The following is a 72,089-nucleotide window of genomic DNA, read 5'->3' on the forward strand; positions in this document are numbered from 1 at the left end:
ATTGCTAACGATGGGGTTGGGTTGGTTGGGTGGGTGTTGTTAAAAGCCACAGAGTTATGATATCAGAGAAAGGTGAAGTTGAAAGAGAATGAGAGAGAATGTGAATAAGCAAAATTTAATTGGCTATTGACCAGACGTCCGTTGAAATCACGACAACGGTCGAACGGGTAAAGCTAGCCGCTTGAAATTTTGAACAAATACTCCCAATTGACAAAGGTCATTGAGGTTTGATTGAAATTGACCATATCGGGTCAGATTTGGATGTAGCCCCCATATAAACCAATCCTCGGATTTGGCTTCTTGAGCCCCTAGAATCCTCAATTTTCATCCGATTTGGCTGAAACTTGGAACAAAGTCTTGAGTTATGACTTCCAATATCCATGCCAAATATGATCGGAATCGGACTATAAACAGATATAGCGCCTGTATAAACCGATCCCCCCATTTGACTTCTTCAGCCCTTAGAAGCCTAAATTGTCATCTGATTTGGCTCAAATTTGGCCAAAAACTTATTTTATGATTTACAACATCAATGCCAAGTTTTGTCCGAATCAGTAAATATGATTTTATTGGCCCTCCTAAGAACCAATATCCCGATATGACTCCTTGAGACCAAAATAATTCAAATACAAACTCAGTAAATTTTTAACGGAATCCAGTTTTCATCCGATCGTCTCAAAATTTGGTACTGGCATGTTGTTGGATCTAGAGATGAAACCTAGTGAAATTGGACAAAATCGGTTCAGATTTGGATATAGCTCCCATATATATGTTCTTTCGATTTGGGGTAATAATGCAATTAAATCGCCATTTGTTAACCGATTATCTCGAAATTGACCAGGAACGATTTTCTCTTGACTTTCGGCATTACTGGTGAATTTCATGGAAATCGGTTCAGATTTAGATATAGCTCCCATATATATATGTTGCCAGATTTTCACTTCTAGAGCCATTGCAAGCGCAGTTATTGACCAATTTTGTCAAAATTTTGCACAACGCTTTCCTCGACGACTATTACAATATCTGTGAAGTTCGGTGGAAATCGGTTCAGATTTAGATATAGCTCCCATATATATGTTCGTCCGATTTTGAGAAATATTGCAATAAAGTGCTCATTTGTTAACCGATTCTCTCGAAATTTGGCAGAAAGGATTTTCTCTTGACACTTGACATTTTTGGTAAATTTCATGGAAATCGGTTCAGATTTAGATATAGCTGCCATATATGTATATCGCCCGATTTTTACTTCTAGAGCCACTGCAAGCGCATTTATTGACCAATCTTGCCAAAATTTTGCACAACGATTTCCCCGACAACTACCAAAATATCTGAGATGTTCTCTCTAAATCGGTTCAGATTTAGATATAGCTCCCATATATATGTTTGTCCGATTTCGAGAAATATTGCAATAAATTGCTCATTTGTTAACCGATTCTCTCGAAATTTGGCAGGAAGGATTTTCTTTTGACTCTTGATAGCACTGGTAAATTTCATAGAAATCGGTTCAGATTTAGATATAGCTGCCATATATGTATATGGCCCGATTTTTACTCCTAGAGCCACTGCAAGCGCATTTATCTTGCCAAATTTTGCACAACGCTTTTCTTGACGACTACCACACTATCTGAGAAGTTTGTTGGAAATCGGTTCAGATTTATATACAACTCTCATATATATGTTCGTTAGATTTTGGGTATTTTGCAATAATGTTGTCGTTTGAGAACCGTAGTTAATTTGTTCGAAATTTGATACGGATTGTTTAGTAATCTATATAAAAACATCCGCCGAGGTCCATCAAAATTGGTTCATAATTGAATATACCTCCCACATTGTACTTATAGGGCAGGTGTAGGGTATTATACATTCGACACCGCTGATTTTTGCCTTTGTTACTGGTTTTTATTTACTTTTTTTTTATTTTTCTTATTTTATTGAATTTATTTTTTTGTAGTTGATTTAATCTTTTTTAGTTTATATAATTGTTAACTGTTTTTTATGTCTTGTTTTTAAAATCCTCATATTTTCCCTGCTTAACAAAATTCCTTTAACTTTCCCCCTGAAAGTATGCTTTACCTTTGCCATAGTTCCCTTGATGACCTTATGCTTCATTTAGCTCATGGCTGCCATAAAATTCCCCTTTTGGTTTTGCAGCCAGCATAAAATATGAACTCTATTCCTTTCATTGGCATTTCCCTTGCGAGTGTTCCCTCCCCCTCGTCTCACACTGCGTTGGTATTGGCATTTCAATAACAGCAACAATTTATGCAGCTACAATGTAATTTTTGCAAATATTTCATATGGCAAATACCAAATTAATAAAATTACAACGTACATATATGCTTGTTATGATAGTCCACATACATGCGTGGCTAGCAGCTTCTTCGTTAGCTTACATATAAATATTTTACTATAAATATAAATGTTATGTGGTTGAGTTCATTTCGGATCATTTCGCATACATTTCGCCCAAAAGCGGATTATCTATCAAATTTGTTGGCAAAATATATATCTTTGGCTTAGTTGTATGTCAACCACAGGGGTTTGACAAATGTTGGGTAAATAATTTGATTTAAATAAATGCCATTAAATTGAATTTTAACAATAATTCCATGATTAGTGGTTACCAAGCCCTTAATCAATATGTGCAATGTATGGCCAAATGTGGAAGTAATATGGAATTTTAGTTCACTTTTTTGGAATATGTACGAATAACAACGGCTTTGTTTGAGGGTGAATGGCCAAAATATTGGTTATTGCAAATGTAACACAATGCCAAAATTGCAGATTTTTCTAAATTTGGCAAATTGATTGTTGGTTATACTGTTTTTGACATGTAACTAAATTGAGTTGAAAAACAATCCTAGATAGGAGGGACTTTTTTTTGGGGGGGGGTTAACAAATATGTGATGAATGATATGCTGTCAATATACCAAACTTTTAGATACACAATAGGATATGAGATTTTTGAAGTTTGAATATACTATTACAAAAAAAAAAAAACATTTTTATACTATATATTTTTTTTTTTATTTCTTCAGAATGTCTTGAAAACCACCTTAAACGAATTTACCTTTAATGAAATTTTGTTTATTAAATTTATTTTTTCTCCCCTACAGTCTCTTTGCATAGCCAGTCGCTCGAAGTTCGTTGCTTGGTATCTTTGTTATTGATTTTTTTTTTTTTTTTTTGATATAATGCCAATCATGGCTCACAATATCTTGGCATTCTTTTTACATTTTTATTTTAAATCTCAATTTCATTTTCCATTGTGCAGACTTTGGGAAATTATTTCCTGGAAAATAATATAATCTCCCCAAGAAGATTGGCATATTTTGTATATCAATTTTTATTTATTTCTATTTTATTTTTTTAATATCAATGCCACTCCATGTGGCACATGTTTACATTTGCCTGGAGAACGAAGCTCTTAATTAAGTTTTTTGTCAAAAAAAAAAAAATGATATGAAATAAAATAAAAACGAAAAATATCCAGTTGCTTTCACATTTAAATCCTATTAGGCACACACAAATATTTATAATTCAATACTAGCATCAGACGTTTGTTAAATAATTCATATTTGTGTATTATTTAAAATTTCAAAGAGATGCTGATATATCATGCACTTTGTGTATTATGTGTTGAACAAACATTAAATGTTATAAAAATTGAATTTGCATTAGTCCAAAGTGATACAGGAAGCTTTTCATATTTAATGTTCTATAAAACAGTTATCTCTTGAAGTATCATCATTTAAATAATTTTTAAGGAAATATTACTTAAGCAAAATAATATTAAAATCTGTTTTCTAGGAGAAATAAATTAATTATAAGAGAATATTTAAAAGGAATATTTATGACGCAATGCAATAACAAAAAAATTAAAGCATACTTTTGGGATGACATGAAAAATCGACATATTGATAAAAACTCAATAAAAAACAAACAGTAAGGAAAGGCAAAAGTCGGATGGAGCCAGGTAATACATAAATATATATGTATATGAGAGCTATATCTAAATCTGAAGCGACTTTCAAACAGATCGTTTGAAAATTGTAATTGCTACGGCCATTGAAGTGCAAATCGGGCGATACATATATATGGGAGCTATATCTAAATCTGAACCGATTTTGATGAAATTTCGCGGATATGTTAACATCAGTAACATAACATTTTGTGCCAAATTCTGTGCAGTTCGGTCGAAAATTGTAGCTACTACAGCCGTTTAAGTGGAAATCGGGCGATACATATATATGGGAGCTATATCTAAATCTGAACCGATTTCCATGAAATCTTGTAGACACGTTAGGATCATTAAAAAAACATTTTGTGCCAAATTCTGTGCAAATCGGTTGAAAATTGTAGCTACTACAGCCAATTAAGTAAAAGTCGGGCGATACATATATATGGCAGCTATATCTAAATCTAAACCGATTTTGATGAAATTTCGCGGATAAGTCAAAATCTGTAAAAAAACATTTCGTGCCAAATTCTGTGCAGATCGGTTGAAAATTGTAGCAACTTCAGCCATTTAAGTAAAAATCGGGCGATACATATATATATGGGAGCTATATCTAAATCTAAACCGATTTTGATGAAACTTTCCAAATATATTAGGATCAGTAATATAACTGTCTGTGTCAAATTTTGTGCAGATCGGTTTAAAATTGTAGCTACTACAGCCAATTAAGTAAAAATTGGGCAATACATATATATGGGAGCTATATCTAAATCTGAACCGATTTTGATGAAATTTCGCGGATATGTTAACATCAGTAACATAACATTTTGTGCCAAATTTTGTGCAGATCGGTTGAAAAGTGTAGTTGCTATGGCCATTTAAGCGGAAATCGGGCGATACATATATATGGGAGCTATATCTAAATCTGAATCGATTTTGATGACATTTTGCAGATATGTTAGGATCAGTAACAAAACTGTCCATAACAAATATTGTGCAGATCGGTTGAAAAATTTCGCTACTGCAGACAATTAAGTAAAAATCGGGCAATACATATATATGGGAGCTATATCTAAATCTGAACCGATTTTGATGAAATTTCGGGGATATGTTAACATCAGTAGCATAACATTTTGTGCCAAATTTTGTGCAGATCGGTTGAAAATTGTAGTTGCTATGGCCATTTAAGCGGAAATCGGGCGATACATATATATGGGAGCTATATCTAAATCTGAACCGATTTTGATGAAATTTCGCGGATATGTTAACATCAGTAACATAACAGTCCGTGCCAAATTTTGTGCAGATCAGTTGAAAATTGTAGCTACTACATCCAATTAACTAAAAATCGGGCGATACATATATATGGGAGCTATATCTAAATCTGAACCGATTTTGATGAAATTTCGCGGATATATTAACATCAGTAACATAACATTTTGTGCCAAATTTTGTGCAGATCGGTTGAAAATTGTAGTTGCTACGGCCATTTAGCGGAAATCGGGCGATACATATACATGGGAGCTATATCGTAATCTGAACCGATTTTGATGGCATTTTGCAGATATGTTAGGATCAGTAATAAAACTGTCCATAACAAATATTGTGCAGATCGGTTGAAAATTTTAGCTACTACAGCCAATTAAGTAAAAATCGGGCGATACATATATATGAGAGCTATATCTAAATCTGAACCGATTGTGATGAAATTTGACCACAGCGGGCCACTATCTATCAAATTGGGGCACCATATGAAAAAATTACCAATTTCAGCCAAAAAAAGGCCCATATCTTGGTTTCTTTAATACTTAGGGCTCCAAATTGAATAGATTCGGAAAGAGCGTGGTCCATATTATATTTCCTGTAAACGGGTATAGCCCACTATTTCCCAGTTGGCCATAGTGGGCCATTTCTTTCGAAAAATGGGGCATCATATATAAAAATTACCAAATTTCGTCAAAAATGGCCAATATCTTGGTTTCTTTATCACTTAGGGCTCCAATTTGAATAGATTCGGAAAGAGCGTAGTCCATATTATATTTCCTATAAACGGTTTCAGCCCACTATTTCCCAGTTGGCCACAGTGGGACATTTATTTCGAAACATGGGGCATCATATGAAAAAATTACCTATTTCAGCCAAAAAAAGGCCCATACCTTGGTTTCTTTAATGCTTAGGGCTCGAAATTGAATAGATTCAGAAATGGCGTGGTCCATATTATATTTCCTGTAAACGGTTTCAGCCCACTATTTCCCAGTTTGCCACAGTGGGCCATTATCTCTGAAAAATGGGGCATTATATATAAAAATGACCAAAATTAGCAAAAATGGCCAATGTCTTGGTTTCTTTATCACTTAGGGCTCCAAATTGAATAGATCCGGAAAGAGTGTAGTCCATTTTATATTTCCTGTAAAAGGTTTTAGCCCACTATTTCCCAGTTGGCCACAGTGGGCCATTATCTCTGAAAAATGGGGCATTATATATAAAAATGACCAAAATTAGCAAAAATGGCCAATATCTTGGTTTCTTTATCACTTAGGGCTCCAAATTGAATAGATCCGGAAAGAGCGTGGTCCATATTATATTTCCTGTAAATGGTTTCAGCCCACTATTTCTCAGTTGGCCACAGTGGGCCATTATCTCTGCAAAATGGGGCATCATATATCAAAATTACCAAATTATGCCAAAAAATGGTCAATATCTTGGTTTCTTTATCACTTAGGGCTCCAAATTGAATAGATTCGGAAAGAGCGTGGTCCATGTTATATTTCCTGTAAACGGGTATAGCCCACACTATTTCCCAGTTGGCCACAGTGGGCCATTATCTCTGAAAAATGAGGCATCATATATAAAAATTACCAAATTTCTGCCAAAAAAAGGCCCATATCTTGGTTTCTTTAATACTTAGGGCTCCAAATTGAATAGATTTGGAAAGAGCGTAGTCCATATTATATTTCCTGTGAACGGTTTTAGCCCACTGTTTACCAGTAGGCCACAGTGGGACATTTATTTCGAAACATGGGGCATCATATGAAAAAATTACCAATTTCAGCCAAAAAAAAGGCCCATATCTTGGTTTATTTAATACTTAGGGATCCAAATTGAATAGATTCGGAAAGAGCGTAGTCCATATTATATTTCCTATTAACGGTTTCAGCCCACTGTTTCCCAGTTGGCCACAGTGGGACATTTATTTCGAAACATGGGGCATCATATGAAAAAATTACCAATTTCAGCCAAAAAAAAAAGGCCCATATCTTGGTTTCTTTAATACTTAGGGCTCCAATAGATTTGGAAAGAGCGTGGTCCATATTATATTTCCTGTGAACGGTTTTAGCCCACTGTTTACAAGTTGGCCACAGCGGGCCATTATCCTGGAAAAAATGGGGCATCATATATAAAAATTAACAAATTTAGCCAAAAATGGCCAATATCTTGGATTCTTTAATACTTAGGGCTCCAAATTGAATGGATTCGGAAAGAGCGTGGTCCATATTATATTTCCTATAAACGGTTTTAGCCCCATGGCCACCGTGGGCCATTCTCTCAGAAAAATATGACATCATATATAAAAATGACCAAATTTTGCCAAAAATGCCCAATATCTTAGTTTCTTTCATACTTAGGGCTCCAAATTGGACAGGTACGGAGAGTGTGGTGCATTGTATATTTCCTTCTTTCTTCGCAGAGGTTAGCGTATCCTCCGCCTTTGACGCCCAATGCCTGGGTTCAAATCTCCTCTAGAACACCAAAAAAAAATGTGTCAGCGGTGTTTATCCCCATACTAATATTGGCTACATTTGTGAGAAAGCCTGCCATATTAAAACTTCTCCATCAAGTGTGGTCGCTTTGCGGTAAGCCGTTCTGAATCGCCATTAAAATGGACGCCATTTATCAGTGAGCTAAAACTTTAATAGGACTGCACACATTGATATGAGAAAAGTATACGCAGTTCCTCAATGGAATGTTCATAAGAAATTTAGTTAGTATGAGCAACTCATCCTATAACCTATTGGATGTGGTATCTCCATTGCCAAAATCTGTTCAATTATCCTAATGCTGCACTCCCTCTTCATCCCTCACCAACATATTTTTTATTCTTAAAAACTATGGCATACATTTAGGCTCCCTTAAGTATAAATATATCATATTTAAAAACTATAGCATACATTTAGGCTTTCTTCGCAAATAAATACGCTGAACGTGTGCTTAACTTGTGATACAAATTTGGGAATATTTACCATTTCTTTTTCTCATTATCAAAAATATGTTAAGACTCGCTTAGAAATAACTATCCCCTCTGTGTTTTACAAAATCATTATAATTTTTTTTTTTAATTCCAAATAACTATTCCATTGCATACCTTAGGGATGCAATGTCTAAGCCTATTATTATGGATTTACTCACCCCATTAAAAATTAACCGCCAACAACATTATTTGCTTGTTCTTTTATAACAAAGACATTGTTGTCAGACATTGTAGTTGACTTGCAGTTTATCTTTACTCTTTACAAATCGTTAGCTTTTGTTGCAGCTGACAGTGGCAGCAGCAACAATTGATACTCGCACTTGAGTACTGGCAATTTTATTTTACGAACCGCATCAAAGTGATGAATATTTCATAAAGCAAAGACTTCAGCATTGGGGCGAAACAAAGAATAGCTCAAACTCAAAGCATCAACATCAACATCATGATCGTTATTATCTAGGAATGAATAAAAAGCGTTACACCATAAACGTCAGGGTATAAAAACCAAGTACAACAATGAAAATTGAAAATATAAAGCTAATAAACAATAAAATCGTAAAGCGTAGAGCGTAAAGCGCTGCATTTGAACAAGGTGCTCCACCATTGGTATTCTTCGCGACAAAGGACATTAGCTGGGCAAATAAATGGCTGGGAAGTAGAACAAACATTCATTGACTTACAATTGAAGGCAATGAAAATGTTGTTGGATAATGGAGGAAAAGCATGAGAGTGAAAGCTATTCCATTGAAGATGTATCATAATGCCAAAGACAGTTGGTAAAATGATTGGTGGCCTGTAATGAGCGATGCGGTTAAATTGGCAGTTGTTTTTTGTCAAAGTGTTTCTGATGGAATTGGTCAAGATTTTAGACAAATTGTGTAATACTCGCGGACTCTAGAGGCTCAAGAAGTCAAATCGAGAGATTGGTTTATAGGAGAGCCATATCAGCAGTTGTTGGAGGTCATAGCAAAACATCTCGCACAAAATTTCAGTCAAATCGTATAAGAATTGCGATTGAGGTAGTAGTGGTTAGGTTGAAAAGAGGGTGCAGATATTAATCCGCCCCATGCCACTATGCTGAGGCCACCGTAGCGCAGAGGTTAGCATGTCCGCCTATGACGCTAAACCCCTGGGTTCAGCGATGGTTTTCCCCTCCTAATGCTGGCAACATTTGTGAAGTACTATGCCATGTAAAACTTCCTCCAAAGATGTGTCGCACCCCGTTCGGACTCGGCTTTAAAAAGGAGGCCCCTTATCATTGAGCTTTAAAACCTGTTCCCTAGTGGAATGTTCGCCTTAAGTTTCATAGCCGCAGTGGCTGCCTCACACTTAATCTGTATGTCAATGGGTGGGATATCTAAAATAGTCTCCAGTGCCCTAGTGGGCGTGGTCATCATCGCTCAGCCTATGCCAAGACAACATGTTCTCTGAACCTGTTGTATGGTCCTTATGTTGCACTTTTTCTCCATAGCAGTCCACCAAACTACTGAGGCGTATTGGTCTAATCATGCTCCTGTAGAGCCAATGGACTATCCTAGGATTCAGGCCCCATTTCGAGCCTACAGCTCCTCTACATAGTGCCCAACATCTGTGAGTCTTCTCAGTACGCTCCTGAATGTGACACTTGTTAACTTAAAAATATTTTATTTTTTTTTTCAACACAGGGATTCCTCTTTTTTTTTTTTTTTTGCTTTTCGAACAATTAGTTTAGCTCCTATCATGTTATATTTTTCAGCTTGATTGAGTTGGATACTCAACTATGGCATTCAACTTCTGGCATTTCTGCATCCTAATGCCTTTTTGATTTCCTTTATATTTCTTTTGTGATTTTGCATAACCAATCTACACCATCACAAAACTTGTTTGTTATTTCCAGCTAACTTGGCCAATTATAAAAACTAACTACAAAGCCGACAGCTGCCAATTATGAGTTTATCATCAATTGGAAAACCAATTGAAAAAAAAAATCAAACATTTTTGTGTGTTGGAGGATATCATTGGCAAAGATCAGTGAATCAGTTGAGAGCGAAAACTCTTTGTGGGCTTCTGTATCGAGATGAAAAAAATAAACAAAAACTTTCCGATAACACCAATATCAACGAAATCGCCAAAAACTTAAAAAGTTTCATTGTAATTCATCGAAATTCAAAGGATACTAAAAATTCGAGAACGTTAGTTCAGGAGGGAGAGATTGTGTTTAGGAAGTGAAGAAAAGAAATTGCCAACTGTCAGACAATCGGGCATAGATGACACACACTATTGGCAGACGCGTATCTTTGCTGGCAAAACCGTCAATAACAAGATTTTTGTAAAAAAATTCAAAGGATACTAAAAATTCGTTCTTCCTTTAGTCGAGCTTAAATGACCTCGAGAATGTGAGTAACACACACTATTGGCAGACGCGTTTTTGGTCTGGCAATACCGTCAATAACAAGATTTTTGTAAAAAAATTCAAAGGATACTAAAAATTCTTTCTTTCTTTAGTCGAACTTAAATGACCACGAAAATGTGAGTTCAGGAGGGAGAGATTGTGTTTAGGAATTAAAGAAAAGAAATTGCCAACTATTAGACAATCGGACATAGATGACACACACTATTGGCAGACGCGTTTCTGGGCTGGCAAAACCGTCAATAACAAGATTTTTGTAAAAAAATTCAAAGGATACTAAAAATTCGTTCTTCCTTTAGTCGAGCTTAAATGACCTCGAGAATGTGAGTAACACACACTATTGGCAGACGCGTTTCTGGGCTGGCAAAACCGTCAATAACAAGATTTTTGTAAAAAAAATTCAAAGGATACTAAAAATTCTTTCTTCCTTTAGTCGAGCTTAAATGACCTCGAGAATGTGAGTTCAGGAGGGAGAGATTGTGTTTAGGAATTGAAGAAAAGAAATTGCCAACATAGATAACACACACTATTGGCAAACGCGTTTCTGGGCCGGCAAGACCTTTATTACCAAGATTTTTGTAAAAAAATTCAAAGGATACTAAAAATTCTTTCTTCCTTTGGTCGAGCTTAAATGACCACGAGAACGTGAGTTCAGGAGGGAGAGATTGTGTTTAGGAATTGAAGAAAAGAAGTTGCCAAATATCAGAAAATCGGGCATAGACAACACACACTATTGGCAGACGCGTTTCTGGGCTGGCAAGACCGTCAACAACAAGATTTTTGTTAAAAAATTCAAAAGATACTAAAAATTCTTTCTTTCTTTAGTCGAGCCTAAATGACCAGGAGCATGAGAGTTCAGGAGAGATTGTGTTTAGGAATTGAAGAAAAGAAATTGCCAACCATGTTTATGAATTGAACAACAGAAATTGCCAACCATCAGACAATCGGGCATAGATAACACACACTATTGGCAGACGCGTTTCTTTGCTGGCAAAACCGTCAATAACAAGATTTTTGGAAAAAATTCAAAGGATGCTGAAAATTCGTTCATCCTTTAGTCGAGAATGACCACGAGAATAAGAGTTCAGAAGGGAGAAATTGTGTTTAGGAATTGAAGAACAGAAATTGTCAATTATCAGACAATCGGACATACTTAACACATCATTGGCAGACGCGTTTCTTTACTGGCAAGACCGTCAATAACAAGATTTTTGTAAAAAAATTCAAAGGATACTAAAAATTCTTTCTTCCTTTGGTCGAGCTTAAATGACCAGGAGAATGTGAGTTCAGAAGGGAGGCATTGTGTTTAGGAATTAACGAACAGAAATTGCCAACCATCAGACTATCGGGCATAGATAACACACTATTGGCAGACGCGTTTCTGGGCTGGCAAAACCGTCAATAACAAGATTTTTGAAAAAATTCAAAGGATACTAAAAATTCTTTATTCTCTTTAGGATTTGAAGAAAATAAATTACCAACTATCAGACAATCGGGCATAGATAACACACACACACTATTGGCAGACGCGTTTCTGGGCTGGCTCATTAACAAGATTTTTGTAAAAAAAATTTAATTTTTTTTTTTTATTTATTGCAGAATATTGTCCGGCTTTAGACCATTGTTTAATGCTTGCTGTTCAAACAACAGTATTTTTTTTTATAAAAAAAAAAAACAGAAAAAAAATTGTAAAAAACAATTTTGATAATACATTTTATAAAATATTTTTTTTTAAAAATTTTTCAATAAATATTTAATAAATTTTTTTGTAAAAAAAATTACTGAAAAAACGATGAAAATGAAAAAATTACAACAATGTATAACCAACCCGTTTTTTTTATAAAAGATTTTCTTTTCACTTGCCATCATTTGTCTCTATAAAAAGTGTTAACATGATAACATAAAACCAACATAAAAAATTTCTAAGTTTAGTCCGCCTTGCCTTTTTCCCCCAATTTCGTTATATCCTTTATGCCGAAATCCCAACATCGAAATTAAAAATCTCTATCCTTCAAACAAATACTTGTGTTTGCCCTTAAGGCTATTTATATTCATTTTTTGTTGTTGTGTTGCTAAGTCTGGCCTTCTGTTTGCATTGTCCGTTTTTTTTTTTGTAGCCTTTGGGTAAATGTGTTTTCTCTCTGGTCAACTGATATATATATGTGTACCTACCTAGTCTCCCCAGACGGACATCCTCTTTCCTGTTATTTTTTCTGTCCTTCTGAAAACTCCCCCCTGCCCCTTCTTAGTGCTCTGTGAGTTTATGAGTTTGTTTTACCTTTTCTTTTGATAGCCTAAACACATGGCCAAGCCTACTCCCACATTTCTCCCCCCCCACCAAACGACCACACACTGTTTTCCATTTAGAAGAATGTAAAAATTAATTGCTAAAATTTTTCCAGGAATATTTTTGCTACCTTTCTGGCTTCGTTGGCAACTTTGATGAATAAAAGTAACAAAAAGAGGAGACAAGAGAAAAACAGCTTAGCATATCCTTTCAGTGTAACAGCAAAAGGGACGTGACTGCAATATCAATTTACTTGTTGAATGAGTTGAGCCTAAATGATTACCTGCATGGCGGTTATGGATATGGGGTACTATACAAAAAAACCAAACAAAATCTTATATTGGGTTGCCCAAAAAGTAATTGCGGATTTTTCATATAGTCGGCGTTGACAAATTTTTTCACAGCTTGTGACTCTGTAATTGCATTCTTTCTTCTGTCAGTTATCAGCTGTTACTTTTAGCTTGCTTTAGAAAAAAAGTGTAAAAAAATCCGCAATTACTTTTTGGGCAACCCAATATAACAAGCAAAAGCATGCTAAGTTGGGCTGGGCCGAACCTTATACACCCGCCACTACAGATCTGGCCGAATCTGATATACCATGCACCATGTCCAGTTCTTTTCCCGAAATCTCTTTTTAGGCAAACAAAGTTATGGTCCGATTCGGACCATAATTGAATTGAATGTTGGAGACCATAGTAGAAGTCATTGTGAAAAATTTCGGCCAAATCGAATAAGAATTGCGCCATTTAGGGGCTCAAAAAGTAAAAAAGGGAGTTTGGTTTATAAGGAAGCTGTATAAGTCTATAGACCTATTCAGACCATAATTGAGACGTATGTTGAAAGTTATGAGAGAAGCCATTGTACAAAATTTCAGCCAAATCGGATAATATTTGCGACCTCTAGGGGCTCAAGAAGTCAATATTCCAGATCGGTTTATATGGCAGCTATATCAGGTTATAATCCGATTTGAACCATATTTGGCACAGTTGTTCAAAGTCATAAGAAAACACGTCATGCAAAATTTTAGAAAATTCGGGTAAAAATTGCGCCCTCTAGTGGCCCAAAAAGTCAAGACCACAAATCGGTTTATATGACAGCTATATCAGGATATGGACCGATTCCAACCACACCTAACACAGTTGTTAAGGGTCATAGAGAAATGCGTCGTGCAAAATTTCACCCAAATCGGATAGGAATTGCGCCCTCTAGAGGCTCAAGAAGTCAAGACCCCAGATCGGTGTAAATGACAGCCATATCAGGTTATGGACTGATTCGACTGGTTATGGACTGACTTCAACCACACTCAGCACAGTCGTTGGAAGTCATAGAAAAACATGTCATGTAAAATTTCAGCCAAATCGTATAATAATTGCGCCCTCTACAGGTTTAAGAAATCAAAACCCCAGATGGGTTTATATGACAGCTATATCAAGTTATAGACTGATTTGGACCATACCTAGCACAGTTTTTGGAAATCATAGCAAAACACGTCGTGCTAAATTTCAGCTAAATCGTATAGGAATTGCGCCCTCTAGAGGCTCAAGAAGTCAAGACCCCAAATCGGTTTATATGACAATTATATCAGGTTATAGATCGATTTGAACCATACTTAGCACAGTTCTTGGAAGTCATAAGAAAACACTTCATGCTGAATTTCAGGCAAATCGGATAAGAATTGCGCCCTCTAGAGGCTCAAGAAGTCAAGACCCCAAATCGGTTTATATGATAGCTATATCAGGTTATGAACTGATTTGAGGCCTACTCGACACAGTTGTTGAAAGTCGAACCAAAACATTTCATGCACAATTTTAGCAAAATCGGTAAAGAATTGCGCCCCCTAGAGGTTCAAGAAGTCAAGACCCCAGATCGGTTTATATGGCAGCCATATCAGATTATGAACCGATTTCAACCATACTTAGCACATTTGTTGGAAGTGATAGCGAAACACGTCGTACAAAATTTCAGTCAAATCCAATAAGAATTGCGCCCTCTAGTGGCTCAAGAAGTCAAGACCCCAGATCGGTTGATATGGCAGCTATATCAGGTTATGAACCAATTTAAACCAAACTTAGTACAGTTGTTGGAAGCCATAACAAAACACCTCCCTTAAAGTTTCAGCCGATTTGCATAAGAATTGCGCCCTCTAGAGGCTCAAGAAGTCAAGACCCATGATCGTTTTATATGGCAGTTACCTTGAAACATGGACCGATTAGGCCCATTTACAATCCCAACTGATCTGCACTAATAGGAAGTATTTGAAGTATAAGACCAAAACTCACGGTACTGAATTTCTGCGAAATCGGTTAATAAATGCGGCTTCTATGGGCTGTACACCTTAAATGGGGGGATCGCTCTATATGGGAATTACATCTGGATATGGGCCGACCTAGACCAAAGATGTCGAAGGTCATAAGACAACACACTGTGCCACATTTCAGCGCATTTCAGTAAAAAATGCGGCTTCTTTAGGCCGTAGACCTTAAATGGGGAGATCGGCTTATATGGACCTATATCCAAATACAGACCGATCTGGATCATATCAGACACAAACGCCAAGGGACTTAATATAACTCGTTGTGCCAAATTTGATTAAAATCGGATAATAAATGCACCTTTTATGAGCATAAGGCCTAAAATCGGCAGATCGGCCTACATGGCAGCTATATCCAAATATAGACCTATCTGGACCATATTTGCCCTGCATGTTGAGGGACAAAAACTAACTATGCTACGAGTGTCCCATATGCAATATCTGCATTTGTATATGTAAGTGTCTGTTTACGTGCCATAGAAGGATTTCTGTGGCGCATTCGTTATCTTGCACACCTTTTGCTTAAGCAAATATGCCATGATCATGTTAATGGCCCTTTGGGAGCTGCTGAGCTGTTGCCTGCTGGCCTGTGTTGTTAGCCTTAATAGCTTAGAGTCTTAGCGTATGGCAGAGAAGGATAACATGTTAAGGTAAATAATAAGAATGGCAATTAAATTATGTGCCTTTGAGACTTTTCATGTCATATGTGTGTGGGGGAAGGGGGATAGCATGGGGATCAAGTCGCTAACTTTTGCTCTTTTACATATGCAAATATTACACAGACACACACGAACATACCCCCAACAGTCACTCCTTCACCCCTGCACTTCTTCTCATTCTCTGTTCAAGCTTTCGTTTCTATGTCTCCCTATATTTGCCTTAGTTTTGTGTTCATATTTGCATTGCATCCCTAAGGTATGAATGCCCTAAAGTATGCCACGGTTATGTTGGCTAGGCAAGTTCTTTGAAACCCCTAAATGTATGTGACAATTAAACAGATTTATAGCCTGCCAAAGTAAATATTATGCAATGAAATACATTTTTTTTCTAATGAAATAAAAATTCCAGACATGCGGAATTTTAAAGTGTTTTAAGGGAAAAAATAAGATTTTTAAAGGCCAAGAGGGGATTTATGAAGACAAAGGAAATTCTAGAGAAAACAAAAACCCCCATAGGAAATAAGAAGAGAGGAAAATGTCTCAAACTTGCAAATTAAGGGAAAAAAGTTTCAAATATTTGAAAAAAAAAATATAAACCTAAAAAGTTATTAAAGCAATCATAAAACTAGCAAAAGCGTGCTAAGTTCAGCCGGGACGAATTTTATATATACCGTCCACCATGGATCGTATATGTCGAGTTCTTTCCCCGGCATCTCTTTATATAAAGGATAAAAGAAAAGAATTGCTTTGTTATAAGAGCTCTATCAAGTTATGGTACGATTCGGATTTCGAATTCGGAATACGAATTTCAGCCCATTCGAATAAGAATTTTGCCCTATAGGGCCTCAAGAAGTAAAACTGGTAGATCGGTTACTATGGGAGCTGTATCAGGCTATAGATCGATTCAGATTATATTGAACATGTATGTTGAAGGTCATGGGAGAAGCCATTGTACAAAATATCAGCCAAATCGGATAAGAATTGCGCCCTCTAGAGGCTGAAGAAGTCAAGATCCCAGATCGGTTTATGTGGTAGTTATATCAGGTTATATACCAGTTTAAACCATATTCGACATTGCTGTTGGAAGTCAAAGCGAAACTCATCGTGCAAACTTTCGGTCAAATCAGAAAAAATTACGCCCTCTAGTGGCTCAAGAAATCAAGATCCTATATTGGTTTATATGCCAGCTATATCCGGTTCTGAACCAACTTACACCATATTCGACAGATCTATTGGAAGTCATTGCGAAATACGTCAAGCGAAATTTCAACCAAATCAGATAAGAATTGCGCCCTCTAGTGGCTCAAGAAGTCAAGACCCCCGATCGGTTTATATGAAAAATATATCAGGTTATGGACCGATTTGAACCATACTTAGCACAAATGTTGAAAGTCATAACAAAAAACCTCATGCTAACTTTCAGCCAAATCGGATAAGAATTGCGCCCTCTAGAGGCTCAAGAAATCAAGACCCCAAACCGGTTTATATGACAGCTATATCAGGTTATGGACCAATTTGAACCATATTCGACACAGTTGTTGGAAGTCATTGTAAAACACGTCATGCTAAATTTCAGCGAAATCAGATAAGAATTGCGCCCCCTAGAGGCTCAAGAAGTCAAGACCCTAGATCGGTTTACCTGACAAATATATCAGGTTATAGACCGATTCAAACCATATTTAGCACAAATGTTGGAAGTCTTAACAAAAACCTAATGCTAACTTTCAGCCAAATCGGATAAGAATTGCGCCCTCTAGAGACTAAAGAAATCAAGACCCCAAACCGGTTTATATGGCAGCTATATCAGGCTATGGACCAATTTGAACCATATTCGACACAGTTGTTGGAAGTTCCTGCAAAACACCTCATGCAAAACTTCAGCCAAATCAAATAAGAATTGCGCCCTCTAGAGGCTCAAGAAGTCAAGACCCCAGATCGGTTTACATGACAAATATATCAGGTTATAGACCGATTCAAACCATACTTAGCACAAATGTTGGAAGTCATAACAAAAACCTCATGCTAACTTTCAGCCAAATCGGATAAGAATTGCGCCCTCTAGAGGCTAAAGAAATCAAGACCTCAAACCGGTAGATATGACACCTATATCAGGTTATGGACCAATTTGAATCATATTCGACACAGTTGTTGGAAGTCATTGCAAAACACGTCATGCAAAATTTCAGCGAAATCAGATAAGAATTGCGCCCTCTAGTGGCTTAGAAAGTCAAGATACAAGATCAGTTTATGTGGCAGCAATATCAGGTTATGAACCGATTTGAACCATGCTTGGCACAGTTGTTGGACTTTATAACTAAACACGTCATGAGCGCCCTCTAGAGGCTCAAGAAGTGAAAACCCCAGATCGGTTTATATGAAAGCAATATCAGGTAACGAAGCGATTTGAACCATTCTAAGCTCAGTTGTTGGAGGTCATAGCGAAACACACCGTGCAAAATTTCAGCCAAATCGGATAAAAATTGCGCCCTCTAGAGGCTGAAGATGTCAAGATCCAAGACCGGTTTATACGGCAGCTATATCAAGTTATAGACCAATTTGAACCATATTGGACACAGTTATTGGAAATCATAACCGAACACGTCATGAAAAATTTCAGCCAAAGCGGATAAAAATTGCGCCCTCTAGTGGCTCAAGAAGTCAATATCCAAGATCGGTTTATATGGCAGCTATATCAGGTAATGAAGCGATTTGAAGCATATTCAGCTGATGGAAGTCATAACAAACCACATCATGCAAAATTTCAGCTCATTCGGAGAACAATTGCGCCCTCTATAGGCTCAAGAAGTCAAGACCCTACATTGGTTTATATGAAAGCTAAATAAGGTTATGGACCAATTTGAACCATATTCGTCGTAGTTGTGGGAAGTCATTGCGAAATACGTCGGATAATAAATGCGACCTCTAGAGGCCCAAGAACTCAAGACCCCGGATCGGTTTTTATGGCAGCTATATCAAGTTATAGACCAATTTGAACCATATTAGACATAGTTATTGGAAGTGATATCAAAACACCACATGCAATATTTCAGTTAAATCGGACGAAAATTACGCCCTCTAGAGTCTCAAGAAGTCAAGACCCAAGATCGGTTTATATGGCGGCTATATCAGGTTATGGACTGATTTCAAGCATAGTTAGCTCATTTTTTGGAAGTCATAAACACCTTATGCCAAATTTCAGACAAATCGTATAAGTATTGCGCCCTTTAGAGGCTTAAGAAGTCAAGACCCAAGATCGGTTTATATGGCAGCTATATCAAAACATGGACCGAGTAGGCCCATTTAAATCCCAACCGACCTACACTAATAAAAAGTATTTGTGCAAAATTTCATGCGGCTAGTTTTACTGCTTCGAAAGTTAGCATGCTTTTGACAGACAGACGGACGGACAGATGGACGGACTTGGCTAGATCGATTTAAAATGTTATGACGATCAAGAATATATATACTCTATGGGGTCTTAGACGCATATTTCGAGGTGTTACAAAAAGAATGACGAAATTAGTACACCCCCATCCTATGGTGGTTTCTTGAAAGTAAAAAAAAACTTTTTTTAATTTCGTTTTTGAACATTCATAAAACCCAACACCATTTAATATTCTACAGAAAATTTTTTTTTATTTATAGCTAATCCAGGGCTCAAAGGATTAAGTTTTGAATTGTTAGTTTTCCGTTCTGAATCCCAAAAAAAAAACACTTTTTTTGCCAACACAAAAAATAGTTACAATGATGTCTACGACAGACAGACAGGTTTTTTCCCTCAAAGGCTCAACAAATGTGGTTTTGATTTGTTTTGTTGGTTTACCTTCCCTACCTCCAAAAAAAACAAACTGTTAATGTTTTGCCAAAAAATAGTTTCAATAATGCCAACGACAGACTGACAGGTCTTCCCCACAAAGTTTACAAAATATTTCACATTTGGTTGTGTTTTTTTTTTCTTTTCCTTTCAAATTTCATTTTGCAATTTCTTTGCTGTGTTTTTCCTTCTTCTTCTCGGTTTATTTGAAAAGTTGTAATTATTTCAAGTGTCAGCAACAGACACAACATCAAAAAATATCCACAGCATAAACTACAAAACCCACATACGATTTAAAGACAGACCAACAGTTTCCAAGCAGGGACCACAAGTAAGAAGAATTGTTTATACGCAATATGAGCACCTGTGTTGGCTGTAGTGTAAATATGGTAAACCATAATACCTTTCAACAGTAGTTCTCATACATAAATATGAATACTTATTCTCACCACCGCCTGTGTGTGTGTGTGTGTGTGTAAGTGTGCTCGGGTGTGTGTTTGCCATATTCATAAAAATGTTGATGAGGGATTTTATGCATCAGTTTCAATGCGGTTAGCAAATGAAAACAAAGTGGAAAGAAAAACCAACTTCTGTCTGCCCACACATCATAATTTATATTAGGGTGGAGATAAGAGTATTTTGCCCACATATCATAATTTATATTAGGGTGGGGGTAAAGTATTTTGCCCGCACATCATAATTTATATTAGGGTGGGGATAAGAGTGTTTTGCCCAAACATCATAATTTATATTAGGGTGGGGATAAGAGTATTTTGCCCACACATCATAATTTATATTAGGGTGGCCATAAGAATATTTTTCACAGGTAGGAAAATTGCGGAAAAATTAAATGCCTGTCCCCCTAACTTTGTGTCTCAGAAAATGAGCGAGAATAAGGTGGACAGGCAGTTAGTCTCTAGGAAAATCAGTGAGACGCCCTACCAGAAATGCCAAATAAACGGATATACCTTAAGGCGGGTCCGCTTGCATAAAATCTAAAAAATCTTTATCAGCTTATACACCGATTCGGAACTTACTGGGCACAACCATTGTAAATCATAACAAACCTCCATATGCCTTATATCAGCCAAATCGGTTAACAATCGCGGCTTCCCGGGGGTCAAGATCTTAAATCGGAAGATTGTTTTATAAGGGAGCTTTATCCAAATCTGAACCGAGATGGCCCATTTGCAATCCCCAAAGAGGTACACATCAGTAGGAAGTATCTGTGCCAAATTTGAAGCGAATATCTACATTCGTTCGACCGCTAATGTGAACTGACGGAGAAACAGACAGATGGACGGACCGAGGGATGGCTTGGGGTCTTAAGCCCATAAAATATGCATTTATTGCCCGATTTCGCCGAAATTTGTAACAATGAGTGCCATTTTTATACCCTGCTCCATAATGTGGAGGTAAACTAATATCGTCATCCGGCTTGTAAGACATCGAAATAGCTGCCATAAAAATCGATCTCGGTATGGCTCTGCCAGGTATGGCTCTGCCAGGTATGGCTCTGCCAGGTATGGCTCTGCCAGGTATGACTCTGCCAGGTATGGCTCTGCCAGGTATGACTCTGCCAGGTATGGCTCTGCCAGGTATGACTCTGCCAGGTATGACTCTGCCAGGTATGACTCTGCCAGGTATGGCTCTGCCAGGTGTGGCTCTGCCAGGTATGGCTCTGCCAGGTATGGCTCTGCCAGGTATGGCTCTGCCAGGTATGGCTCTGCCAGGTATGGCTCTGCCAGGTATGGCTCTGCCAGGTATGGCTCTGCCAGGTATGACTCTGCCAGGTATGACTCTGCCAGGTATGACTCTGCCAGGTATGACTCTGCCAGGTATGGCTCTGCCAGGTGTGGCTCTGCCAGGTATGGCTCTGCCAGGTATGGCTCTGCCAGGTATGGCTCTGCCAGGTATGGCTCTGCCAGGTATGGCTCTGCCAGGTATGGCTCTGCCAGGTATGGCTCTGCCAGGTATGGCTCTGCCAGGAATGGCTCTGCCAGGAATGGCTCTGCCAGGTATGGCTCTGCCAGGTATGGCTCTCCCAGGTATGGCTCAAATCAGTTCATAACCTGATATAGCTCTCATATAAACCGATTTCGTAGCTTGACTTCTTGAGCCAATAGAAGGCACAATTATTATCAAAGTTTGGTCCAAATCAGTTCACAACTTGATAAAGCTGTCATATTAATCAATTTAGGAAATTTTGCATGAAGTGCTTTGGTTTGATCATCAACAATTGTGTCAGGTATGACCTAAATCTGACATTAACTTCCATATAAAACGATCTCCCGATTATACATCTTTGGCCTCTAGAGGGCGCAATTATTATCCAATTTGGCTGAAATTTCCGGTGACGTGTTTTGGTTTGACCATCAACTTCTGCACCAGGTATGGTCCAAATCAGTTCATATCATGATAAAGCTGCGATGTAAAAGGATCTCGGATAAAGCTGCCTTATAAAAAGATCTTGGATCTTGACTTCTTGATCCTCTAGAGGGCGCAATTCTTATCCGATTTGGCTGAAATTTTGCAGGAGGTGTTTTGTTATGACTTACAACAACTGTGCTAAGTATGGCTTAAAGCGGTTTATTACCTGATATAGCTGCCATATAGACCGATCTTGGATGTTGACTTCTTGAGCCTCTAGAGGGCGCAATTTTTATCCGATTTGACTGAAATTTCAGCTGACGTGTTTTGGTTTGACCATCAACTACTGCACCAAGTATAGTCCAAATCAGTTCATATCCTGATAAAGCTGCCACGTAAAAGGATCTCGGATATAACTGCCATATAAACAGATCTTGGATCTTGACCCTCTAGAGGGCGCAATTCTTATTCGATTTGGATGAAATTTTGCAAGATGCATTTTGTTATGAATTCCAACAACTGCGGTAAGTATGGTACCAATCAGTCTATAACCTGATATAGCTACCATATAAACCGATCTCAAATCTTGACTTCTTATGCCTCTAGAGGGCGCAATTCTTATCCGATTTCCGTGAAATACTGCATGAAATGTTTTGTTATGGCTTCCAACAACTGTGCTAGGTATGGTTCAAATTTGGTCTATAACCTGATATGGCAGCCATATTAACCTATCTGGGATCTTTACTTCTTACGCCTCTAGAGGGCGCAATTCTTATCCGATTTGGGTGAAGTTGTGCATGAAGTGTTTTTTTAAGACTTCCAACAACTGTGCTACGTATGGTTCAAATTCGGTCTATAACCTGATATATCTGCCATAAAAACCGATCTGGGATCTGTCTATGTATATATGAGAGCTATTGGGTTGCCCAAAAAGTAATTGCGGATTATTTAAAAGAAAGTAAATGCATTTTTAATAAAACTTAGAATGAACTTTAATCAAATATAGTTTTTTTACATTTTTTTTTCTAAAGCAAGCTAAAAGTAACAGCTGATAACTGACAGAAGAAAGAATGCAATTACAGAGTCACAAGCTGTGAAAAAATTTGTCAACGCCGACTATATGAAAAATCCGAAATTACTTTTTGGGCAACCCAATATATCTAAATCTGAACCAATTTCTATGAAATTCACCAGTAATGTCGAGAGTCAGGAGAAAATCCTTCCAACCAAATTTCGAGAGAATTGGGTAACAAATGAACATTTCGTTGCATTATTACTGCAAATCGGAGGAACATATATATGGGAGCTATATCCAAAATCTGAACCAATTTTTCCAATTTCAATAGGCTTCGTCCCTAAGCCTAAAAACATGCCTGTACTAAATTTGAGGACGATCGTATGAAAACTGCGACCTGTAGTTTGTACACAAATTAATATGGACAGACAAACGGACATAGCTTGATCGAATCAGAAAGTGATTCTGGGTCGATGGGTATGCTTATCAATGGGTCTATCTCTCTTCCTTCTGGGAGTTACAAACAAATGCACTAAGCTATAATATCCTGTGCCACAGTAGTGGTGTAGGGTATAATTAGTAAGCAGACTCGGTGGTGTAGGGTATAATTAGTAAGCAGACTCGGTGGTGTAGGGTATTATATAGTCGGCTCGGTATAACTTTTGCCTTTATTTTTTTATTTTTATTTTATTTTATTTTATTTTATTTTATTTTATTTTATTTTATTTTATTTTATTCTATTTTATTTTATTTTATTTTATTTTATTTTATTTTATTTTATTTCATTTTTATTTATTTTATTTTATTTTATTTTATTTTTTTTTATTTTATTTTATTTTATTTTTTTTTATTTTATTTTTATTTTATTTTATTTATTTTATTTTATTTTATTTTATTTTATTTTATTTTATTTTATTTTATTTTATTTTATTTTATTTTATTTTATTTTATTTTATTTTATTTTATTTTATTTTATTTTATTTTATTTTATTTTATTTTATTTTATTTTATTTTATTTTATTTTATTTTATTTTATTTTATTTTATTTTATTTTATTTTATTTTATTTTTTTTTATTTTAGTTTTATTTTCTTTTATTTTATTTTATTTTATTTTATTTTATTTTATTTTATTTTATTTTATTTTATTTTATTTTATTTTTTTTATTTTATTTTATTTTATTTTATTTTATTTTATTTTATTTCATTTTATTTTATTTTACACAAGGTTTTTATTGAATTTTTTTATCGTTTCATTTCATTGATTGTTTAAATTTCGTTTATGATTTCTCTGTATTTGTTTAAGCTGCTAGAGTTGTTCATTTCTATTTTATTTAATTTTTGTTATTTTTCTGCAATTACTAAAATCTGGTTAACCACAAATAGATAAACTTCTCTTTTTACGAGCCACACACATGAATAAAACCACACAACACATTAGCGTTATAAATTTTCCATCATTCAAATATTTAGGAAAATCTTTGGCTTTAATATCCACATTAAATTTAGAACTCATTTACAAAATATGATGTGTGGCATACAGTTTTTAAACTCATACGCTCGAATGGAAGGACAAAGTATTGCATTTTAGGAATATGAATAAATGTCATATTAGGCTGTATGTGTGTGTGTGTGTTAGTGATAATGTTTGAAACTTTTGGCCATAGTTTGCAGAGAAAAGTTGTATGGAAAATTTTTAGCATAAACCATTTAATTTGAAAATTGCTTTTCTAAATATGGATTCCCTACAGCTATAAGTTTTGGCGGAGTGTCTACTCAAGTCCACAAGTCGTTTGGTACAACTGAAAGTTTTGACAAGTGACCTCGAGAAATCGAAACGCTTGTCTGTCCATCTGAATCTACTTCCAATTGTCTGTTTGTCCACTTGCTTTTGGTAATTTTTATACCCACTACCATAGGATGGGGGCATACTAATCTAGTCATTTCGTTTATAACGCCACGAAATATTGATCTAGAACCCCATAAAGTATATATATTCTTGATCGTCTCGAAATTCTAATTCGAACTCAACATGTTCGTCCGTCCAAATTGCAAATTTTGCCCATGAACCTTCCACTAAGGAACAGGGGCAAACTTCTCACATATCAATGAGTGCAGTCCGATTCAAGTTAAAGCTCAATGATAAGAGACCTCGTTTTTATAGTCGAGTCCGAACGGCGAGCCGCAGTGCGACACCTCTTTGGAGAGAAGTTTTACATGGCATTGTACCTCACAAATGTCGCCTGCATTAGGAGGGGAAAACCACCGCTGAAAATTTTTTCTGATGATCTCGCCAGGATTCGAACCAGGCGTTTAGCATCATAGGCGGACATGCTAACCTCTGCGCTACGGTGGCCTACCATGTCCGTCCGTCCGTCTTTCGAAATCACGATAGCGGTCGATCGCGTGGAGATAGCCGCTTGAAATTTTTCATAGGTACTTTATATGGATGTAGGTCATTGGGGATAGCAAATGGTTCATATCGGTTCAGATTTGAATATAGCTCCTATATAAACCGATCTCCCGATTTGACTTTTGGAGCCCTTACAAGCCGGAATTCTTGTCCAATTCGGTTGAAATTTTGCATATAATGTTCTGTTATGACTTCTCACAACTGTGCCAAGTATGGTTCAAATCGGTCAAGAACCTGATATAGCTCCCATATAAACCCATCTCCCGATTTGACTTTTTGAGCACCTGCAAGCCTCATTTTTCATCCGATTTGGCTGCAATTTTGTACATGATGTTCTGTTATGACTCCTAACAACTGTGCCAAGTAGGGTTCACATCAAGGTCAAGAACCTGATATAGCTCCCATATAAATCTATTTCGGGGCTTGGAAATAATGTATTGGGTTGCCCAAAAAGTAATTGCGGATTTTTCATATAGTCGGCGTTGACAAATTTTTTTACAGCTTGTGACTCTGTAATTGCATTCTTTCTTCTGTCAGTTATCAGCTGTTACTTTTAGCTTGCTTTGGAAAAAAAGTGTAAAAAAAGTATATTTGATTAAAGTTCATTCTAAGTTTTATTAAAAATGCATTTACTTTCTTTTAAAAAATCCGCAATTACTTTTTGGGCAACCCAATATAAATGTGTTACTGTATCCTCTATTGCCTCTTGGGTGAGATTAGCTTAGTTGGAAAACCGCCCCATGCCGCTATGGACATACATCTAGCCAGTAACCGACTTGTTGTGCGAATCGAAATCAGTTATTCCTTGCCACTTACAAAATCCCTAATTCCATTCCACTTCCCAAAGTCGGTTCATATCTGGTATTCTGTCCCCCAACTAAGTGCCGGTGTCTGTTTACCGCAAAAGCCGGGCAATGACTTAGGATATCATATTTCCCACATGCTCTCACTTGCCCTGTAGTCTTTATCTTAATTTTCTACTCTGTCGACTATACCTATGATAACTTAATTTGTTTATCCCATTATTATTACTTAGTATTTTCGTCCTGAAAAAAAAAACGAAACAAAAATAATTTTTATGCCACTCATATGTCTTTATTGTTATGGAAGCTTTGTTTTAATCTCTTTTCACAAGGAGATTTCAAGGGGGATGCCCGCTCAACAACCATGCGGCTCTTGAGCATACACATGCAGACGCCGAAAGTACATACACTTACATTTGCCAAGGGCTTGAGTAGCATGACTGGCATGAGTGCCTAGAAAAACAAAGCTACTCACACACACGCACACACACACACGCACACACACACACGCACATAGCATGCAATTTATTGAAAACCCATAACGGCAACAGCTCACTCTCTAAATGACAATAACCACTTTGGTGGCGGTTGTTGTTGAAAACAACGCTCACTGGGACTTATGGCATGGTAAACTTTCATTCTTACACACACACACACACACACATGTCTGCACTCATACTAGTCCCAAACACTTTGTTTATCAAACTGTGCGAGTAAAAACCTTTTTTGTGTTTATTTTTCAAATACAACCAACACTCGACAGCACTCATGTGTTATTACTTGTACTGCTGCTGCTGCTGCTGTTGTTGTTGTTGTTGTTGTTGCTTTTGTTATTTTTATTGTATTAAAATTGTGAAGTGTTGGTGGGAAATATGTCTGTGATGATTGTGAGCTTTAAAGTATTCCGCTATGAGTTTATCTGCATGTATGGCATTTCAAATTTTTTCCTTTAATCACACAATCAAACTGCTCCAACAGCAAAGTACGCTATGAGGGTCATGTTGGAGAAAAATGAATTCAAAATTTAAATTAATTTTAATATGATAATGGGGACTTATACACAGAAAAAAAATTGATAAAAAAAATATAATTGAAATATTTTCAATGAAAATATTAATCGATTTAATAATTTTTTTAATGAATATGATTTTTATACCCTCCACCATACGATGGGGGTATACTAATTAGGTCATTATGTTTGTAACACCTCGAAATAGGCGTCTAAGACCCCATAAGTTATATAAATTCTTGATTGTCATGACATTTTAAGTCGATCTAGCCATGTCCGTCCGTCTATCCGTCCGTCCGTCTGTCTAACGAAAGCACGCTACCCTTCGAAGGAGTAAAGCTAGCCGCTTGAAATTTTTCACAAATACTTTTATTAGTGTAGGTCGGTTGGGATTGTAAATGGGCCAAATCGGTCCATGTTTTGATATAGCTGCCATATGAACCGAACATGGGTCTTGACTTTTTGAGCCTCTAGAGGGCGTAAAGCTCGTCCGAACTTGGGTCTTGACATCTTGCGCCTCTAGAGGGCGTAAATCTCGTCCGATTTGACTGAAATTTTCCACGTGGTGTTTTGGTATCACTTCCAACAACTACGTCAAGTATGGGTGAAATCAGTTCATAACCTGGTACAGCTGCCATATAAAGCGATATTCACCCTTATTATGTATGTCGTAGTCGAATTTCGAGAGCAGTCGTAGTCGAACTCGAATTTACATTTCGTTGGTATTATGTAAAAAAAATGACGTGAGTGTTTTTGTAATAGACGTATCCTACATATTTTAATAAATTCTGAACTACCCAGTGATAAAAACATCAGCTGATTGAAAATATTTGAGTTACAATTGCCGGCTTTTTAAACGTTTCGTAATAAAAAGTAAAATAAAAATGCTAAGTGTTGCAAATTTTTCATCTTCTGACGAAGAAGACGAAACCAATGCTTATAATCTTAATCTTAATTATAAGCTGTTGATCCAGAAGTACATTTTTGTCCACAGTTCGTTGCTTCCTTTTTCGAGTGGAAGTATTGGGTTGGATATCCACTTCTACATTGTCCTCGCTGACGTGTCCATCAACTTCGTCCTCCAAAATTTCTTGAATCAGGTTTACCGGTGAGCTTTGAACACCGATGGATGGGCATTCTGGACTTACAATAGAATTGATTTGCAGTAGTCCTGCTACTGCCTCCTCCAAAGGTGTCAACAACTTCTGGTTGAAAATGCCTCCACCAGTTGCACGGCTTTCCATCTTATTGTGCACGATTTTCTTCTTAACGCTGCTCTTCATATCTGCCCATACCTTCATCCAACCTTCAGCCTCACGTGTGGGAGGGCCTAAACTATTCAGCTTCCTTTGCAAATTATTCCACTGCTCTTTAATGGACAACTTGTCTGTGTTTTTATGGTATCCTTTAGCTATATTTGGGTTTTGACACATAAAATCCACAAGAGCTTCAAATTGTTTTGGTGTCGTTTTCTTTATCCTTTAAATATGTATAATTGAATAATTTTAGGTAAACAATGCACAAATGTTTGATACTAAGACTTACGTTTTGCTGTTATTCATTTTTCTAATTATTTTTATTCAGTTTTTGTAATTTTTAATCTTGTCACTTGAAAAATTCTCTACGACTGTTTCTGTCGAATTTCTCGTTAAAAAACGGCATACATAATACCAAAAAATGTAATAGATTTTAAACATAGTCGCATTTCAGGCGAAAAACGACATATGTAATACCATTCACAATAAACGACAGGAATTCGTTGTGACTACGACATACATAATAGAGGTGATTGGGTCCTGTCTTCTGGAGCCTCTAGAGGGCGCAAATCTCGTCCGATTTGACTGAAATTTTGCAAGTGCTGGTCTGGTATCACTTCCAAAAACTGTGCTAAGTAGGGTTGAAATCGGTTCATAACTTGGTATAGCTGCCATATAAAGCGATCTTGGATCTTGAGTTCTTGAGCCGCTAGGAGGCGCAGTTCTTATCCGATTTGGCTGAAATTTTGTATGAGGTCTTTTGCTATCACTGCCAACAACTGTGCTATGTATGGTTCACATCGGTCTATAACCTAGTATAGCTGTTTTATAAACCGATCTGGGATCTTGAGTTCTTGAGCCGCTAGAGGGCGCAGTTCTCATCCGATTTGGCTGTAACTTTGCAGGTGGTGTTTTGGTATTAATTCCAACAACTTTGCCAAGTATGGTTCAAATGGTTCTATAACTTGGTATAGCTGTTATGTAAACCGATCTGGGATCTTGAGTTCTTGAGCCGCTAGAGGGCGCAATTTTTATCCGATTTGGCTGTAACTTTGCATGTGGAGTTTTGGTATCATTTCCAACAACTGTGCTATGTATGGTTAAGATCGGTCTATAATCTGGTATAGCTGTTATGTAAACCGGGATCTGGGGTCTTGAGTTCTTGAGCCGCTAGAGGGCGCAGTTCTCATTCGATTTGGCTGAAATTTTGCAGAAGGTGTTTTGTTATGACTTCCAATAACTGTGCTATGCATGGTTCAAATGGTTCTATAACTTGGTATAGCTGTTATGTAAACCGATCTGGGATCTTGAGTTCTTGAGCCGCTAGATGGCGCAGTTCTTATCCGATTTGGCTGAAATTTTGTATGAGGTCTTTTCCTATCACTTCCAACAACTGTGCGATGTATGGTTCAAATCGATCTATGACCTGGTATAGCTGTTATGTAAACCTATCTTCGATCTTGAGTTCATGAGCCGCTAGAGGGCGCAGTTGTCATCCGATTTGGCTGAAATATTGCGTGAGGTGTTTTGTTATGACTTCCAATAACTGTGCTAAGTATGGTTCTAATCCATCTATGACCTTGTATAGCTGGTATATAAACCGATCTGGGGTCTTGACTTCTTCAGCCGCTAGAGGGCGCAGTTCTTATCCGATTTGGCTGATGAGTTATTTTGTTATGACTTCCACTAACTGTGCCAAGTATGGCGCAAATCGGTACATAACCTAATATAGCTGCCATATAAACCGATCTGGGATCTCGACTTCTTGAGCCTCTAGAGGGCGCAATTTTTATCCGATTTGGCTGTAACTTTGCATGTGGAGTTTTGGTATCACTTCCAACATCTGTGCTAAGTATGGTTCAAATCGGCTCATAACCTGGTATAGTTGCCATATAAACCGATCTGGGATCTTGATTTCTTGAGCCTCTAGAGGGCGCAGTTCTTATCCGATTTGGCTGATGAGTTATTTTGTTATGACTTCCACTAACTGTGCCAAGTATGGCGCAAATCGGTACATAACCTAATATAGCTGCCATATAAACCGATCTGGGATCTCGACTTCTTGAGCCTCTAAGGGCGTAATTCTAGTCCGATTTGGAAGAAATTTTGTACAATGGCTTCTCCCATGACTGTTCTCAGTTCTCATCAGATTTTCCTGAAATTTCGCATGAGGTCTTTTGCTATCACTTCCAACAACTGCGCTAAGTATAGTTCAAATCGGTTTTTAACCTGGTATAGCTGCCATATAAACCGATCTGGGATCTTGAGTTCTTGAGCCGCTAGAGGGCGCAGTTCTCATCAGATTTGGCTGAAATTTTGCATCAGGTGTTTTGTTATGACTTCCAATAACTGTGCTAAGTGCGATTCAAATCGGTTCATAACCTGATATAGCTGCCATATAAACCGATCTGGGATCTTGACTTCTTGAGCCTCTAGAGGTCGCAATTCTCATCCGATTTAGCAGACATTTTGTACAACGGCTTCTCTCATAACCTTCAACATACGTGTCTAATATGCTCTGAATCGATCTATAGCCTAATACAGCTCCCATAGAAACCTATCTCCCGATTTAGGTTCTTGAGCCCCTACAAGACGCAATTCCTATCCAAATCAACTGAAATATTACACAAAGACTTCTACAATGTTCAGCATTCATATATGGTCCGAATCGGACTATAATTAGATATAGCTCGAATAGCATAACAGTTCTTATTTAATATTCTTTGTTTGCCTAAAAAGAGGTACCGCGTAAAGAACTCCCCAAATGCTATCCATGGTGGAGGGTATATAAGATTCGGCCCGGCCGAACTTAGCACGCCCTTACTTGTTTTATATTTAAGCTAAAAAAAATGTTTCTTGTTTGCTCAAACAATAATGGCCAGTTAATCATTTTTTTTTCTCTTCTATAAAATTTGTGAGTCTTTGGGTCTGCATTCCTTTTCCTTCTTGATTAAGCTTGATCCCTTAACAGACTGTTGAAATGTTTTGCGATGGAATGAAATACCAAACGAAATCATATTTAGTTTCAGTTAACTGATTGTTTATTAAGACCTAAAGTGTAATTGAGTGAAAAATTTCATTGAAGCATAAGAATAATATGCCACCCACATACACACACACAAACACACACAGACATACTCTTGCTGGCATACACTTTATACACAATCAACTACTGCTCAACAGGCAACATTCACAGCAATGGAATCAGTGACCTTACAGGACAGACATTCTATTACACACAAACAGAAAATAAAGAAAAAAAATATAATCCACTTGGTATACTCGTACATACACCTGTGGAAGTTTGCTTCACGCATTGTGATAAAGTTGAGCTTGTGTATACATCCTGATATCTAAATATACTCAGCTCAATACTTCCCCCATGTGCTGTAGTAGTTTACCCCTCCCCCCTAACAATTTCCAAGAGGCTTGCTTTGTATTTCTCTCTATTTTTTTTATATACAAAGTTGGTTAATGTGCATGTGTGGGAGTAAAATATAACAGAGTGTCTTTCTGGACATAAGATATATGTATTAGTTAGACGAACATACATATGTGTCAACATACATATACACCTATGTGTTTGTATGTATGATGCGTTTGATTCTATTTTTCTCAATGCTGCCATTTTTATTGAGCAATTTTCTTCTTAAGTTAAAGCCAATAAATTGCATGAAGTAGTGCTCCTGCTACCTCCGCACTCTGGGTTTTGGGATGCGCAGGCAAAATAAGTTACCCTTGAGAGATATCATACACCAGATTGAGGTCAATATCTTGTGTTGGAACATTGTCGTTGACCATTGTCGTTGACCATTGTTCTCTATAAATGTGTTGTGGGTCTGACTGGTCTGGCTCTGTTGTCCGCAAAACATTTCAAATGACTGAGAAAATATGAGCTGTAAATAAATAAATCATAAATATAATTGAAATTTTCTTCATCCACTTTTGCCTTTCTTAACTGGGTGAGTGCATGGTCGAGTAAGTAAGACCTACTTGAAGTAGGAATGCTTTCGAACAAAATCTGCTAAATGAGTGATTTTTTATTATTTGGCCATAAATATAAAATAATACCTCCATTAGTGGGGAATATTTCAAGGGCCAGAAGGCCAAAAGTGAGTCATGTTAAAGAACAAAGAAAAGAAAGTTAAACAGGGAATTAGGAAAAATGTAGCAAATGTTATATTGGCAAAGGCTCAAGAGATTTGGAAATATTTTGGGTTGCCCAAAAAGTAATTGCGGATTTTTTAAAAGCAAGAACTTTAATCAAATATACTTTTTTTACACTTTTTTCTAAAGCAAGCTAAAAGTAACAGTTGATAACTGACAGAAGAAAGAATGCAATTACAGAGTCACAAGCTGTGAAAAAATTTGTCAACACCGACTATATGAAAAATCCGCAATTACTTTTTGGGCAACCCAATATTTTTAAATATTTATACATAGCCTAAGGGGGTTAACATGGGGTTTTCGAGGAAAATTAAACTTTTGGGCTAAGTTAACTAATATGATTTGGTAGCAGGTTAGGACATTTAATATTGATTGTCTATAGACGGTGGAAATAGACTTGGATTGCTAGATTTTTTATATCAAACACCATAGAATATCCAAATGCAAATTTTGCCCATAAACATTCCACTAGGGAACCAAAGGCAAACTTCTCACATATCAATGAGTGCAGTGCGATTCAAGTTTAAGCTCAATGATAAGGGGCCTCCTTTTTAAAGCCCAGTCAGAACCGAGTGACGCAGTGCGACACCTCTTTGGAGAGAAGTTTTACATGGAGGGGAAAACCACCACTAAACATTTTTTTCTGATGGTCTCGCCAGGATTCGAACCCGTCATAGGCGGACATGGTTGCCTCTGCGCTACGGTGGCCTTATTTCGTCATTCTGTTTGTAACTACTCGAAATATTCGTCCAAGACCTCGTAAAGTATATATTGGGTTGCCCAAAAAGTAATTGCGGATTTTTCATATGGTCGGCGTTGACAAATTTTTTCACAGCTTGTGACTCTGTAATTGTATTCTTCCTTCTGTCAGTTATCAGCTGTTACTTTTAGCTTGCTTTAGAAAAAAAGTATATTTGATTAAAGTTCATTCAAAGTTTTATTAAAAATTCATTTAATTTCTTTTAAGAAATCCGCAATTACTTTTTGGGCACCCAATATATACTTGATAGTCATGACATGTCCGTCCTTCTATCCGACCTTCTGGCCGTCCAAGGCACGCTAACTTTCGAAGGAGTAAAGCTAGCCGCTTGAAATTTTGCACAAATACTTCCTATAGTGTAGGTCGGTTGGGATTGTATATGGCCCATATGGTCAAAGTTTGCACATAGCTGCCATATAAACCGATCCTTGAGTCTTGACTTCTTGAGCCACTAGATGGCGCAATTCTTACGCAATTCGGCTGAAATTCAGCATGAGGTGTTTTGTTATGATTTTCAAAATATGCCAAAAAATGGTTGAAACCGGTTCATAACCCGATCTGGGGTCGAGGCTTCTCTCTGCGCCACTAGAGGGCGCAATTCTTATCCGGTTTGGCTGAAATTTTGCATGACGTATTTCGTTACCACTTTCAAGAACTGTGCTAAGTGTGAATAAAATCGGTCCATAACCTGATAAAGCTGTCATATAAACCAATCTGGGAATTTGACTTCTTGAGCCACTAGGGGGCGCAATTCCTATCGGATTTGGCAGAAATTTTGCACCACCTATTTCGCTATGACTTCCAACAACTACGATAAGTATGGTTCAAATTGGTCCATAACCTGATATAGCTGCCATATAAACCGATTTTGGATCTTAAATTTTTAAGCCTCTAGATGGCGCCATTCCTATCCGATTTGGATGAAATTTTGCACAACGTGTTTCGCTATAACTTCCAACAACTGTGCTAAGTATGGTTCAAATCGGTTCATAACCTGATATAGCTGCGATATAAACCGATCTTGGATCTTAAATTTTTGAGCCTCTAGAGGGCGCAATTCCTGTCCGATTTGCCTGAAATTTAGCTTGAGTTGTTTTGTTATGATTTCCAACAACTGTGCTAAGTGTGATTGAAATCGGTACATAACCTAATATTGCTGTCATATAAACCTATCTAGGGTCTTGACTTCCTAAGACTCTAGAGGGCGCAATTCCTATCCGATTTAGCTGAAATTTTCCATGATGTGTTTTGTTATGACGTCCACTATCTGTGCAAAATATTGTTTAAATCGGTCCATAACCTGATGTAGCTACCACATAAACCGATTTTGGGTGTTGACTTATTGAGCCTCTAGAGGGCGCAATTGTCATCCGATTTGGAAGAAATTTTGCATGAGTTGTTCTGTTATGACTTCCAACAGCTGTGCCAAGTACGGTCTGAATCGGTTTATTACTTGATATAGCTCCCATATAAACCCATCTCCCGATTAGTCTTCTTAAGCATTTACTAGCCGAAAATTTTTTCCAATTTGGTTGAAATTGAGCATGTGGTGTCTTATTATGACTTTCAACAACTGTGCCTAGTACGGTTCAAATCGGTCTATAACTTGATATAGCTCCCATATAAACCGATATCCCGATTTGACTTCTTGAACCCTTATAAGCCGCAATTTTTGTCCGATTTGTAATGGCTTCATTCGATTTATTTCGAGCTTTCTCAGAGATCGCACTATTCGAGTCGTTATAGATGGGTTCTCATCCAATGAGCACAAATTGACCGCAGGTGTACCCCAGGGCTATGTTCTTTCTCCTTCTCTTTTTCTAATTTTCATCAACGATTTGTTGGGTAAGACATCGAATCCGTCAGACTCATTTGCGGATGACAGTAATCTCTGTCATTCGTACTCATTCGACCATAGACCGAGTCTTCGAGAGATTGAGGACAAGAGGCGGGTTATGGACGATACACTCTGTCAGGATTTGCTACCATATTCGTATTCGGCTCTTCAATACCTTTCATTTGATACCCATATTGTCCTTATCGATCCACTTTTGATTTTGGGTGGTGTTTTTCGGGTAACGGGGGGAGGGTCCGCCCCCTTCCGATACCAACAAATTATAAAACCTATTCCTCCTTCTTGACCATATTCGTAATCATCTCCCGAATACCTTTCATTTGTCCTTCCATATTGTCATAATGGTCCAATAAACCTATTTTAGGGAGTTTAGGGGTTCTGGCGGCCCCCCCCCCCCCCATTTTCTTGGATCCAATTTTTAATAATAAATTTGTACTCAACTCCTGAGTACCTTTCATTTGAGTCCCATATTGTCCCAATAGCAACACTTTTATTTTTGGATAGTACTTTTGTGGTAAGGGGGAGGGTCCGCCCCCCCTTACGATATCAAAAAATTATATAGCCTATGTTTCCTTTCAGACTAACCTAAACAATCTGTGAAAATTTCAAGGTAATGGGTTCAGCCCTATATATTAGTTGAGGCAAGTGTGTGCTGTTTTCAAACCACTTTGACTGGTATGGTGGAGCGCGATTTCTGATATGCCGTGTATCTCTATCAACACCTTTGTCAAGTTGAGAAAGGTGCTCTACACACCCAACGACTATTGAGTACGGTGTAGAGCACACTTTTGTTCTAAAATAGGGCATCTAAACCAAATATGAATCGAATCGGATATAGGTATGGATATTGTAGAGTTATTATAAACTAGGATTACAAATTTATCCATGGGGGTGGGTATTCTAAGAGTGGCCTTGCCTTTGTTACTTGTTAAAGGCTGAAGCGTGATTACAACAAACGGGCGGACAGATGGAACATATACTTTGTGGGGTCGGAAGGTTTTAAAGATGTTAGTGTATCCCCCGCTCTTCTTAAAGAGCACATCTACATTCTTTTCAAGTTGAATTTTCTTACATGAAAAAGTCGACACAATATTCTATGAAAATAAAATTTTGTGGAATTTTTTTTTTTCAAGGTTTAAAAACTATTTTCTTCTAACTATGTTTGAAATTTATTTTTTAAAAATTAAACTTGTAATTGTTATAGTAAATAATATTAAAGAAATAAAGAATAAATAATTTACTTACATTCTTGGCTTCGGCAACATATCGGAACTCCCTTCGTGGAAAATAAATATAAAAAAGAAAAAAAAAAAAAAAAATAAAAAACAAATAAAATAATATTCAATAAAATTAATTTTAAAAATACATTTTTTAAAAAATTCTTGGAGATTAAAAGTTAAAAAAAAATATATAAAATATATTTTTTTTTTATTTTTAAAACAAAAGTAAAAATAAATTTCAATATTTTTTAAATATTAAATTATATTGTTTTATGTTATCTTTTATTATTTTATTTTAATTTATTTTATTTTATTTTATTTTATTTTATTTTATTTTATTTAATTTTATTTTATTTTATTTTATTTTATTTCATTTTATTTTATTTTATTTTATTTTATTTTATTTTATTTTATTTTATTTTATTTTATTTTATTTTATTTTATTTTATTTTATTTTATTTTATTTTATTTTATTTTATTTTATTTTATTTTATTTTATTTTATTTTATTTTATTTTATTTTATTTTATTTTATTTTATTTTATTTTATTTTATTTTATTTTATTTTATTTTATTTTATTTTATTTTATTTTATTTTATTTTATTTTATTTTATTTTATTTTATTTTATTTTATTTTATTTTATTTTATTTTATTTTATTTTATTTTATTTTATTTTATTTTATTTTATTTTATTTTATTTTATTTTATTTTATTTTATTTTATTTCATTTCATTTCATTTCATTTCATTTTATTGTATTTTATTTTATTTTATTTTATTTTATTTTAATTTATTTTATTTTTTATTTTATTTTATTTTATTTTATTTTATTTTATTTTATTTTATTTTTTATTTTATTTTATTTTATTTTATTTTATTTTATTTTATTTTATTTTATTTTATTTTATTTTATTTTATTTTATTTTATTTCATTTTATTTTATTTTATTTTATTTTATTTTATTTTATTTTATTTTATTTTATTTTATTTTATTTTATTTTATTTTATTTTATTTTATTTTATTTTATTTTATTTTATTTTATTTTATTTTATTTTATTTTATTTTATTTTATTTTATTTTATTTTATTTTATTTTATTTTATTTTATTTTATTTTATTTTATTTTATTTTATTTTATTTTATTTTATTTTATTTTATTTTATTTTAACTTATTTTACTTTGTTTTATTTCATTCTATTTTGTTTTAATATAAATCAAATATTGTAGCATACATTTTGGCGGCTATATTGAATCATCATTGTAAAAAAATGTAGCATAGCTTAAGAAGCAAAGCTTACATTTTATAAACTTAAGAGTTGCTGAAGCCCATGTTTTGCGAAAATATCTTTGTATTAAAATTCAATTAAGAGCATATATCAAGAAAACCCATTTTTTCACGAAATAAATTTAGGGTTTTATAGACAGACGGATAGAAAGGCAAAAACGGCCAGATGGGCAAACAAAAAAAATGACTAAATCAATTGGGGACATGTTTTTAGGCTATAGGACTGGTCTACAATGTTTTATACTAATGTGTCTCCCTCTTGGCTCTTCCCTGCGTTTAAAGCTATTCATTTGTTTGTCTATTTCCGTAACAAATTCTCCACTTGTAATCTTCAGATGTGAAACTAAGTCTTGCAAAATAGTCATATCTCATGTGCAGAGCTCCTTCGTGTCTCCTTGTATCACTTTATTGTGAAATTCCCATTTCAATTTAAATTTTTAAACAATTTGCCTTTCGATAAATTAATAGCCCATACGATGTTTAAAATTCCCCTTCTGTTGCCAGCTGAAAATTGAGTTTTAAACTGGCCATTTATTTCAATAATAGCAGCATCATCAACAGCCCTCAGTTATGGCCTTAGGCTGGAAATAAAGAAAGATTGGAGATTGTTCTTTCTCTTCCTCTCTTTCACTTTTACCCTGCTTTCCCCCTACAAAAAAAAAGAAACTCACCAAGTTGTTGTTATTGTTATATAAGAGCAATTTCCATTATCATGATTAGTAGTAACTTTGTATGGACGTCAACAACATAATTGAACTGAAATTTCTGGGACTCACTCACTCACAAAGCAAAACAAACGCCACATTCATAAAAAATTCAACATTTAATGTAAATATTTGATCAGAAGGGGCAGGTCATTCATAAAATATGATGTGCCAAGACCGGTGAAAGTTTAACAGACATTTTTCCTATTAAAGTTTGAAATACATCGTTAGACAGCAGCAGCTTGGGCGCTTATGAAGAAAGAAGGCTGGACGAAAAGAAAGTCTAAGAAAAGAAAAAGTTTTTCAATAAAATTTTAGTTGAGTTTTCCAAAAAAAACAAATATCTAACATTTTAAAGTCTTTATTAATGATTTGGGACACCAGAGACCCCAAAAGTTGTTAAAACGAGATTTTAAGGCTTTGACAAACAAAAACTGTTTAAATATAAAAGTAAAAAATTTTCAGCTTTAAATAACTGGGACAACAGCAGGTGTGAGAAAAATGTTCAAAAATGAAGTATTCCTGAATTCATGAAGGGAAAAAGAGAGAAAGTAATAGAGAATGACAGATACAGAGTTATTGTTGGTGTAATATCTGAAGCTTTTAAATTCGGTTTTTTTTGCCATGTTTAATAACCGACTAAATTCAAAGTCTGTAGCAGAAACTCTGTATTTTCTTTCGTTGTGTATTTGGCTTCCTAAATGTTTTGTGGGAAAATCCTGCAGCTATTCATTTGTTGAAATTTTCCCAGCAGTACACTACTTTTGATCTTAGATCAAGGTTTTGCAGGGAAAACCAACTGAAAACCGTTCCACTACGAATGCAAGTCGAAAAATCCTAGAAATAATTCTGTCTGTAGACAAATAAAGCGTTTCTAGGGCTGATGTTTTAAGTCTTCTAGGGCTTTAGTAGCCATATTTTGCATAAAGAAACTTTTCAATGTTTCCGTATTGGGGAAAATCTTTGACCAAATATAACAGTTATAACCAGACAAAACAGTAAAAAAAGTTTGGTGTATTGTGAGGTCTACTATTAATTTGAAGAAATATTACAAAATATCACAGTTTCTACAACATTTAACATGTATAACAGTTTCAAACATAACTGTTATACTCATATAGATGCCGTTTTTTCAGCATCGACAATATTATAATCATAGAGTTATAACAGTTGTAACACAATTGGTGAGTGGTAGTGATGTATAACTGTTATAACAGTTGTAGATGTAACTGTTATACACGAATTGGGTAGGCGCAAACACTAAAAGGCACCTAAGACATCATTTAAATGTGTTTTAAATAATTAAAAGGAAATATATTAAAGTGTATAACAGTTATAATAGTGTATAACAGTTATAATAAAATCAAATCCCCATTTAGTTCCACAAAACTTATGGCCGAAAGAACACCATAAATACGGCAAAAACCTATTAATTGAAATAGCACACATATGGACTGATCTCCCAATTTGAGTTCTTGAATCCATAAAAAGTTGAATAAATTGCTCATTTGGTTGAAATCTAGCAAACTGAGTTGCGTAAGGACCTTCGACATCCGTATCTAGTATGGTCTAGATCAAACTGTATTTGAATATGACTGTCATATTCATAACAGTTGTAACAGAATATAGCAGTAACAAATGTGTATAACAGTTATACACAGTATAACAGTTTGAACATATTAAAAAAATATATGAGTAAGAAAATCTGAAGCAATTCGTTTTCACAAATAGCGAAAATAAATGCTGTGTAAACAGACATATCTAACTGTTATACTCGAATTGGGTGGGGGTAAATACTTTAAAACACCCTTTGGTCTATGAAAATATGTTTATAGGCGTTTCTGCAGGAGTTACAACGTGTATAACAGTTGAACACAATATAACAGGTATTAAGGAGGCCATCGTAGCGTAGAGGTTAGCATGTCTGCCTATGGCGCTGAACGTCTGGGTTCGAATCCTAGCGGGACTATCAGAAAAAATTTTTCAGCTTTGGTTTTCTGGCAACATTTGTGAGGTACTATGCCGTGTAAAACTTCTCTCCAAAGTGACGCACTGCGGCACGCCGTTCGGTCTCGGCTATAAAAAAGAGGTCCCTTATCATTGAGCTTAAACTTGAATCGAACTGCACTCATTGATATGTGAAAAATTTGCCCCTGTTCCTTAGTGGAATGTTCATGGGCAAAACTTGCATTTGCAATCGATAAGATTGAAAATTCTAAAAAAATTTTATTCAAAAATTCTCAAATCGCAAAGAATCATTGCCTCAAAAATACAAAAAATAAAAATATTTTCTCCTTCAAGATAATGTTTTGGAGATTTTTGTTAAAACATTGGTTATAACGCATTCGAAGGTTTTTTTTTTAAATAAAGTTAGATGTTATATAAGATTATAAGAGAGTGAGAGAATAATAGAAACAACAACAAAATTTTTAAAAATTATTGCCTACTTTAAGGGGAATTTGAGGGATTTTTTAATTTCAATAATGGTTGATTACCAGAAAATCTTGCTTAATAACAAAAAACCGTTTTGGTCTCTTAGTTTTTTTTTCTCAGCCAAAAAATAGAAAAAAACCGACAATGAGTTACAACAAACAACCACCTTTAGCAATAAAATCAATTTCATTCTAAGCAGACACATTAAATAACATCAACAACAACGACAACCACAACGAAAAACACACACCCTTATAAATTGTCTCCGTTGTCAAGGCATTCTTTAACATGCCTGCCTTAATATCTTGCACAAATATGGCAGCATTTTGAGCATACGCTGGCAAAGACAAACAAAATTAGACGTTAGCATTAAAATAAAACCGCCTAAAAATAGGCAATAGAAATTAGCAACCATAAACGAGATAAAAGCTTGTTGAGGCAACAAAATGCGCACACACACACACACGCACACCCACTAATGCAAACACACTCAAGCTTGCTAGGAACCCAAGGACACATCTAACCAAAAGACTGCGACTCATAGAGCCGCTCTAGATTGCTAAAGCAAAAATACAGCAAGGTGGTGTTGGTGTCGGCGGTGGAGGCGACGGTAATGGTGAGAAATGAGGAGGGGGGTCATATAAATCTAATAAAACTCTCTAACCATCTCAAAAACTTCCTGCTCTTTGTCGGCTTCTTCTTTATTTCATGTACCTGCTATTTTTAACTTCACATCGTACAGAAATTCAGACACGTTTTGTGATTTTGGTTTCATGGCTTTTTTTTCCTCTCACATTTTTTGTGGTTGTTGTTGTTGTAGAAAATGAGGGGTTTCTTGTTGGCGTTTGTACGGTGAACACATTGAAAAGTTTTATAGGCTTTTGGGTTTGGGCGCGAGCCTGTGCCTGCCTGTGTGTTTGTGTGTGTTGCTGCTTTCGTTGACGGCTTTGAAATCAATTTGGTTTCATTAAAAAATAAACTGGCAAGTCTAATGATGTTCTGCCGCTTTGCACAGACATAAGCGGAACTTTTGTGGAAACCCCCCAAGGAAAGTTTAAAAAAGAGTGCGAGAGAAAAAATCAATTTAATGCTTTTGCAATAAATTAAATATTAATGAAATTCCCAGTGCAATATCTTTAAATGGAATTGTTGTTGGTGGTGGTGGTGATGATGCTGCTGCTGCTGCTTTGTGCCAAATGAGATTGAAGTGTGTGTAGCATATGGGAAATTTGAAGGCAAACATTTGGTAACAAAAAGAGTACTGATTAAATTAAGTGAAATAAACATTAAACAGAGTTGATTATATCGGCTGAGAAATATTTAATGTTAAGGATTAAATAGTGTAAGAATTTAATGGGTAGCTAAGCTTCGGTGGATAACTGAAATAAAAATAAATTCAGCAGCGGATATCAAAAAGAAAAATGCGTAGAAAACTTTTTCCTCAAACGAAATATCAACCGAGCAGTAGACTATGGTATGCAGAAATACAGCTCAAGATGATGGATGTTAAGAAGGAGATGAAGTAGTAACCCACTCCAAGAACCGCTACTCGTCTCTGAAGAGGTAGGCAGTCTTAAAGGAATCCCCATTGGGTTAAAAAAAAAACAACTGCCGAAAGAACGCCATAAATATTTCAAAAGCCTACATAGCGTTCTCCCGATTTAAGGTCTTGGATGCATAAAACCCATAAAAGGCGAAATTATACCCGATTTGTTTGAAATCTTACACAGTGGGTTTTGTGAGGCCCCAGAGTACGGTGTAGATCGGACTAAATTTGAGTATGGAATAGCCATCTTCCGATTAAGGGTCCCAGATTGCTTTGAGTAGTCGTTGAGTGGAGCGGAAGTGTTTTAATTTCGCTATTCAAAGAAAAATAGGTACTACGTATTACGAAAAATTTTAAAGCCTTTTTGAAGTAGGCTCAAAGTGGACTCCAAAGACCCAACAGCTGCGGTGGTGGCATTAGACCGTAGCATGTTGTCCTCCCTTCCTACCTATGGCTACCTTCCTACCTTCCTTCCTACCTTCCTACCTACCTACCTTTCATCCTACCTACCTACCTTCCTTCCTACCTTCCTATGGCTACCTTCCTATGGCTACCTTCCTATGGCTACCTTCCTATGGCTACCTTCCTATGGCTACCTTCCTATGGCTACCTTCCTATGCCTACCTTGCTATGGCTACCTTCCTATGGCTACCTTGGCACCTGTAGTCGAGAGTAATGCTCCAAGGGCCCAACTAGTCGCCAGACTAACAAATGAGGAAGAGACAGATAAACCAGAGGGATGCACAGTTCGTCCTTAGCCTTTAAGTAAAGGTGGTGTTTCCGACTCGGATTCAGACAGCAAGAGTGTCAATGAAACAGTCATCGCAGCCGAATTGAGAGATGGGGGCAGCGGGGCACGACGAAAGAGACAGAGGAGTATGTACCGGCAGCACAATGAGGCGGAAGTGCTGGATGCTGGAAGGGATAGAACTGACATTTCAAGCACTTCTACGGAAGCTGGAAAGAGGACCAGATCTCTTGAAGAGTATAACACCGCTAAAATGCTGAAAAAGAGCTCTCAAGTACTCTGGAAAGACCAAGCCTGCCCTCCCTCAACGGAGATTCCATATAGTGTCCTGCGGAGGGAGACAAAGTCGGAATAGCAACGAAGGAAGCGCCCAAGGCCCCTGAGTCTTCATGTAGGACTGTGACTTCCAAAAGGAGGCCACAGCTACCACAGAAGGGGAAGATGGTCGCAAAGAATGGCAAGGAGCCTCCCTCTTACGCCAGAGTGGGATGAAAGCAGCAGGGATGACAGCAGAAGTGAGCGATGACTTTACTAAACTCGGAAGCAGACCGAGAAAGCGATCCGGGGTATGACGAAAGAGACAGAGGAGTATGCAACGGCAGCGCAGTAGTGCGAAAGTTCAGGATGCTGGAAGGGATAGAACTGACATCCCAGGCACTTCTACGGAAGCTGAAAAGAGGATCAGATGTTCTGAAGAGCATAACACTGCTAAAATGCTGAAGAAGAAAAAGAGCTCCCCGCTCTCAAGTACTCTGGAAAAACCAAGCAATCCCTCCTGCATTGGAGACCCCACACAGTGTCCTGCGGAGGGAGACAAATTCGGAACAGCAACTAAGGAAGTGCGCAAGGCCCCTGAGTCTTCATGGAGGACTGTGCCTGTATTCGAAAAGGAGAACACAGCCACCACAGAAAGGGTAGATGGCCGTTGAGAAAGGTAAGGAGCCACCCACTTACGCCAGAGTGGCTAGGAAGCACAATAAAGATGAGATGACCAGATCATCGGTCAAAGGTAAGGCATTTGGTAAACGATCGGGTTATCGAACATGTATTGAACTCTGAAGGGGGTCCACCCATACGAATTATGAGCTGTGAGTATAGAGGGGACATCTTAACGCCGCACTTAGCGGAATGTATTGATACCGTCAAAAACTTCGTTGGAAGTAAACACACTCCCTGGGGCGCAAAGTTCGACGTTGGGAGAAAGATGGACATCCTACAGCACACAAAGGCGACGGTCTTCATCAAGGAAGTGGGCGGCGAAATCGTGAGACGAAATGCATGATGGAAGTCTTAAACAAGCAAAACCATGATTTGGTCGTGGAGAAATGGAAGTTTTTCCACAGGCGGGAGAAGGAGGAAAAAACACTTCTTGATCAAGTCTCAGTGACCATGGCCTTCTTTTTCAAGATTGGGAGGACAAGGATAGGCAAATATCCTCACATTGAGCCATCAGGCGGTGCAGTGGCTGGACACTCAATAACGTCTAACGGACAGGATGCCGACGACGAGATTATCACCGAAGATAAGCAAAGATCCTAACAGGAAGGAAGGAAGCACGCACGGCCCTGAGTCTTCATGGAGGACTGTGACTTCCAAAGGGAGGCCACAGCCATCACAGAAGGGGAAGATGGTCGCTGAGAATGGTAAGAAGCCGCCCTCTTACGCCATGGTGGCAAGGAAGCACAACAGAGATGAGATGACTTATAAAGTCATCGATATCGTCAGTGCGGATGGAGATAAAGTAGGAACAGGAACAAAGGAAACGCTAATGGCCCCTGAGTCTTCATGGAGGACTGTGACTGTGTTCCAAAAGGAGGCCACAGCCACCACAGAGGGAGAAGATGGTCGCTGAGAATGGTAAGGAGTCCCTCCATTACGCCAGAGTGGCATGAAAGCTACAGGGATAACTGCAGAAGTGGGCGATGGCTTTACTAAACTCAGAAGCAGACCGAGAAAGCGATCCGGGGCATGACGAAAGAGACAGAAGAGTATGCAACGGCAGCGCAGTAGTGCGAAAGTGCAGGATGCTGGAAGGAACAGAACTAACATCCCAAGCACTTCTACGGAAGCTGAAAAGAGGATCAGATCTCCCGAAGACCATAACACTGCTAAAATGCTGAAGAAGAAAAAGAGCTCCCCGCTTTCAAGTACTCTGGAAAAACCAAGCAATCCCTCCTGCATTGGAGTGAGTTGTCAACTACCCCTCGACTGGAAGCCGCAATTTATGTCCAATTTGGCTGAAATTTTGCACAAAGTATTCAGTTATGACTTCCAACCACTGTGCTAAGTAGGGTCTAAATCGGTAACCTGATATAGCTCCCATATAACTCGATCTCCCGATGTGATATCTTTAGCGCCTGGAAGCCGCAATTTTCATACGATTTGGCTGAAATTTCGCACATAGTGTTCTGTTCTGACTTCCAACAACTGTGCCAAGTACAGTCCAAATCGGTCTATAACCTGATATAGCTCCCATATAAACCGATCTCCCGATATGATATCTTTAGCGCCTAGAAGCCGCAATTTTTATCCGATTTGGCTGAAATTTTGTGTGTGAGGTTCTGTCATAACTTCCAACAACTGTGTTAAGTACGGTCAAAATCGGTCCATAACCTGATATAGCTCCCATGTAAACCGATCGCCCGATTTGATGTCTTTAGCTTTGGGAAGCCGCAATTTTTGTCCGATTTGGCTGAAATTTCGCACATAGTGTTCTCTTATGACTTCTAACAACTGTGCCAAGTACGGTCCAAATCGGTATATAACCTGATATAGCTCCCATATAAACCGATCACCCGATTTGATGTCTTTAGCTTTGGGAAGACGCAATTTTTATCCGATTTGGCTGAAATTTTGTGTGTGAGGTTCTGTCATGACTTCCAACAACTGTGCTAAGTACAGCCCAAATCGGTCTATAATCTGATATAGCTCCCATATAAACCGATCTCCCAATATGATATCTTTAGCGCCTGAAAGCCGCAATTTTTATCCGATTTGGCTGAAATTTCGCACATAGTGTTCTCTTATGACTTCTAACAACTGTGCCAAGTACGGTCCAAATCGGTTTATAACTTGATATAGCTCCCATGTAAACCGATCTCCGATACGATATCTTGAGCCCCTGGAAGCCGCAATTTATGTCCAATTTGGCTGAAATTTTGCACAAAGTATTCAGTTATGACTTCCAACTACTGTGCCAAGTATGGTCCAAATCGGTTTATAACCTGATATAGCTCCCATATAAACCGATAGCCCGATTTGATGTCTTTAGCTTTGGGAAGCCGGAATTTTCATACGATTTGGCTGAAATTATGTGTGTGAGGTTCTGTCATGACTTCTAACAACTGTGCTTAGTACAGTCCAAATCGGTCTATAACTTGATATAGCTCCCATGTAAACCGATCTCCCGATTTGACTTCTTGAGCTCCTGGAAGCCGCAATTTTTGTCCAATTTGGCTAAAATTTCGCACATAGTGTTCTGTTATGATTTTCAACAACTGTGCCAAGTACGGTCTAAATCGGTTTATAACCTGATATAGCTCCCATATAAACCGATCTCCCGATATGATATCTTTAGCGTCTAGAAGCCGCAATTTTTGTCCGATTTGGCTAAAATTTCGCACATAGTGTTCTCTTATGACTTCTAACAACTGTGCCAAGTATGGTCCAAATCGGTTTATAACCTGATATAGCTCCCATATAAACCGATCTCCCGATTGCGCCTGGAAGCAGCAATTTTTATCCGATTTGGCTGAAATTTTGTGTGTGAGGTTCTGTCATGACTTCCAACAACTGTGCTTATTACAGTCCAAATCGGTCCGGAATCTGATATAGCTCCCATATAAACCGATCTCCCGATTTGACTTCTTGAGCCATTACAAGCCACAATTTTTGTCCGATTGAGCTGAAATTTTGATTATAGTCTTCTTTTATGACATTTAACTAATGTGCCCAGTACGGTCCAAATCGGTCTATAACCGGATATAGCTCCCATATTAACTGATCTCCCGATTTGTTTTCTTAAGCCCCTGGAGGCCACAATTTTTGTCCAATTTGGCTGAAATTTTGCACATAGTATTTTTTAATGACTTTCATCAACTGTGCCAAGTATGGCCCAAATCGGCCTATAACCTGTTATATTTCCCATATTTTAGCAGAATCCATGGTGGTGGGTTCCCAAGATTTGGCCCAGGCGAACTTGGCACGTTTTTACTTGTGTTCGTCAACATTTATGAAATCATTACAAATTCCAATGGCATGCAGCAATGACTTTTATTTGCATTTATTTTGCTTTTAAAGCCATAAAATATTTCATAAAACAAAAACTTCCTCCAAAACTTTTTGATTTTTCATATTTCCATTAAATCTCATTATGAATTTTGTTATCCTTATCATTTTAGATATCATAAACCAACACATTTTTACAATTTTTTTTTTACTTCTAAGGCTTAAGCGAAATAATTCGTTGCGGCAAGTAGATAAGCGGATTATTTTATGGCAAATAAATTACCCAAATAAGTGCGTTTGAAGCTTTATCCCTTTTGTGGCAGATTTAGAGCAACAGATATAAATAGCTATAGGATAAAATGCCAATGATAGTAACTTTTCTTAGACGCCTTATAACAATAAACTTTGTGTTTGTGAGACTAATTAAGACACCTTTATATACTATTTATGAAGTTCATTAATATCCACCATACCCTTGGGCGGGCAGGAAGTGATGAAGATAATCATGCGCCATATCCATACTCAATAGTATGTTGTAGACATTTAAAGAAGCATAAATATATATGCCCAGGCAGGAAACCCTTCGAATTTATAAAGAATTTACTTCAGCCTTTGGCAGTTCATGTCTCTTAAATTAACCATTTTCATACTAACTTTTAATGATTATCACAAAATTTCCCACTTTTATTCCCTCTACATACCATACAGCCAGCAACATTAATTTTGCCATGTGTAAAAACCCTACATGTGGAAGAAACATGTCCATGGTAAATTGTTTGACCACAACAATTATTTTTCGTTGAGCTCTGTCTGGGAGTACAGCTTACATGAGTGGGTAAAATAGGCTAACATATGCGTGCCTATGGCTCTGCATGTTTATATTTCACAACTTTGGTGGCAGTGAATGCTGTGCGAGTCATCATCGAGTAGAACTTTTGCTCACACCCTCTTTACTATCACCAACAAACATTAGAACAAAATCATGACTATTTTATGAACCTGTTGTTGGCTGTAGGGGTATTGGTGGTCCTCATTATGTTGTTTTTCGTCCCCTTATGAGTTGAAAAATATAAAAAAAAACAAGTAAATGCGTGCTATGTCCGGGCAGAATCTAATATACCCTCCACCATGGATCGCACTTGTCGAGCTCTTGCCACAGTATATCCTTTTAGGCAAAAAAAGGATAAAAGGAAATAATTGCGCCCTCTAGTGGCTCAAGAAGTCAAGACCCCAGATAGGTTTATATGGCAGTTATATCAGATTATGGACCAATTTGAACTTTTCTCACACAGTTGTTGAAAGTCATAACAAAACACCTCAAGCAAAATTTCAGCCAAATCGGATAATATTGGGTTGCCCAAAAAGTAATTGCGGATTTTTTAAAAGAAAGTAAATGCATTTTTTATAAAACTTAGAATGAGGGGGGTGTGGGGGGTCCGCCCCCCTTCGATATCAACAAATTATAAAGTCTACTTCTTTTTTTCCTGACCATATTAGTAATCTACTCCCGAATACCTTTCATTTGAGTCCCATATTGTCCTGATCGGTACACTTTTATTTTTGGATAGGACTTCTGTGGCAAAGGGGAGGGTCCGCTCCCCTTCCGATAGCAAAAAATATTATAGACTATGTTTCCTCTCCGACCAACCTACATAATCTGTGAACATTTGAAGGTTCCGCATAGACTCAAAAACGGCTGAACCGATAGCCATTTTTGAGTCTATACGGAACAAACAAACAAACACAAATTGATTTTTATTCTATAGAAAATTTAGTCAAAATTTTATTCTATAAAACAATTTTGTCAATTTTTTGTTTTTTAGAAAATCTTGCCAAATTTTTGTTTTTATAAAAAATTTTTTCAAAATCTTATTTTTACGAAAAATTTTGTCAAAATTTTATTTCTATAGAAAATTTTGCCAAAATTTTATTTCTATAGAAAATTTTGCCAAAATTTTATTTCTATAGAAAATTTTGTCAAAATTTTATTTCCAGAGAAAATTTTGTCAAAATTTTATTTCTATAGAAAATTTTGTCAAAATTTTATTTCTATAGAAAATTTTGTCAAAATTTTATTTCTATAGAAAATTTTGTCAAAATTTTATTTCTATAGAAAGTTTTGTCAAAATTTTATTTCTATAGAAAATTTTGTCAAAATTTTATTTCTATAGAAAATTTTGTCAAAATTTTATTTCTATAGAAAATTTTGTCAAAATTTTATTTCTATAGAAAATTTTGTCAAAATTTTATTTCTATAGAAAATTTTGTCAAAATTTTATTTCTATAGAAAATTTTGTCAAAATTTTATTTCTATAGAAAATTTTGTCAAAATTTTATTTTTTATAGAAAATTTTGTCAAAATTTTATTTCTATAGAAAATTTTGTCAAAATTTTATTTCTATAGAAAATTTTGTCAAAATTTTATTTCTATAGAAAATTTTGTCAAAATTTTATTTCTATAGAAAATTTTGTCAAAATTTTATTTCTATAGAAAATTTTGTCAAAATTTTATTTCTATAGAAAATTTTGTCAACATTTTATTTTTTATAGAAAATTTTGTCAACATTTTATTTCTATAGAAAATTTTGTCAAAATTTTATTTCTATAGAAAATTTTGTCAAAATTTTATTTCTATAGAAAATTTTGTCAAAATTTTATTTCTATAGAAAATTTTTTTAAAATTTTATTTCTATAGAAAATTTTGTCAAAATTTTATTTCTATAGAAAATTTTGTCAAAATTTTATTTCTATAGAAAATTTTGTCAAAATTTTATTTCTATAGAAAATTTTGTCAAAATTTTATTTCTATAGAAAATTTTGTCAAAATTTTATTTCTATAGAAAATTTTGTCAAAATTTTATTTCTATAGAAAATTTTGTCAAAATTTTATTTCTATAGAAAATTTTGTCAAAATTTTATTTCTATATAATATTGGGTAAATTTTTATTTTGTATAAATTTTTAAAAAATTTAATGTTTTAAGACTATTTATAATTTTATTTATGTAGACTTATACGTCAAAATATTTTAACATAGATAGGTTTATTTGGTTAAACGTTGGTCTTTCGTATAATGTATAAAAATGTCCAAATAGTCTAATGCATAGAAAATCTAATTTTCATAGCCTTTCTCCTAATGACCTTAGCTAGCCACTGTTGGTCACTCACTCGAAATTACTAACATGTAAACATTTTGATAACACTTTTCCCATTCATCAGTCACTCCCCTAAACACACACGCACACACACACAATAACACTCAGGCTCTCGCCCCCTACTCAACACTTGCCTTTAGGATGCTAAAATAAATAAAACTGCTAATGAGTGCTACATGTTGCTGAATTCGCATATAAACGAGCCATGTCGTGGCCTTAGTCTCGTACAGCAACAACTACTACACCCTACACAGTAACAACAGTGACCAACCATCATTAAATGTTTTCACAAATGTGTAGAGCATTTTGTGTGTGCTAGTATAGATGAGAGCTAAGCATAGAGAGTGTGTGAGAGAGAGAGAGGGAGCGTAAGAGCCCAATTACCCGAATGAGTGCCCACACGACCGATATTTAGACACTCACTCTAGCACACGAATGCCAGGGCAGCAAAGCGAAGCAGAGCTATAATTACACACACACACACATGTACATACCTCTAGCAATGAGTACAACCCACATGTTTTATCAAATCTCCCACACTCCAAATGGCTACAGTTTCAATGCAAAGGCTATTAACTACGGTGTGTAAATGTGTGAAAGTGTGTGGGCTGCTGCTGTTGTTAATCATGCACTGGGTCACCCACTCACGTATTTATGTGTGTTCCTGTGTTTTCGTTGAACGACGCTGTCCAGCCAAAACAAAGTTATCACAGTGGAGGAGTGAAAAAAAAAACTCTCAACGAAAAACTTTGCCCGGCAGCAACAATGTGCAGTGTGTTGTACGCAGTGCCATAAAATAAATCGTCCACACCAACAACCAACACGAATGCTAGAAACAATCGTAGCAACAGTAGTGGCAGTGGCCGAAGCGCTCCATAGCATCAGCATCAACATCATCAGAATACAATCAAGTCGTAAAATGGCTATAATGCCCTATAAACACACACACACACACACAAGCTTACACACATAAATGTCGAACATAATGTGACACTGGGATACTATGGGACATCTGCCAACTCATGGCAATGCCGCCGAGACAAGGAAACTGTGTTTTTCGTGATAGTTTCACTTGACCAATACCAGATGTAGAACAAGCTTATTTATGGTTTGAGGGTTAGTTTTTTGCACCTTTTTTTTCTTCTTTCGCTTTATTGAAACACATCCTATGACATAGTTTTCTTTGACACTGGGCTTCATGGTGAGCACAAAATGTCAAATATATAAATTCAGGAAAAAGGTGGCGTATGCATAAAAAATGAGGTCAAAAAGTATTTTGGTCTTGGAAGGGAGGGTAAGTGGGGGAAAAGAGTAAAACACTGGTCATAAATAATGTCAAAATATTAAAGGCTTTAATTAGGGTAAAGAGAACGTAGAGAGACAAGATTTAAAATCCAATTTTCTATAGAAATAAAATTTTGGCCAAAATTTTCTATAGAAATAAAATTTTGTCAAAATTTTCTATAGAAATAAAATTTTAACAAAATTTTCTATAGAAATAAAATTTTGACAAAATTTTCTATAGAAATAAAATTTTCACAAAATTTTCTATAGAAATAAAATTTTGACAAAATTTTCTATAGAAATAAAATTTTGACAAAATTTTCTATAGAAATAAAATTTTGACAAAATTTTCTATTCAAATAAAATTTTGACAAAATTTTCTATAGAAATAAAATTTTCTATAGAAATAAAATTTTGAAAAAATTTTCTATAGAAAAAAAATTTTTAAAAAATTTTCTATAGAAAAAAAATGTTGACAAAATTTTCTATAGAAATAGTATTTTGACAAAATTTTCTATAGAAAAAAAAATTGACAAAATTTTCTATAAAAATAAAATTTTGACGAAACTTTCCATAGGAATGAAATTTTTTTATTGAAATAAAATTTTGACAAATTTTTCTATTGAAATAACCACCACCATAGGATGGGGGTATACTTATCAAGTCATTCCGTTTGTAACACCTCGAAATATTGGCCTGCGACCCCATAAAGTATATATATTCTGGATCGTCTCAACATTCTGAGTCTATCTCTCTGTCTATCTGTCTATCTGTCTGTCTATCTGTCTGTCTATCTGTCAGTCTATCTGTCTGTCTATCTGTTTGTCTATCTGTATGTCTATCTGTCTGTCTATCTGTCTGTCTATCTGTCTGTCTATCTGTCTGTCTATCTGTCTGTCTATCTGTCTGTCTATCTGTCTGTCTATCTGTCTGTCTATCTGTCTGTCTATCTGTCTGTCTATCTGTCTGTCTATCTGTCTGTCTATCTATCTGTCTGTCTGTCTATCTGTCTGTCTATCTGTCTGTCTATCTGTCTGTCTATCTGTCTGTCTATCTGTCTGTCTATCTGTCTGTCTATCTGTCTGTCTATCTGTCTGTCTGTCTATCTGTCTATCTGTCTGTCTATCTGTCTGTCTATCTGTCTGTCTATCTGTCTGTCTATCTGTCTGTCTATCTGTCTGTCTATCTATCTGTCTGTCTATCTGTCTGTCTATCTGTCTGTCTATCTGTCTGTCTATCTGTCTGTCTATCTGTCTGTCTATCTGTCTGTCTATCTGTCTGTCTATCTGTCTGTCTATCTGTCTGTCTATCTGTCTGTCTATCTGTCTGTCTATCTGTCTGTCTATCTGTCTGTCTATCTGTCTGTCTATCTGTCTGTCTATCTGTCTGTCTATCGGTCTGTCTATCTGTCTGTCTATCTGTCTGTCTATCTGTCTGTCTATCTGTCTGTCTATCTGTCTGTCTATCTGTCTGTCTGTCTATCTGTCTGTCTATCTGTCTGTCTATCTGTCTGTCTATCTGTCTGTCTATCTGTCTGTCTATCTGTCTGTCTATCTGTCTGTCTATCTGTCTGTCCATCTGTCTGTCCACCTGTCTGTCTGACCGTCTGCCTATCTTCTTCCCTCAATTTGACTTGCATTCTCTAACTTAGGCCATTTTAGCATTCCCAACACTGTCTGTCTGTCTATCTGTCTGTCTATCCGTCAGTTTATCTGTCTGTCTATCTGTCTGTCTATCTGTCAGTTTATCTGTCTGTCTATCTGTCTGTCTATCTGTCTGTCTATCTGTCTGTCTATCTGTCTGTCTATCTGTCTGTCTATCTGTCTGTCTATCTGTCTGTCTATCTGTCTGTCTATCTGTCTGTCTATCTGTCTGTCTATCTGTCTGTCTATCTGTCTGTCCAGCTGTCTGTCTATCTGTCTGTCCAGCTGTCTGTCTGTCTATCTGTCTGTCTATCTGTCTGTCTATCTGTCTGTCTATCTGTCTGTCTATCTGTCTGTCTATCTGTCTGTCTATCTGTCTGTCTATCTGTCTGTCTATCTGTCTGTCTATCTGTCTGTCTATCTGTCTGTCTATCTGTCTGTCTATCTGTCTGTCTATCTGTCTGTCTATCTGTCTGTCCAGCTGTCTGTCTATCTGTCTGTCCAGCTGTCTGTCTGTCTATCTGTCTGTCTATCTGTCTGTCTATCTGTCTGTCTATCTGTCTGTCTATCTGTCTGTCTATCTGTCTGTCTATCTGTCTGTCTATCTGTCTGTCTATCTGTCTGTCTATCTGTCTGTCTATCTGTCTGTCTATCTGTCTGTCTATCTGTCTGTCCAGCTGTCTGTCTATCTGTCTGTCCAGCTGTCTGTCTGTCTATCTGTCTGTCTATCTGTCTGTCTATCTGTCTGTCTATCTGTCTGTCTATCTGTCTGTCTATCTGTCTGTCTATCTGTCTGTCTATCTGTCTGTCTATCTGTCTGTCTATCTGTCTGTCTATCTGTCTGTCTATCTGTCTGTCTATCTGTCTGTCTATCTGTCTGTCTATCTGTCTGTCTATCTGTCTGTCCAGCTGTCTGTCTATCTGTCTGTCCAGCTGTCTGTCTGTCTATCTGTCTGTCTATCTGTCTGTCTATCTGTCTGTCTATCTGTCTGTCTATCTGTCTGTCTATCTGTCTGTCTATCTGTCTGTCTATCTGTCTGTCTATTTGTCTGTCTATCTGTCTGTCTATCTGTCTGTCTATCTGTCTGTCTATCTGTCTGTCTATCTGTCTGTCTATCTGTCTGTCCAGCTGTCTGTCTATCTGTCTGTCCAGCTGTCTGTCTGTCTATCTGTCTGTCTATCTGTCTGTCTATCTGTCTGTCTATCTGTCTGTCTATCTGTCTGTCTATCTGTCTGTCTATCTGTCTGTCTATCTGTCTGTCTATCTGTCTGTCTATCTGTCTGCCCATCTTCTTCCCTCAATTTGACTTGCATTCTCTAACTTAGGCCATTTTAGCATTCCCAACACTTTTTGTTACAAACTTTAAAAATCTCAAATAACTCAACACTTCCTCAATCATTTCTCATATTGCATTCCAATACTACCCATAAATGATCTATCCGTATCCTGCTTGCAATAATAAACATGCATGTGAATGCTTCTTTTGCCGAGTAGCAGAATGTGAAATCTTGGTCAGATGTTGATATGGACATGTAGCCGGAAGGATTCAATATGTCCGGTATGTGAGACAACAAGTTGTAAAGCAAAATATTTATGTGCAACATGTACAGCTAGGGAATGAGTATGCTGTGGTATGCACACAGACACAAAAGCACAGGCATACCCTTGTATGGTTAAATAAGGACATGGTAAGTTACTATGTATCCTTGACAAGAGAAAGACGGAAGATTGACCTACAAACGTCTTGTTAAGCTAGCAGGCAAGTAAGATGTTGTAATGATGTTAAAGGATTCTAGTTTTTGAAAAGGATTTGATTGTGAAATGTTTAGGAAAAGGGTTGCTACATGCAGAATGATGAAAATGTGTAAATAGAAGTTGGAGTTGATGGCGATAGAGGAATCACAGAGATTCATGGAACATTTTTTTAAAGATAAATGGGAAAGGGAGTTAAGACACTTTGACATTCTAGTTTATTATGATGCCAAAGGAATAACAGATAGAAGGATACTGATATAAAATATTCAAAATTATCAAAAAATTTTCAAAAAATTTTAAAATTTTCAAAATTTTCAAAATTTTCAAAATTTTCAAAATTTTTAAAATTTTCAAAATTTTCAAAATTTTTAAAAAATCGAAATTTTTAAAATTTTAAAAAAAAATTTTAAATTTTTTTCTGATTTTTTTTTTTTTAATTTCAATATTCAAAAATTTCAAATTTTCAAAAATTTTGCAAAAATTTCAAATATTTGAAAATTTTCAAAATTTTGAAAATTTGAAATTTAAAAATATTTTGAAAATTTAAAAAATTTTTGAAAATTTAAAAATTTTTTGAAAATTTAAAAAATTTTTAAAATTTTCAAAAAAAAATTTTCAAAATTTTCAAAATTTTCAAAATTTTCAAAATTTTCAAAATTTTCAAAATTTTCAAAATTTTCAAAATTTTCAAAATTTTCAAAATTTTCAAAATTTTCAAAATTTTCAAAATTTTCAAAATTTTCAAAATTTTCAAAATTTTCAAAATTTTCAAAATTTTCAAAATTTTCAAAATTTTCAAAATTTTCAAAATTTTCAAAATTTTCAAAATTTTCAAAATTTTAAAAATTTTCAAAATTTTCAAAATTTTCAAAACTTTCAAAATTTTCAAAAATTTTTTAAATTTTCAAAAATTTTTTAAATTTTCAAAATATTTTTAAATTTTCAAAATATTTTTAAATTTTCAACATATTTTTAAATTTTCAAAATTTAAAAAATATTTTCAAAAATTTTTTTTTTCAAAATTTTCAAAATTTTTAAAATTTTCAAAATTTTCAAAATTTTCAAAATTTTCAAAATCTTCAAAATTTTCAAAATTTTTAAAATTTTTAAAATTTTCAAAATTTTCAAAATTTTTAAAATTTTCAAAATTTTCAAAATTTTCAAAAATTTTCAAAATTTTCAAAAATTTTCAAAATTTTTAAAATTTTCAAAATTTTTAAAAGTTTCAAAATTTTCAAAATTTTAAAAAAATTCAAAATTTTTAAAATTTTCAAAATTTTCAAAATTTTCAAAATTTTCAAAATTTCCAAATATTTTCAAAATTTTCAAAAATGTTTCTTAAACAAAGAAAATGATTCCGATTTTTTGAACCAAAAATGTCGTATCTCATTTTTTTGTTTATTTATCTTATCTATCAACACTTCATTCACAAAACACTCAACTTTGTGAAATCCCACGTTTTTGCTCCTTTCAAAGTTATCAAAAAAATCCCTGCCATACTTTATGATATTTACTAATGATGATTACCCATAAGCGTATAACATCCGTGCATGGGAAATCATTACTCTTACTACTGCTACATGCACACACAGCTACATTTTAAGCATATGAAAGCCTTCATAGCATGTACCAAATGCTTGTTAGTGTCCTTTGACTAACTAAGCATTTGTGAGTACATCCTTTGAATTCATAAGCACATCATGTTTTTCCATTTCACTGCTGATGCAGATGAGTGCAGTTGCCTGATGATATTTTCTTATATGAGTATCACATATGAGCATAGTTGTGCGTGTGTGTGTGTGTGCGTGTAAGTAATATCATGTATCATACATGATGCTGTTAAGTAATGCCATTTTAATTATAGTTGTCAATAAGATGCCACATGTTCATCTAAGTACTCAAGGTCTATGCTAAATGTGTAAGTGGATGGGCCATATTTTGGTTGAGTGAAAAGAAAGAACACAAAACAACAAGAGAGGGAGAGAGAGCAAGTGAAAGAGGTTTAAGAGTTTTGGGAATTAAAATCAAAATTATTTACAAAAAACAAGGAGACCTACGAAGCGAAGAGGTTAGCATGTAGTGAACGCCTATGACTCTGAACGCCTGGTTTCGAATCCTGGCAAGAAAATTAGAAAAAAATTTGTCAGTGTTGGTTATCCCTGCTTTATGCTGGCAACATTTGTGGGCTACTACGCCTTGTGAAAACCTCTCACTGCTGCATGACCATTGGACTCGACTCTCAAAAGGAGCTCCTCTTTCTTTAAGCTCAAACTGGAATCAGACACAACTCATTGATATGTAAGCAATTTGCCCCTGGGAAGGAGACTGGAGTCCGCAGTGGGTCTTGTAAAGGAATGACTAAACGAGGCCTTTGTGAAGGCCTGTGTCCGCAACGAGTCCCGCCACGTATAACCAGCCAGTCATGGTGGTCACCGGAGCTGAAGGTGCTCAGGAGGGAGAACAGAAGGCTTTTTAAAAAGGCCAAGAGAGAAAGAGAGAGAGAGAGAACATGGCAGAGGGCTAGGGCGAATATCGCAAGGCCCTTGGCTGGTTCAAAAAGGAGACGAGGAAGGCGAAGGGGAGTTCTTGGGAGAAATTATGTGGAAAATTGGAAAGCACTAGTGAGGCATCTAGGTTGCGCAAAGTGCTCTCGAAGGATTCTAGTACTCCTAGCTACATGAGGAGGGAGGAGGGGACCTACACCCAGAGTGGTCAGGAGACGGTGGAACTTTTATTGGAGGTGCATTTCCCAGGTGGCCAGGAAGTGGTTGGCGATCAAGATATCGCATTATCGGATGTACTCATAAGGGACATCATTGACGAGGAGAAAATAGTGTGGGCAGACTACACTTTCCGGCCATTTAAATCCCACCCTAGCTACGCCAATGCTTAGAACCCAATGTCGTCCATATTTTATGGCCTTATCGAGATATTGGAGTTAGGTCTGGTGTGTTGGAGTTTGGAGTAGTGTGGGCAGACTGCACTTTCCGGCCATTTAAATCCCACCCTAGCTACGCCACTGCTTAGAACCCAATGTTGTCCATATTTTATGGCCTAATCGTGATATTGGAGTTAGGTCTGGGTGACCTGGTTAAATATCTCCACTCTTCGGGCTAGATATAACCGAAATTCTCGGTCGGTATTAACCCAGCACTACTGCAGGAGTTCCTTGGGGTCATCCTGGGCAGGCTAGAATGGCATAGTCCTACATACCAAGGGCATGGAGGGAGATCAAGGTGGGAAAATAAATCACAGCACAATCACGAATTATAGGCCCATTAGTCTGTCATCGTTTTTGCTCAAAACACTGGAAAGACTGATTGACTTGAAGGTGAGAGGGGGACTTTGGCGCCCTAGAACTCCAGTGGGGCGCTATAAGCATCACACCCTCTGGAACTTTGAGCTTCGATCTGTGTGGTGTTCATTGTTATCACGAGAAGCTAAGCTACGAGCTACCGGGCGCGTTCACAGGTTGCGGATAGGTGGAGCTCCATACGGAGTAGCTACAATTGTAGTCGCGGACAATCAACGGTATCGAGGGGAGAGTCTCAGTCAGAGGCCGGGTGGCATGCATGGATACTTAGTGCCTATGATGCCGGATAGGACAAGGCGAGTTATTCACGAATTTAAATAACCTATGGCCACCCTGTTCCTGCGGGGATCGGTACTTTGGACCGGGACGAACTTCCTCACCTATAGAAGCTAGACGAGGATCATCCCCTCCACATATAGACCTACCTCAAGGCAGGTCGGTGGAGACGACCCTTCAGGAGTTGGTACGTTAGGTCGAGACGTCACTCCGACAGATGGAGTACTATATGGCGGCCTTCTTGGATTTTGGGGGGCCTTCAATAACTTTGAGATAGGATCCATAGTCGCCGCACTCGACCACACGGGGATTCACCCCATAATCTCCCAATGGGCAAATGATAGCCATTATGGCAGGATTATAATTGCGAACCTGGCAGATAGTGCGGTCAGGAGGCGAATTACCAGAGGAACACCCCAGGGAGGGGTCGTTTTCGCCCATTCTGTGGGACTTCATGATAAATGAAATGCTGTTGGATCTCGGCGGAGATGGCACGAAGATAATGGCTTATGCGGATGACGTCATGTTTCTGGATCGAGACAGGTCTCTGTCGAAGATCAGCGAGATCATGGAAGGGTCACTAAGGAAATTGTCACGAGGGGCTAACAGAAAAGTGGTTTAGGACCAACCCAAGGAAGAAGGAGTTGGTGCTCTTCATGCGTAGATACAAGGCATCAGCGTTCAGACTCGCTCCCTTGGGCGGGATCAACCTGCAGCTGTCGAAAGAGGCGTTGTACCTTGGCGTAGTACTCGATTCGAAGATGTACTAAAAGAGGAACGCCGAGGAAAGAGGCCGTAAGGCACTGTGCGCTTTTTACTCCTGCAGGAGGATGTTCGGTAGCAAGTGGTGGGTAACTCCCAAAATGGTTAACTGGTTGTATATGGCCATTGTGAGACCAGTACTGAGTTATGGAACACTAATGTGGTGGAAGGTCGTAGAGAAGACGGCGCGTGCGGGAGAGAGTTGAGAAGATCCAGAGACTGACCTGCGGCGGGGTCACAGGAGCACTGAGGCCTAGAGGCGATGCTGGATATGCAGCCCATTGAGGCCCATATTGGCAACTGCGCCACTAAGGTCACGCTTAGGCTGAGAGGGAGCTCGGCAGGCGAAAGGAGTACAGCTGCGACCACAATTCAATTCTGCATGTTACGGATGCGGAGGGTAGACTGAGGAGCATCTCCGGATAACCCTCAAGATGATTTATTGGACATATACGGCCATTGTGAGACCAGTACTGACCTCTGGAGCACCGTTATGGTGGAGGGCCATAAAGAAGAAGACTCGTACTGGAGAATTCGAGAAGGACCACTGAGTGGCCTACTATGGGGTCACAGGGGCACTGAGATCCAGACCGCAGGCAGGCCTGGAGGCGATGCTGATTATGCAGCCCATTGAGGCCTGTATTCGCAACTGCACCGCCAAGGTCGCTCTTAGGCTGAGGGAGCTCGGAAGGGTGAAGGAGCATAGCTGCGGCCACAATTCAATTCTGCATGTTACGGATGCGGAGGGTAGACTGAGGAGCATCTCCGGATAACCCTCAAGATGGTTTATTGGATGTAAAGGTCATTATGAGACCACTACTGACCTCTGGAGCACCGTTATGGTGGAGGGCCATAAAGAAGAAGACTCGTACCGGGGAATTCGAGAAGGACCATAGAGTGGCCTGCTATGGGGTCACAGGGGCACTGAGATCCACACCGCAAGCAGGCCTGGAGGCAATGCTGGATATGCAGCCCATTGAGGCCCATATTCGCAACTGCGCCACCAAGGTCCCGCTTAGGATGAGGGAGCTCGGCAGAGTGAAGTAGCACAGCTGCGGCCACAGTTCAATTCTGTTTGTTTTGGGTGCGGAGGGTAAACTGAGGAGCATCTCCGACTACCTGGCACAGGTACCGAGAGGGATAAGGGCTTGCAGGATTCTTTTCCCTGGGAGGGGTGAATGAAGGGCGAATGCCGTGTTTGAGTAGGATGAGACTTCGATCTTCACTGATGGCTCCAAGATGGAATCATTGAGTGGATTTTGGGGTATACCCCGAAGCACTCAATATAGGCATGTCTTTGAGACAGCCGTACGATATTTCAGGCAAAGGTCTGCGCCATTACAGTAACCCCAAGAAAAATTTTGCTCTCGGAGCTCAGGATATATGTAAACAGTATGGCTATGCTCAAGGCCTTGGGGTAGAGGACGGTGAGGTTGAGATGCCTGGCGAATTGCTTGGGATACCGGTATAGGCTACGAGTGCACGATGTGACGCTGACATAGGTTCCCGGACATAAAGGGATTTCAGGGCCCTTATGTCCGGGAACCCATGTCAGCGTCACATCGTGGACTCGTAGCCTATACAGGTATTCCAAGCAATCCGCCAGGCATCTCAACCCCGCCGTCCTCGATCCCAAGGCCTTGAGCGCTGCCATACTGTCCACAAAAATCCTAAGCTCCGAGGGCTGTTAATCCCTTAGCAGAATTTCTCATGCGGCTGCTGTCAAGGCCTTGGAATCGAGGACGGTGAGGTCGAGATGCCTGGCGGATTGCTTGGAATACCTGTATAGGCTCCGAGTCCACGATGTAACGCTGACATTGGTTCCCGGACATAAGGGCCCTGAAATCCCCTTATGTCCGGGAACCCATGTCAGCGTCACATCGTGGACTCGTAGCCTATACAGGTATTCCAAGCAAGCCACCACGCATCTCAACCTCGCCGTCCTCGACCCCAAAGCCCTGAGCGCTGCAATACTGTCCACAAAAATAGGCTCCGAGGGCTGTTAATCCCTTAGCAGAATTTCTCATGCGGCTGTTGTCATGGCTTTGGAATCGAGGACAGCGAGGTCGAGATGCGTGGCGGATTGCTTGGGATACCGGTATAGGCTACAAGTCCACGATGTAACGCTGACATTGGTTCCCGGACATAAGGGCCCTCAAATCCCCTTGTGTCCGGGAACCCATGTCAGCGTCACATCGAGGACTCGTAGCCTATCTCGGGATTTCAAGGAATCCGCCAGGCATTTCAACCTCGCCATCCTCGACCCCAAGGCCTTGAGCGCTGCCATACTGTCCACAAAAATCCTAAGCTCTGGGGGCTGTTAATCCCTTAGCAGAATTTCTCATGCGGCTGCTGTCATGGCTTTGGAATCGAGGACGGTGAGGTCGAGATGCCTGGCGGATTGCTTGGAATACCTGTATAGGCTACGAGTCCACGATGTGACGCTGACATGGGTTTCCGGACATAATGGGATTTCAGGGCCCTTATGTCCGGGAACCAATGCTAGCGTCACATCGAGGACTCGTAGCCTATCTCGGGATTTCAAGCAATCCACCAGGCATTTCAACCTCGCCGTCCTCGACCCCAAGGCCTTGAGCGCTGCCATACTGTCCACAAAAATCCTAAGCTCCGTGGGCTGTTAATCCCTTAGCAACATTTTTCTTGCGGAATGAGGTGGCGGATGAATGAGCCAAGCGGGGTTCGACTGCGCCGGCCGAATCAGTCACCAGTCTTGCCTACTTGCCTTTTGTCGCGCTACTGGACACAGTAGAAGAGATGGCCAAAGCGGCGTCGGTGGCATTATGGGACTCGGAGGATGGTTGCCGGACTACTAGGGCACTCTGGCCTGTATCTGATCGGAGGAGGACGAATGAGTTACGGACGTTCGATAAGAGATCGATGAGGACCTTAACACCAACGCATGGCGGGCGCGCATAGGAATACCGCACAATGACTTCTGCAGGAGTTTAATGAGGATGGGGGGCCTTGATGAGTATGAGAAAGAGACTATCGACCACTTGTCATGTTCATGCCCGGATCTGCAGGGACGCAACCTCTCCTTTTTGGGGAGCTGATTCTTCTGCGATCTGGGTGATCTTGCGAATGTAGCTCTGGGAGGTCTCCTGAGATTTGTTGATGAGACGGTAGGGTTCCGACGGGAGGTGCCATAAGCTCAGGCGAAGGCACATACGTGCTGTTGTAGAGAAGGACGTTTCACCCCCCGCTCTGGTTCTCCTTTCTTGCTGTTTCTTTTCTTCGTGTATTACTTTTGGATACGTTCCGAGGACTCACATCTTCTATTTCTTTTTTTTTCTTTTCCTTCTTTATAGGGTATCACAGTGGGCCACGGAGTACAGCCGAGTGAGCTCTCCTATGGTGGGCAACCCATTCAACCTAACCTAACTTTACCAGTAAACTTTATGGGAAAACAGATCACATATGCAGATTTGGCAAAGCGATCAACATTTCGTAATGGTAATGTTACCAACTTAAAAGGCTTGACAAGGAAACTCCCAACCACATGGGTCTGTGAAATTTTGCACACCAACTCGCTGACAGCTCCAACTAGAGTTTTCTCTACTTGTTGTCAAACGCCAGCTTTTTTACCAATTTTTTCGATGTAATAACCACAGTGCTGCGGCTCATCTGCTTATTTTTAGAAAATTTTGTTTAACCATCTTTGACAAACTCTTAACGTAAACAATTTTAAATCAATTTAGACATAATCAGTCACCAGGCTTTTATTATAACACCTTATATGGTTAGTTAGTAGTTAAGGTTAAAGCACATTCTTGATTTGTTCTTTCTGTTCATGAGTCTCTATCATGATACAATCGCATATAGAAACTTAAGCTTCAACTTGCATGTTTGACACCAATCAAAAATATGTTGGTGTCAACAGAATTATTCCAATATGATAATAGGGACATAACATTAGTATGTCAGGCAATTGCTGATTGCTTGTACAGCAATACGTGTTAAATGTTACTTGTCATACCGTTTTTGTCAGCATATAAGGATATTAACTACATTTGGTAAAGATTGTTGCGAATATTCAGTAAAAAAAAAAAATTTCAAATATTACGAAAATTTTTTATGCTTTTATAAATTTTTTATAATAAAAAAATTAACTGCACTTTCTTTAAAAATTGAGAAAATACATTTCAATTGAATTATTATTTATTTTTTAAATAAATTAATTTTTTTTCTTATTCTACATACACCTTAATAAATTCCATGAAAATCACAAGTTGCTGAAGTCTATAACAGACTGTTAAAATGATCAAACATAACCTCACCTAGATCAAAGGGGACAGAGTGTCAACGTTTGGAAAGAGAAATGGACATACTGATGACATAAAGATGGAGAGACGGATGGAGGGATAGACAAAAAAAAAGAGACAGACGGAGGGACAGACAGAAAGACGGACAGACAGGCGGAGGGACAGACAAAGACACAGACAGACGGACAGATAGACAGACAGACGGACAGACAGACGGACAGACAAACGGACAGACAGACGGACAGAGAGACGGACAGAGAGACAGACAGGCGGACAGAGAGACAGACAGACAAACAGACGGACAGAGACTGGCGGACAGACAGACGGACAAACAGACAGACAAACAAACGGACACACAGGCGGACAAACAGACAGGCGGACAGAGAGACAGGCAGGCGGACAGGTGGACAAACAGACGGACAGAGACTGGCGGACAGACAGACGGACAAACAGACAGACAAACAAACGGACACACAGGCGGACAAACAGACAGGCGGACAAACAGACAGACAGACAAGCAGACAAACAGACAGGCGGACAAATAGACAGGCGGACAAACAGATGGACAAACTGACAGACAAATGAAAAGACAGGCCGACAAACAGACAGTCTGACAGAATGACAGATAGACGTACAGGACAGGCAGACAGATACGTGTCCGACATCCGCCATAGGTCGCAGCATGTTGGAGTCCATCATGATGAACAAGCGGTTAATAGTATACAATATAAAGGGTGATTTTTTAGCTATTATCTTTTTGGCATGTTGAAGTCCATCATGATGAACAAGCGGTTAAGAGCAGACAATATAAAGGATGATCTTTTATCTATTATCTTTTTGGAAAAACGAAAGGCTTGTAATTTATCTCCAGAAGGGGAATCGAAAAACAATCCAAAATCATTCAAAATGAATAACGAACAAAAAGTTTCCGATATAAATGTTGCCAGTTTAAAAACAATTATAAGAGAATGTAACGAAGAGGTTTTGGGACGAATTACATCGCTCAGTGAAGAAGTAAATCATTTGAAAGTGATCAATGATGGTTTGGCGCATGAAATGGAGGTTCTTAAAACAGAAAATAATATGCTTAAGAGACGTTTAAATGAGTTGGAAAACAACATAAAAGGAAAAAACTTAATTTTCAGAGGTCTTAACTCTCAACAAACCAATATTGGCGAAATACAAAAGATATGTCAGCAAGTATTAAAAGTGGAAATAGAGAAAGGAGTGAAATCGGTAAAAACATTGTACCAACGAAATGGATCGGCAGCAGTGGTGGTAGAATTTGAAACTGAAAGCGATGTTGAACTTATTCTGTCGAAAACGAGCTACTTAAAAGGAAGGCAAATATATATCGAACGGGATCTAAATGCAGAGCGAAGATTGGACAAGATCATTATGATAAAATTGAGAAGACAATTGATCGATTTCAGCAAGAAACACCAGGTGAAAGTAAGAGATGACAGGATTAAGGTTGCTGATAAATGGTTTAAGTGGAATTCGGAGAAAAGACTGGTATGCGGTCCATGCAATGCGGTCAATGTTATGGGAGAACTGTATGGAGAAGATTTTAACCTGAATTTAAAATATGATATTATAAAAAACTCGTTAAATTTAAAAAACTAGATAATTGTAATAAATTCAATTCAAATAATTTCATATCGATAAGTAATAATATAGTATTAAGTAAACTAGCAAAAAAAACTTTCAAAATGTTATCATACAATGTTCATGGTCTTAGGAGCAAGTGTCTCTATCCGGATTTCTTTGAATATGTTAGGAGCTTTGATATATTTGCATTAATTGAGACTCACGTTGTAGAGAGTGAAACAGAGGGATGGAAAAAATATTTCAATGATTTCAACTTATATTGGCTGAACGCAGAACGAAATCATACATATGGCAGAGCTAGTGGTGGAATTCTATGTGGAGTGAATAGAAGTCTACAAAAAATTGGAATAAATCACGAATACCAGCGAAAGGATAACATAAATATTATAAAAATTAAATCTCCAGAAACAAGTTTTGTATTCGTCCCGGTTTATATAAGAGGAGAAAAGTGGTCAAGCGAATTCGAAGTTGTGAAGGAGGTTTTTAAAAACTTATCAGAAAGTAATATTATCCTGGCAGGAGATATGAATGTCCGCATAGGAAACCTTCAACAGAATCATGAAAATTGTTTGCTAAAAGAATTTACGGCCGGTAAAGAAATAAGGCAGTCAAAGGATTTCGTAGTAAACTCAAAAGGCAAAAAATTTGTGGAATTTTGTGAAGATAACGGATTGCTAGTATTAAATGGCAGAACTATAGGTGATGTGGAAGGACACTATACATTTGTAAGCAATATAGGTAACTCGGTCAACGATATTGTGGCAATGACATACGAAGGACTGAGAATGATAGAAAGATTCGAAGTGGAGGAGAAAATATGGTCAGACCATTTACCATTGAAACTAGAAATTAAATGCCCACACACGACAAGTGATATAATTCCCCTAAATCTGCTACCAAAATTACAGTGGGGAAAACAAAACGAAAGATATGAGCGAAAGTTGAATCGGAATCTTTGTATAGCAAAAAATAATGGTGAAATAAACAGTTTAAAGGATCTAACGGACATCATACACAAATCGGCGATAAAATCCAACATATTTAATAAACCTAAAAAATACAAGTCAAATTGGTTCAACTCGAAATGTGAAAAAGCTCGTATAGATGCATTTAAACACCTTAATATTTACAGAAAAGCCAGCACACAAAGTAACAAAAGAAGTTATTTAGAAGTGGTAAGCATTTACAAAAAAACATGCAAAGAGCGGAAGAAGGAGTATGCAAGAGAATTAGAAAGGCAACTTTTAAATACTGTCGATGCAAAACAGTGGTGGAAAATCGCAAAGCAGATAAGGGGCCAGAGTACGGAGATAGGGGCAAATATTTCGGCTCAAGAATTTAAAACATACTTTGATATGCTCTTAAACCAGCAACAATTTGCAAATGATATTCAGTATGCGCCAATGTATCGAACCGACCATGAACTGGATAAAAATATCGAGGTCTTTGAAATTACCGAAGTGCTGAAGAAGACAAAGGAAAACAAGGCACCAGGTATAGACAGAGTGCCATATGAGTTCTTAAAAAATGCATCCCAGGAATTTCTAGCGGAATTGGCCAATCAGTATAACGAAATGTTTAACACAAGTCGTGTAGATAGTACAATGGAAGAATCGGTAATATTCCCCATCCACAAAAAAGGAGATCTTAATATAACAAGCAATTATAGAGGGATAACCTTTATGAATTCTTCTGCCAAAGTTCTTATGGGAATTTTAAATAATCGTATAAAGCAGTGGACAGAAAGCAATAACATTTTAAATGAATTTCAAGCAGGCTTCCGATCAGGATATTCGACGGTAGACAATATATATAATTTAGCCTCAATTGTTCACCTAAAACTTGATGAGAAAAAGAAAGTCTGTTGATGATTTTTCGGCGGCTTTTGATATGATTTCACGAAACCTGATGTTTTTTAAACTTCATAGCATGGGGATTTCAACAAAAGTAGTTAATTTGATTGAAAAAATATACAGAAATACTAGGTCGGTGGTATGGACTGGAAAAGACGTATCAGAGCATTTCTATACTTACACTGGAGTACGACAAGGATGTTTATTGTCACCATTGTTATTTACCTTGTATCTAAATGATCTGCACGACGGGCTAGAAGGTGGAGTGCTGATTGATGAATTAAATATTCGTGTGTTATTGTATGCTGATGACATAGTGATTTTAGCGGAAGATAGAGAAGTATTGCAAAAAATGATAAAGAACTTGGAAAATTATTGCATCCAGTGGAATATGGTTGTAAATTTGGCAAAATCAAAGATAATGGTCTTCCGAAATGGAGGTAGACTATCGACAAATGAAAAATGGATATATCACAATCAAGAAATCGAAATCGTGAATGAATATATTTATTTAGGGGTCACATTAACACCAAAAATGACCTTCACAAAACATGTCGAGGCCAGAAATATAAAATCGAAAACGTGCATAAATGCTACCTGGAAGGAACTTATAAATAAGCCACAGATATCACTAATAGCAAAATGGAAAATCTTTCAAAGCGTATGTAGAACGACACAGTCTTATGCGGCACAAGTGTGGGGATTTGGATGGTTCGATGAAGTTGATAAGCTACAGAGATACTTCTTAAAAAGGGTATTGAGGCAACCAGATTCACTGCCAAACTACATTTTATCATTAGAAACAGATGTACAGGACAATCACTTCTACACTCTAAAGCTTCACTTGGATTATGTTGGAACTACGTTATTTAAATATGAAACCCGAAGATTACCACATATACTGTCCTCCAAAATATGGGAGAAAAGAATATTTTGGGCAAAGACCATAGAAACCTTGGCGTATCAAGTAAATATTTCAACATCTAATATAGATATAAATACGCAGGAATGGATAAGAGAAATGGACGATATGTCAAATAAGCTAAAAATACAGAACTATAGACAAAAAAGACGGAGTGCAAATGCCAGCGAAACCAGATTTTACCGTTTTCTGAATCCAGAGGTTGGAATAGAGTATATGGCCAATAGTAGGAATTTGGATCAGATTTCTATTTTAATGAGAACAAGAGCCGATGTACTCCCTTTAAATGGAAACTACCATGGAAATGAAGAAACAAAGCTATGTACTCTCTGCAATACACGTGAAGTCGAGAATATGCAACATTTCATTGCCAAATGTCCAATATTATGTGAAATTAGAGTGAGGTTTTTAGGAAGCACATATTTAGAAGAAAGAGAACTTATAAATATTTTAAATGGGTATATGGAAGATGGATGGGAGAAGCTATACAATTATGTCCGAATGGCATTAAGATATAGAAAGAATATAATTCAAGAACAATTTTGAAAAAAAAAACCCAACTATTTTATAGAATTATAGTTAATTTAACAGAATTTTAAATATCGGTTATTGACAGACAACTTTCTAAGTTATTGTCATAAATACATATTCTATTTTGTTATATTTAATATATACTATGTATTAGAAGTTTTGAATTGTAATGATGATAGAAAACAAAATAAAATAATAAAATAAATAAAATAAAAAAATTATCTTTTTGGCAACACTAGTTTAAATAGTTCACGCACGTGAGCAATATTAGTCCAAATCGGACGTACAGGGTGGCTGATGAAAGCCGCTACCAAAAAAAAATGTAATAACTTTTTTTCTATTTAATAATAATAATTTAATAATTAATTTAATTAATTAATTAATTAATTTAATTAATAATAATTTAATAATTAATTTAATAATTTAATTTAACATGAATAAAAGAAAAATGTATTCCATACACCGAAAAAAAAATGTAGCAATATTCATCATTGTAGCAATATTCATCAGCCACCCTGTATATATACATGGAAGCTATATCCAAATCTGAACTGATTTCGACCAAACTTCATGGATATTCTGGTAGTCGTGGAGAAAAGCGTTGTGCGAAATTTTGGCAAGATGGGTCAATAAATGCGCTTGCAGTGGTTCTGGAAATGAAAACCGGGCTATATATATATATATATGACAGCTATATCTAAAACTGAACCGATTTCTATGAAATTCACCTGTAATACTAAGGGTCATAAGAAAGTTTTTCCTGCCAAATTTCGAGAGAATCGGTAGTTTTATTGCAATATTTCTCAAAATCGGATGAACATATATATGGCAGCTATATCTAAATCTGAACCGATTTCTATGAAATTAACTAGAGAAGTCGAGAGTCAAAAGAGAATCCTTTCTGCCAAATTTCGAGAGAATTGGTTTATAAATGATCGTTTTATTGCAATATTTCTCAAAATCGGATGAACATATATATGACAGCTATATCTAAATCTGAACCGATATTTATGAAATTTACCAGAAATGTTGGGAGTGAAGAGAAAATTCTTCCTGCCAAATTTCGATAGAATCGGCTAACAAATGACCACATTATAGCAATATTAGTCCAAATCGGACGAACATATATATGGAAGCTATATCCAAATCTGAACTGATTTCGACCAAACTTCATAGATATTCTGGTAGTCGTAGAAGAAAGCGTTTCACGAAATTTTGGCAAGATGGGTCAATAAATGCTCCTACAATGACTCAAAAAGTGAAAATCGGGCTATATACATATATGACAGCTATATCTAAATCTGAACCGATTTCTATGAAATTCACCAGTAATGACGAGAATCATAAGAAAATCCTTCTTGGCAAATCTCGAGAGAATCGGTTAATAAATGAGAATTTTGTTGCAATATTTCTCAAAATCGAATGAAAATATAAATGGCAGCTATATCTAAATCGGAACCGATTTTTATGAAATTAACCAGAAATGTCATGAGTCATGGAAAAATCCCTCCTGCCAAATTTCGATAGAATCGGCTAACAAATGACCACATTATAGCAATATTAGTCCAAATCGGACGAACATATATATGGAAGCTATATCTTAATCTGAACTGATTTCGACCAAACTTCATAGATATTCTGGTAGTCGTGGAGAAAAGCGTTGTGCGAAATTTTGGCAAGATGTGTCAATAAATGCGCTCGCAGTGGCTCTAGAAGTGGAAATCGGGCGATGACCACATTATTGCAATATTAGTCCAAATCGGACGTATATATACAAGGGATCTATATCCAAATCTGAACTGATTTCGACCAAACTTCATAGATATTCTGGTAGTCGTAGAAGAAAGCGTTTTACGAAATTTTGGCAAGATGGGTCAATAAATGCTCCTGCAATGACTCAAAAAGTGAAAATCGGGCTATATACATATATTGCAGCTATATCCAAATCTGAACCGATATCTATGAAATTCAGCAGTAATACTAAGGGTCATGAAAAAGTTCTTCCTGCCGAGTTTCGAGAGAATTGGTTAATAAATAAGCATTTTATTGCAATATTTCTCAAAATCGGATGAACATATATATGACAGCTATATCTAAATCTGAACCGATTTCTATGATATTACCCAGAAATGTCAAGAGTTAGGAGAAAATCCTTCCTGCCAAATTTCGATAGCATCGGTTAACAAAGAACCAAATTATTGCAATATTAGTCCAAATCGGACGAACATATATATGGGAGCTATATCCAAATCTGAACCGATTTCGACCAAACTTCTTAGATATTCTGGTACTCGTCTGGGAAAGCGTTCTTTGAAATTTTGGCAAGATGGGTCAATAAATGCGCTTGCAGTGGCTCTAGGAGTGGAAATCGGGCGATATACATATATGACAGCTATATCTAAATCTGAACCGATTTTTACTAGTAATGACGAGAGTGAAGAGAAAATCCTTCCTGCTAAATTTCGACAGAATCGGTTAACAAATGACTATTTTATTGCATTATTACTGCAAATCGGACGAACATATATGTGAGAGCTATATCCAAATCTGAACCGATTTTATCCAATTTCAATAGACTTCGTCTCTAGGCCGCAAAACATGCCTGTGCCAAATTTGAAGACGATCGGATGAAAATTGCGACGTGTAGTGTGTACACAAATTAACATGGACAGACCAAGTCTCACAGACGGACAGACATGCGGACAGACAGACAGACATGCGGACACACAGACAGACGGGCAGACAGACATGCGGACACACAGACAGACGGACATAACTAAACCGATTCAGAAAGTGATTCTGAGTTGATCGGTATACTTATCACTGGGTCTATCTCTCCTCCTTCTGGCTGTTACAAACAAATTCACCAAGTTATAATACCCTGTGCCACAGTAGTGGTGTAGGGTATAAAAATGTGTTTTCATGGAATTTATTAAAGCATAGATATAAATTTTTTTTTACTATTTTTTTTTTCAATATTCTTCTAATATTTCTTGTAATAAAAAAATTATGGTTACTTACATTTCTCAGCAATTTTTGAAAGATTCTTTTTTCCAAAAATTTTGACTTCTAGAGGATTTCAATGTATGTGTGCGTAATTGTAAGAGCTGTCAAATGTTTTTTTTTTCTTTTTCCTTTGTTACAATTGTTTGATTTCAGCAAATTTTTAAAAAAAAGATTTTTTTTCACAATTTCATTGCAAAATATGACAAAAGCTTCTACATTT

General features: G+C 36.9%; 3 protein-coding genes across 3 annotated transcripts in view; 2 read left to right on the forward strand and 1 right to left on the reverse strand.

Annotated features, from left to right (window-relative positions):
- Positions 1–21,147: 21,147 nt before the first annotated feature.
- Positions 21,148–26,723, forward strand: LOC131996714 (uncharacterized PPE family protein PPE24-like). The gene is made up of 2 exons (XM_059366507.1): positions 21,148–21,700; positions 26,599–26,723. Exons 1-2 carry the CDS (start codon positions 21,148–21,150, stop codon positions 26,721–26,723), a joined length of 678 nt encoding a protein of 225 aa, XP_059222490.1.
- Positions 26,724–28,180: 1,457 nt separating this feature from the next.
- On the reverse strand, positions 28,181–29,043 carry LOC131996715 (uncharacterized). The gene is made up of 2 exons (XM_059366508.1): positions 28,821–29,043; positions 28,181–28,754 (listed from the first exon to the last, which is right to left on the reverse strand). The coding sequence occupies exons 1-2, from the start codon at positions 28,835–28,837 to the stop codon at positions 28,181–28,183; spliced, it is 591 nt and encodes a 196-aa protein (XP_059222491.1). The 5' UTR covers positions 28,838–29,043.
- Positions 29,044–67,486: 38,443 nt separating this feature from the next.
- Positions 67,487–72,089, forward strand: part of LOC131996718 (uncharacterized) — a 64,987-nt gene continuing 60,384 nt past the window's right edge. The window contains exon 1 of the mRNA XM_059366515.1: positions 67,487–68,731. Within this exon, the coding sequence (XP_059222498.1) occupies positions 67,487–68,731 (1,245 nt within the window). The remainder of the gene's footprint in view (positions 68,732–72,089) is intronic.

This window comes from Stomoxys calcitrans, chromosome 4 (assembly GCF_963082655.1).
Source record: "Stomoxys calcitrans chromosome 4, idStoCalc2.1, whole genome shotgun sequence".
NCBI classification, from domain to species: Eukaryota; Metazoa; Arthropoda; class Insecta; order Diptera; family Muscidae; genus Stomoxys; species Stomoxys calcitrans.

Bases quoted from the DNA above. Each gene is read 5' to 3' on its own strand.
- LOC131996714 (XM_059366507.1), top strand. From the start codon at position 21,148: ATGGCTCTGCCAGGTATGGCTCTGCCAGGTATGGCTCTGCCAGGTATG. The intron at 21,701-26,598 runs GTATGGCTCTCC...TCTTTTCACAAG, and splicing joins GCCAGGTATGGCTCTGCCAG to GAGATTTCAAGGGGGATGCC.